This window comes from Arvicola amphibius, chromosome 17 (genome assembly GCF_903992535.2).
Source record: "Arvicola amphibius chromosome 17, mArvAmp1.2, whole genome shotgun sequence".
Classification (NCBI taxonomy): Eukaryota; Metazoa; Chordata; class Mammalia; order Rodentia; family Cricetidae; genus Arvicola; species Arvicola amphibius.
This window is the reverse complement of record NC_052063.2, coordinates 30,141,649-30,199,041: the sequence shown is the minus strand read 5'-3', so window position 1 is coordinate 30,199,041 and position 57,393 is coordinate 30,141,649. Positions and strand designations below refer to the sequence as shown.

The following is a 57,393-nucleotide window of genomic DNA, read 5'->3' as shown; positions in this document are numbered from 1 at the left end:
GAAAGCAGTGTTTCAGAAACAAACTCAAAAAGTGGTCCTGTAAATGACAGTGACGCAAGGCTGAATCAGAGGGCAAATATATGCAAATATATGCAAACCAAAGCGCCGGAGATGTCCTCACCGTCCCATGGGGTTTTGTACTACGGAAGCCAGAAACATTTTCATAAAGGAAAAAAATAAGTGTAATATAATGTGTGGGGCTCCCAGGGACCATCTCACGTCCCCATTTAAATCAGAACAAGCAAACCTAAATCGGCCATGTGTAGGAGTGGGCTTGTTCGTCATAAATGGCATTTTTCGCAGTCTTGTTCGAACTCATCAAACCTGTCTCTGAGCTTCAATTCTTCTTGAGCGTGGAGGCAGTAATGGCCCTTCTGAATTAAAGACAAAGGGATTACCACAACACCACTTTCCCTGTGCAGGAAGTTCCAAGTGTCTCAAGAAACTAGTCAAATAAATAATAAATTAACAAATAAATAAACAAACAAACAGGGGAGCCCTCAAGAGTAGGTCCAGTCTCTGCCTGAGACAGACATTCAGTGGTTACTACTGAAGCTGAGGTCTTCATCCAGAAGCAGTAGGCTCCTCCCCTGAGATAGAGCGATGTGTGCTCTCTTTCCCAAACAACTATATGCCCTCCAGGAGGCTTCTTGCATTGCCCTGGGCCTCATGTAGACTTGGGTTGTAGAACATCTCTTAGCTCTCCTAGTAAATGTTCTTAAGACACTCACATTTTTTATTTTATAATAAAACATATTTTTCTCTCTAGTGATTTATTGTAGCATCAAAGTTGTTCCAAGCATGTGATATTTTCTTCTGTCTATAAAATACACATTACAGGCCGTGTTACACTGTGTTTCCTGAGCTGTTTTTCTGAGCTCTTCTTCCTAAATGTTTACATTGACCTGTCTCTCATAGTAATATATTTGGGAAAGTATGTGGTGGTTTTTGATTGATTTTATATCTCTACAAGTCCTCGACCGGCTCTCTCCAGAGACAGCAGCAGTCGGGCGCGTGCGCAGTGTACACCTGAGGACGTTGCTCTTACGCATGCGTCGCCCTCTTTCCTTTCCCCCTCTCCCCGCCCCCCACAAACGCACACACCCCTTCCGCTCCGCTCCGCTCTCCCACCGCGGGGCTGAATGGCCGACCGCGCCGCCGCGGGTGTGGAGGAGGCAGTTCGGCGCCGCGAGCCCAGGTGACTCGCCCATCTCCAGTCTGAACCCCTCGGCCCGGGAGACCCCGCCGGCCTGAGCTCTTTCCTGGCGGCCGCGGCTCCTTCCTTGGGACAATATGTTTAAGAGAATGGCGGAATTTGGGCCTGACTCCGGCGGGAGAGTGAAGGTCAGTGCGCAGGCGCGGCGCGGAGGCCCCCGAGTCCCCTCGGGCGCTCGGCTCTCCGGCTGGCCCCGCCCCGCTCGGCGTTTATTGGGCCCCGAGTCACCCGTCACCGCCTCCGTCCCGCCGAAAAACAAAGATTTGGGGTTTGGTTGGGACTGTCTGTGGCGCTTACAGAGCTGGAAACCGCGGTGCCTGGCTAGATTCTCCCAGGCTTATCATTCCCGAAGTCGTCAAAAAAGCACTTAGCTTCTTTCGTGTTTAGTGAACGTGTGTCCCCATCATAATGTTGGAGATTGTGACATTTAATTCCCACACGTTTATTTTAGCATCTAGCATGTATTAATGATAAGGGGTGGAGGTCAGAGTACAACTTGCGGGAGTCGGTTCTCTGTGGTCACCATGTGCTTGGGTTCTTGATGCCAGTCTCTGGTCCTCCAAGTGTCGTTGCCCAATGTGCCATGTCTCCAGCTCCCAGCTCGCATTCTCCCACCTTCTGATGTCACTGGCTAATTTTTAAGGCCGGATCAACTGGTTCCTGACGCCCCTTCCCCTATTAACTCCTACTTATAAATCCATCACAGAATTTTTTTTCTCAGAAGTCACTTTTATACCATCTACTTAGGTTTTGTTTTGTGTTTTTTTTTTTTTTAATCTTTTTGGTTTTGCAAGACAAGGTTTCTCTGTAACTTTGGAGCCTGTCCTGGAAACTAGCTCTTGTAGACCAGGCTTGGATCTTGTAGATCCGCCTGCCTCTGCCTCCCGAGTGCTGGGATTAAAGGTGTGCACCACCACTGCCCAGCTTTTTTAAATCTTTATTAGCGCCATATTAATTTTTATATTACCTCATTCATAGTGTCTATACATCCATAGCTGTTTTAATATTAAATGTAAAAAAGCCACTGAAATATAATAGGAGAAAGAAATGCCAGATTATGTTTGTGTTAGTATCAGAGGCTTCATAGATTCATACATTTGCCTAAGGTAAGAATTTGAGCCGATTTTGAAGTGATTACAGAACAAGAAGTCAAAGAGAAAACTTTACTCTGCACATGACTTGCCATGTTAAAGCTGCTTGCCTTCTCTTGAATTGACTTGAAAGCATTTTTACTATGTTTACCAATTGTTTGTTTATGTGGGTAAGGGCATGCTCCTGCATGAGTATGGAGGTCGGAGGACAGCTTTCAGGAGTCTTTTTTCTCCTGTTCTGTGAGTCCAGGGGACCAGGCCCTGGGCATCAGGCACAGTGGCAGGTACCTTTGCCTGGTAAGTCATTCATTACACTGACTCAGAATTGTCTGTAGGTGGACAGGTTCTGATATAGTTAACTGGCTATGGTTTAACGTTTTCCGCCGGCTTCCTTTTTTATTCCTTGCTGTTTACTACACTGATATGCTCTCTGTCCTTTGGGTATTTCTATTATTGGACAGAATGTCTCAGATCTATGTGCAAAACTTGGTATTTGTAATAACAGCTTTCCATCATAACCTGTCGGTACAGCCTTTCCCCCAATCAGAAATGACGAGAGCACCCTAGGACTGAGCACACCTGTAGCAGACACGCTCATAGCCATCACCTAGCGTGCTTCATGCATTCGGGGGCCACATTTACTATTTTTGCTGTACTTGCATTCACTAATATTTACTGTAACATTTACACTTAATTCCATTTTTTAAGTCCCTTCCTAAGCATTTTGAAATGGAGAGTTCGACTTTCGGGTTGTAGCTCTGTCTTGTGTAGTGAATATACTGTTGTGTTAGCTTCTCATTGTTGTAACAAAGTACCTGAAAGGAACCATTCTAAAGGAGAACGGTTTATTTAGGCTCTAGGCTTCAGAGGTATCATAATTCAAACACCTGCTTTTGTGCAGCTCTCACCACAGAAGCTGTGGACAGAAAGGAGAACTGGATCCTTTAGTTTAGTTTTATGCAGAGATCAACAGTTGGAGAAGGCAGCAGATCGGCCCCCTACACACTGCCTTCCATTTCCTCTGTAGCCATTTTGGGGGTAGGGGAGCAGGAGAAAGGAAGCCCATCATTTTGAGCTTAGTTTTGCCCCTCTGGTCAGGTGGTCAGCCATGTTTCTTCTTACCATTCCTTGCATTCTTCTTTGTCCTCTTGAAGTGCCAAGTCTAGTTAAGTGTCTGCTGGTGTCAACCTTATCCTTTTCCAGAAGAATCTAGGCCAAGGGACTTAACTCAGAACAAACCCACCATCAGCAGCAGACATACCACGCATTTAGTAATATGTGCAGATCCCTTTTTTTCTATACGGAATACAAATGTGTTTATAATACAGAATATAAAATGTCAGTGTCTGCCTGTGGTCATCTAGCCCACTATAGACTGGAGGCATGGCTGAACATCATGGCAGGGAGCACACAGCAGAGCAAAACTGCTGATCTCTGTAGCTGGGAAGGATGGGGGAGCCGCCAACAAGATGGACCCTTTAGAGACCCAACCCAGGGGGCCTGCGTGCTCCCACAGGGCACCACCTCCTAACAAGCCATTCAGCCGTGAGCTCATCGGTGCACTAATTCATTGATAAGGTTAGTGCCCCTGTGAGCCAGTCACCTCTCAGTGGTCCTGGCTAGGGACCAAGTTTTCAACAATAAGCCTTTGGGGACGTACTTTATATCCAAATTGTAATGTACATACTGATGACAATGGAAAATGTTTGCCCAAAATCATCTCATGAACTGTCTGGGTTTTTGTGCTGTGCTTTGGTAAATACTGCCATAAATTAATTTAAAAGACGTTTACCTGCAAGCGATACCAGTCAACTGTATTCAATATCTTAGCGTTTAGGTTTGTTAAGACATTTTATTTTTCTTCAATCAAATATTCATGTGCCTTACTTACATGGTAATTTAGATGACAACGTTCAAGCCATCATTTAAGCCGTGGGACAGCTCGGCGGGTAAAGGCACTTGCTGCGAAGCCCGATGACCTGAGTTCAGGCCTCAGGACCCACATGGTGGAAGGAAGAGAATCTACTCCTGCAGGCCATCCCTCCTCCACATGCACTGCGCACTGCAGAGTGTGCACACAGATGCACAGAACAGTAAACATTTCTATTTTGTGGGTGCTGGAACCAAACCTAGTTCTCTGCAAGAGCAGCAAGTGCTTCAGCTGCTGGACCGTCTCTCCAGCGCTCAGATGGGAAGGCTGAAATTAATTTGATACTTGGCTATTGTGTTAACTTGCAATGAGTGTGAAAATGGATTGAAGAGATCTCTGTTCTAACTAAACCCTTAAGATGTTAGACGCTGTTCCCTAAAACAAGCTGCCAATGCTCATAGTATTTATTCAGGTGATAATGAAAATCCTTACTGATTTTAAACTTGTTTTCTTTTAGGGGGTTACCATCGTTAAGCCAATAGTCTATGGTAACGTTGCCCGATACTTTGGGAAGAAGAGAGAAGAAGACGGACACACGCACCAGTGGACAGTATATGTGAAACCATACAGAAATGAGGTGTGCGTTTGTTTTTTCTATGGTTATTTTGAAGTACAGTTTGCTTGCTTGACAGTAAATTATAAAATCTTATGTAGTAACTTTCCAAGAACGAAGTGGGCCCGTTTTAGAATTCTCACCCCACCCCATAATTCTTACCTTTATTTAATTAATTAATGTAACTCAAGATGTTTTCTGATCGAGGTAAGAGGCTAGAGAGATGACTCAGCAGTTAAGAGCAAGTAATACTCATGGCGTTGGTCTCCAGCACCCACACAGGGCAGCTCACGAGTGTCCATAATTGCAGCCCTGGCGGTCCAGAGCCTCTGGGCTCCTTGGACACCTAAGTGCACATTGCCATGCACGAGCACTCACACATATACACACATACACACATATACATATACACATACACACACATATACACACATTCACACAAACATGTACACATACCAACATGCACGTGTACATACACATATGAACACTGGCCGTTGTTTCATTTACTGTGCTGGGAGAGGAAGTCAAGCATACTTCCTGAACCACATCGCTGCCCTTTTAAAACATTTCGTTCTGAAATGGGGTCTAGCCATGTTGCCCAGGCTGCCCTCAAACTTAGTCACCCTTCCTCAGCTTCTGGGTCAGCTAGGACTACAGGCGTCTCACTATGCCAGCTAACCCTTGCTTTGTTTTAATTATGTTCTGTAAACTTCGAGAAAAGTATATTTTACAAAATTGTATGATGCTAAGTGAGTTTCCATTGGAGCACTAATTTCTCTGTTTTAGGATATGTCAGCTTATGTGAAGAAAATCCAGTTTAAATTACATGAAAGCTATGGCAACCCTTTAAGAGGTAGGTTGCAGTTTGGTTCATTGTGTACGCAATTCTACAAGGGGAGGGGCCACACCAGTAGTTTACAGTCGCTTCTTCTTCTTCCCTCTCCAGTCGTTACCAAGCCGCCCTATGAAATTACTGAAACAGGATGGGGTGAATTTGAAATAATCATCAAAATATTTTTCATCGACCCTAATGAAAGACCTGTGAGTAACATTATTAACCTTTGCACATGGAGAGCAGAACATTTAGTGGATGAGTGTAGAGGGACAGCAGGCTGTGTCCCGCCACCCGGCTAGCTTTACCCAAAATAATTACACAGAATTCATTTAAACACTGCCTGGCCCGTTAGTTTTAGCCTCTTATTGGCTAATTTCTCACATCTTGCTTTAACCCATATTTAGTAATCCGTGTAGCACTACGAGGTGGTCGCTTACCAGGAGAGATCTTAACCTGCGTCTGTCTTGGAGAGGAGAGGCATGACGACTGCCGGAAGCGTCTGCCTTCTCTCTTCCAGAATTCTGTTCTGTCTACTTCGCCTACCCAATTTTCTGTCCTATTAAAGGGCCAAGGCAGTTTCTTCATTAACCAATGAAAGTAACACATAGACAGATGACTCTCCTCCATCAGATAAGCATGTGTCATACTTACTAAAGAGTTGCTGTGTCCATGATCCCTGTGTACACTTAAATTCTCGTGATCTCACCCTAAGTTAAAATTTCCCTTGTTATTTAGGATCTTTGAGTTTAGAAAGAAACTAAAATTTCTGAAGGTGGTGGGGGTGGCGCTAAAGTCCTGGCAAAGCTGAATGTAAACAAACCTTACAGCCCCAGTGGCTCAGTCTGCTTAGTCTCAGCGCCTTCAGACCCTTGCCAGCCTGAGTGAGCCACAGAATAAGACCCTGTAACAGGAAATAAAAAGATAGGAGAATTGAAAATGGGCATGGTGAGGAAACGGCAGCGATCCCAGCACCCAGGAGGTGCAGAGTTCAGGGTTATCCGCCACTGCTCGTCTCAAGGAAACAAAGATGGAAAATGCACAGGGAGGTGGTGGTACCGGCCTTTAATTCCAGCGCTCAGAAGGCAGAGGCCCGTGGATCTCTGTGAGTTCAAGGTCAGCCTGGTCTACAGAGTGAGTTCCAGGACAGCCAAGGCTGCTACACAGAGAAACCCTGTCTCAAAAAAAAAAAAAAAAAAAAACAAAAAGCAGAGTATCCTACCTGCCTGAAACCAAGTGATTCAGGAGTCAGAGTCAGCCAGGCCCAATGGGATGTGGGCCCTTCTGAATGTATAGGTCACTTTCTCTACCGATGTAGACCCCATGAGGCCATGTTCATTGTCATGACGTCACCTTCAGTGCCACCTCTGTCTTGGTATCCAGTGAAAAAGGAAGGTCAGCAGGCCTGGCCACCCCGTGACCACCTCTATTTTTCTTTTCAAAAAAATGTTTACATTTATTTATTTGTATGTGTGTTGTGCACACACAGTTCCATCGTGTGCTCTCGGGTTGCAGATGTATGTGTTGTGCACATACTGTTCCATCCTTCCATCCTTGTGCTCTTGGGTTGTAGACACTCGGACAATTGTCTATCCCAGGAATTATCAAATACACCTTGAATGTGGCCACATAATTCACCTTCCCACCTAAGATAGTCTGCTGCTGTTTTCGCCAGACCCTGGGGTTTGCCTTCTCCCTTCACACACCCACACCCCAAGGAGTAAACCAGAGGCTCTTACTCCTGAGCTGAGTCTGAACCTGGGAAATGCCTTTTGACAGGAGGGTATTTCCACTGGATAAGTCCTATCCAGAGAAGGTGGGCATCTATAAGTTGATTTCATCTGTTTAAATTTAGTGCCAGATGTGTTTATTTTCCTCTACAGAGTATACTTTCTGTTTTGTGATTGTTTGGAAGAATCCCGTTTCCTTACTGTGATTTTAGCTAACCTTGCAGGAAGTTCTGTGGCCTCTGGATGGGTTTGGACTGTGAGCTGTGCAGCTTTGCCAGCTCCTGATTGGTCAAGTAATGGGTCATGTGTTGCAATGCACAGCTTCTCCTGAGGCCTCGGGACACCTGTCAGTTACCTGCCGGATATTTGTGTGCCCCTGGGAGAGTATCCGGCTCCCACTGGAGATTTTAGTATTATTCTTTTAGAAAACTATCTCCTTCCCCTCCCTCCGTCTCATTATGCAGCCCAGGCTGCTGACATAGAATTCAGAAACACTCCTGCCTCAGCCTCCAGTATGCTGGGATTACGGGTATTGTCCACCACACCCAGCTGCAGATCCTTGTTCCCAAGGAAATTTGTAAACCTTAATATTCACAGAAAACTATTTAAATTCCCATAGCTATATTATGCTGTTTGGGTATAGTTACTCTCTAGAGACGCTTGCATAGACTCTCACCTCTCTGAAATGTGGACAGACCGTTACCTGGTACAAAAAAACAAGGACAGAAAGTTTGGGGGATTCGCCACCTAAGTCACAACTGCATCTAGATCGGGAATTTGATATATTTACTAATTCCATCCCATAATTAGCTGAAGACATGACAGGGTCAGCCAGGCCTAGTGGCACATGCTTATAATTCCAGCACTTGAGTAGTGGAGGCAGGAGGACCAGCAGTTCAAGGCCTATCTTCTTCTGGTGAGTTTGAGAGGAGGAAGGGCTGACGGGCAGGAGGAATGTTTCAGATGTTGGTGGGCGCCCTGAGAAGATACCCCTGCTCTGCTCCACAGGTGACCCTGTATCACTTACTGAAGCTCTTCCAGTCTGACACCAATGCGATGCTGGGCAAGAAGACGGTGGTGTCTGAATTCTACGATGAAATGGTAGACTTCATAATGAGGGGCTTTCTAGAACCCTTCGGGTGTGGTGTGGGGGTCAGAGTGCAGCTTTGGGAGTTGGTTCTCTCCTTCCACTGTGTGGGACTGAACTCAGCTCTGAGGCTTGGCAGCAAACACCTTCACCTGCTGAGCGTTCTGGCCCGCTCCAGCAGTGAGTTTTAAAAGCACTTCAGTTGGAGATTTTTGGAATTACTGGTCTTTTTTTCTCATTTTCCCTTAAGATATTTCAAGACCCAACAGCAATGATGCAACAGCTGCTGACCACGTCTCGTCAGCTGACGTTAGGAGCCTATAAACACGAGACTGAGTGTAAGTGCTTCACTGTTTTCTGTGATGGCGAAATAATTGTTTCTTAGTGGCTTTTTTAAGGTAAGTTCCTTCGCAGTTAATAAAACAAGCTGGGTATTACCATAGATGGCAAAATGAGCTAAGTAAAGGAGCGCAGTCACTAAGACTTCCTGTGCCTCTTTAGGTGATAGATGCTTTAACTCTAGTTCCTCTTCATCCTCAAACCTGTGTGGAATGCCCGAGTTTTAACTGTCGTATGGTAGAAGAAATGAAGAGAGATTCAGAAATAGCTGAGGTTAGGCAGCAGAGTGAGGATGTATTTGAACTCAAGTTTTTCCGATTTCAAAGTTAGCTTTTCTCACTCTACCTTGCTGCCCTTTAGTGATTCATGTGTGAGAACCCCTGCACTTGGCCAGCAGCAGTTACCTAAGGCTTCCACAAGATGGCGATGTTGGCTGCAGGCAGGAGTTTTTCTTTGTAAAGCTCATACCATACTAGCCAACTGGCATATTTAAGCAGATGTATATCAGTTTGTAGTTAAGACATTTATTTGGTAATTTTTGATGTATCCAGCTGAAGTTTTTGCTTTTGCATTGCTGGGGTTGGATCCAGCACGCCACCCAAGCACACTCCACCACAGACAACATCGCCAGCCTCTAGACATCTTTAAAAAATAACATTCTTTTGTCAGCATAAATAGTTGTAGTAATAGATATTAAAAGCATTTTATATATCACACAGTATTCTAGGTATTTTCTACACATTGATTCATGTAAGATCTTCTGGACGGGGTTTGGGAGGTGGCTTGGTTGGTGAGGTACTTGTGCACAGGACCTGAGTTTGGATCGCCAACACCTCTGTAAGGTGCAGGATGTGGTGGCTCAGAAACAGGAGTTCACTGGGGCTTGCCGGCCAGCTGTTCTTGACCAGTCAGTGAGCTCCAGGCTCAGTGAGAGACCCTGTCTCAGAACAGTAATTTAGAGAGCCATGGAGGAGAACCCCTGAAGTTGTTCTCTGGCCTGCACACACACATGCACACACTGCACACAGTCTTCTCTACAAATAACGTGAGGGCTGTACCATAAATGAGGGTGTGAGTATAGAACTGTGTCGTGGTTAGTAGAGACAGATTTCAAACTTAGACAGTTTTGCTCATTTGGAAAAACTAGAGGCTCATTTTGGTGGTGTGATTTTGCTATGTAAATTGCATCTATGCATTAGTTAAGAATATTTTGGGTTGGTACACTGGCATTTCTTGGGTTTGTATGCCCCTTAGTCCGAAGTACTGTGTATCTAGAGATAAACAAAGCCTTAACTGTGAGTGGCTGTAGTTTAGTTTTTCTAGAAAACAGCTTGGAACCTCTGTTGGAAGTTTAGACTCCCTACCCTCCCAACCCACTGTGCTCCATGTTCTGTGTCTTCAAGTGTCCCCTCTCATCCTGGAAACAGCAGCCCTAGGAAATGCTGTTTGTGCTTCTGTGGTGCATCTTAGCATTAGAGGGACGAATTCTCAGCTCACATATTTTTCTTCAGTCGCAGAACTTGAAGTGAAAACCAGAGAAAAATTAGAAGCTGCTAAGAAGAAAACAAGCTTTGAAATTGCAGAGCTTAAGGAAAGATTAAAAGCAAGTCGTGAAACTATAAATTGTCTGAAAAATGAAATCAGAAAACTTGAAGAAGATGATCAGACAAAAGACATATGAGCAACTGGCAGTAAGTTCAGCCAGAAGCAGGCAGGCGCCACAGGAGGACGGTCATGGTGCAGGCGCTGTGATGTTTGTGGGGAGCCGCCCACGTGGGCATTAGCCAGCCGTGATTTCAGCAGTGAAGTCCAAGTGCTCTGACTGCTCGAGCGTCTTCCCTGGACGGTCCATCTCTTCTAACAGTCGATGCTGTGTGCCATTCCACGATTCAGCACAACTTTTAACGTTTTTGTTTTGCTCTTGTTTTTTTAATTAGGACTATAGTTTATTTTCCTTTATGCAGGCATCCAAATTTTGTTACAAAGTCTGACGTGTACATATTTTATACTTGTGTGTATTAGTACTAAGGAGAACTAGTGTATGTATTTGATTCCTCTGGTTCAACACCTGCCCCATTCTACCTCTTTTGTGGACGATGTGTCTGGTAAGTATTCAATAAGTGTACTTCCCTGCAGCTGTGTCTGCCTCCTGTGGCTTCTCCAGGACTTTTCCACCGTGTGATTTTAAATAAACATTGGGTTTTTTCTTTCTTGAGAATCTCATCCAGTGTGTTTGATCGTATTCACCCTCACCTCCTCCCCTTAGCTCCCCAGATCCACCCGACTGCCCTACTTCCCCAACTTCATGTCCCCTTTTTCTTTTTTAATTTAACTTATCAACTCCAGTTTGCTCTCTGTATGCTTCTGGGAGTGGAATCTTAACACACCCTTAAAGAAAACTGACTCCCTCTCCCCCTGAAGCCCTCAGCTGTCTAGAGCTCCTCAGTTAGGGGTGGGACTTCCTGAGGACGTTTCCTCCTAACACCTAGATCAGGATATAGCAGTTCACAGAAATGACCCGGAAGTGACACATATGAGAGACTGAAGAGCCAGGCCCTTTCCAGAAGATGAGGTAAGGTCTGTGTCTCTCGGTATGTCGTGGTGAGCAAGAGTGAACCACCGCGATCCTAACCTAAAAATGATGGCTGAAGTCTGAGCTGTTTTGTTTTGAGACAGGGTCTCTGTGTAGTCCGGGATGACTTTGAACTCACAGAGATAGATGTGCCTGCCTGGGATGAAAGGCTTGTGCTGGCTTGGGTATTTTTGATATTAGGGACGGTTGGGAGTGCAAGTGTGTGACAGCACAGGAGAACTTTCTGGAGTCCTTGCCTCCCACCCTACCGCAGGGGCCCTGAGATGGAGATGTGCACCACCTCATCCAGCTTTGCCTGTGGCTCAGAGGGCTCAGCCCGGCCATCAGGATCGCACAGCTGGTGGCTCTACCTGCCTAGCCGGCTCCTGGGACTAAGTCCAGATGTAGGCCTTTCGCTGGACTTTCTGATCTGGGTTTGTTTTTTTGTTTTGGTTTTTTTTTTTTTTTTTTTTTTTTGGTTGTTTGTCTTGTTTTAAGTTTTAGTTACTTTTAAGTAATCTTTTTTAAATCCTTAAAAACGTAAGAGATATTCAATGACATCCTAGATGGTAGTAATCTCATATAACACACTGCTTGCAAATTTCCGCCTGACAGGCCCTCCTCCACCCACGGAATCTTACTCTCTCCCTGTCTGGCTTCCCTAGGCTATCTGTTCTCTGTCTTCAACAAAGCTTCATTGTTCCTTAGTAATTCCTTAGTGAATCATTATGTTTTGAAATTTTATTTTTTTTAATTTTTTTTAAGATTTATTGATTGACTGATTGATTATGTATAGTGTTCTGCCTGCACATCAGAAGAGGGTACCAGATCTCATTACAGATGGCTGTGAGCCACCATGTGGTTGCTGGGTATTGAACTCAGGACCTCTGGAAGAGCAGTCAATGCTCTTAACCTCTGAGCCATCTCTCCAGCCCCTGTTTTGAAATTTTCTAGTCAACTAGATCTATACCTGCTTTGTTCACTGACCAAGCACAGTTGTAACTGAAAGGGAGCTTAGGATATATTTCAGTTCATATCTGAGAATGAAATTAAGTCTTGAAAAACGTAAACTATTGAATCATATAATCTGTCCAGGCCAGGGGTAGAATTTGAATTCAGCATTCCCCGCCTGAGCAGGCATGAACGTTAAAGTATGATACAGCTTCTCAGAGAAGAATGAACTGAAAATCAACCTGGATGTTCACTTTCCAAGAAGTTGGCTTTTCTAGCCAGGCAGTAGACTCAGGAAGCAGAGTCGGGCAGATCTCTGTGAGTTCAAGGCCAGCTTGGTTTACAGAGTGGGTTCCGGGACAGCCAGGGTTACACAGAGAAATCCTATCTCCAAAAAAAAAGAAAAATTGTTACAGTATTAGATGACTCAACTGAAAACTGGATGGGACGGTTCAGAGTGCCCTGCGGGACAAGAAGGAAGTCGTGACCCAGAGGCATCACAAAATTTTCTCTGGTGGGGGCTGGGGAGATGGCTCAGTGGTTAAAAGCACTTGTTACTCTTGTAAAGGACTTGGGTTTAGTTCCCAGCACCCACATAGTGGTTTAAAACCAATTGTAACTCCAGTTCCAGGGGATCCAACACCCCCTTCTGGCCTCCACAGGCACCAGGCATGCACGTGATACACATCCATGAATCCAAAACTCTCATACACATAAGTCTTTATTTGAAGAATGAAGAGACTCCTTGCAGAGGAGGCGTGTGTGCAGAGTCCAAGCAGGCTGTGGCAGCTAGAGGCTTGGCAGGACAAGCTTTTGGAGAGTTCCACTTCTTGACAAAATACTGGCTGAAAGGAATGCAGCTGAGACTAACCAAAGGTGGCATAAGATTCCAGAAAAATCTCAAGGAAAAGTATTGCAAACGACGGCAGTCACCATGGGATCTGGCCCTCAGGAAAGGCGGGCGAGAGCCAACCAGCTGGTGAGAACGCTGGAGCACCAGCGGAGTTCCAGACAACACGATTATTTCTGACTTGGAGACAGTGACATTCTTGGAAAGTATGTGGGCTAAAGTCACTGTTGAAGCGGTGGCTTTTAAAGCTGCCCGAACCACCAACATTCTGAACTATTTCATCACGTAAATAACTTCCATGTCTCCCTTTCCTAAGAAGCCGATGACACCTAAGCTAATGACATCCATTGTCTCGGAAGCTCAGTTTTGCTGCACTGTAATAAACATTCCCAAGGGAAAAAAAATGTCAAACAAACCAACCAAACCCATTCTCTGTGGCTATCCCTCTTTAAGCCCGGCATGCCTGAAATTGGCGCTAATGGTTTTCCAAATGCCAGCGCTGCCTCACGTGCACACCGCTATTACCAGATGCTGAAGAAGCCCATGCTTCAAGCCAAGCCTCCTAGCTGGCCCCACGCTTCCTCCTGCTTTGGACCTCGGAATCCTGGGATTGTTCCAAAATCTAAGACTTTAGGATGTGGCACAAATGGATTTTTAAGTAGCCAACCTACTTTAAAATGATTATTTTTATTCGTAGGAGTGTGTCCCCATTTGTGCGTGTACACACCGCTTGTATGTTAGGTGCCTTTGGAGGCCAGTTTAGGGTGTAACTGTATCTGTATCTGCAACTCCCCTGGGACTGGAGTTACAGATGGTTGTGAGTTTCCATGTGGATGCTAGAAATGGAACCTGGGTCCTCTGAAATAGTAATCTCCGCTTCTAACCACTAAGCCACCTCTCCGAAGTCTCAGAATTTCTTTCCTGCCTTTTGCTTTGTTTTGTTTTCCAAGACAGGAAAGACAGGGTTTCTCTGACTGTCCTGGAACTCACCCTGTAGACCAGGCTGGCCTTGAACTCAGAGATCTGCCTGCCTCTGCCTCCTGAATGTGCCACCACTGCCCACCTATGCCCCATCTTTTGAGTTGAGGATTTTTTCTGAAGAGACCCAGGCAATAAATATCTGTTTTTGTCAGTTGGGGACCTCTGCTATTGTGTGAAAGTAGTCCCACACAGAAAATGAGTGCAAGCTATCCAATAAAAACAGCTTTATTGACACTGAATTTGAATAACATAATTTTTCATGTCAGTATTTTCCTTCGTTTTAACATTGAAAACTATATGTAATAAGTGATATATATTACACAGAAGTGTGTATGTGTGTGTGTGTCTGTGTGTCTGTGTTTGTACATCATCCACTATTCACAGGCCAAATATTAAGATTAGGCTAGGCTTAGCCCCAGGGCTTGTTTTTCACCGTTCACTCGGAAACGCACTGAAACATGTTGACCACAAGAGGGCGATATAAGCTTTCCCATGGAATTCAGAGTTTGTCGCTGGGCTCTTGCAAATGTCCTGAGCAGATGCGATTAGTCCAAGCTACCCTACCTAAAAAAGGGATTGCTAGAGCCTGTGGGACGGCTTAGAGGATGAATCAGACTGACCGAGTTCAGTCCCTAGGACCCACATTGTAGGAGAGAACCAACTCCCATATGTTGTCCTCAGACAGACAGACAGATAGGCATGCACACGCCACACCCCCTTCACCCCACCCACCACACACACACACACACACACACACACACACAATAAATAGATGTAAAAGGAAATGTCATGGAACTCTGAAGAATCATGAAGCGCAAGTACACTGGCTGATTTTTTTCCAATGGAATGTACCGGAGACTTACCCTCACCCCTTTCACGAGTGCGGAGAAAAGTGTGTCCTGCCGAATCTGCTTCCTAACCCGCTAAGACATTGCAGAGGATATCAGCTTCTCCCTTACCTCTGGGGCCCATGCCATCTTCAGCGTTCAGAGTTTATCTGACCCTCAGCATCATTTGGAGGGGCTGTTTGTTAATTGTTTGTTTGAGATAGGTACACATTCCAGGTTGGCCTTGAACTTAAATCATCTTTACTGACATCAGCTGCCTTACCTAGCTGACTGAATTCCTTCCTTCCTCCCTCCCTCCCTCCCTCCCTTCCTGCCTCCTCTCTCCCTCTCCCCTCCTTACTCCCTCCCTCCCTCCTCCCCTACCTCTTTCCCTCCCTCCCTCCTCTCCCTCCTCCCCTCTCTCCCTCCCTCTCCTCCCTCTTTCCCTCCTCTCTCCTTCCCTCTCTCCCTCCCTCTCCTTCCTTCCCCCTCCCTCCCCCCTTCCTCCTCCCCTCCCCACCCTCCCTCCTTCCCTCCCTCCTTCCCTCTCCTCCCCTCCCTCCTTCCCTCTCTCCCTCCCTCTCCTCCTTCTTTCCCTCCTCCCTCCCCCCCTCTCTCCCTCCCTCTTTCCTTCCCTCCCCCCCCCCCCCCCCTCCCTCCTGTCCTCCCTCCCTCTCTCTTCCTCTCCCCCTCCCCCTCCCTCCCTCCCTCCCTTCTCCCCTCCCTCCTCCCTCCCTCCCTCCATTCCTTCCTTCTTTCTTCAGCCCTGCTCACTAGCTCCGTCTCTTTCAGCATATCTTTTTCTCCATTGAATCTACTAATGTTTACTTTTATTAGTTATTTGGGGTTTTGTTAGAGACAGGGTCTCATGTAATCCAGGCCTAGAACTTGATAAGTAGCAGAGAACAGCTTTGAACACTCCTGACCCTCTTGTCTCGGCCTCCCCAGTACTGGGATCACAGGTTGTATTACCACAAACGATTGGGTAACTTTAAATTTTTCCAAGTGTCTTCCCTGAACCGGCTTTTAGGGAATTCTCGCTGCTCCGTGGTTGTAAGCAGTATTTTATGCTAATCATTCAAAGCCTACATGCCTATGCTAAGCTCCAGACTAAATTAAATCACTTCTAGATAATATATCTGGATATATTCTGCAGTCACTTTCATTAGAACATTCCTGAAGCGTACGTCAGCGCCTATTTTAGTCTTCCTCCCTCATGAGCACCTCATCCTGGCACCCACCAGCTGCCTTGTTATCTGTGGTAGACAGCACCCCTCCAGCATAGGCTCCTTGGGGGAGAGTTATAAACCTCGCTCCCAGAAATGGGTCCTGTGGCCATGCTCACATCGTGTGACCCTTCTCCTGAGTTTGGATTTAGGGCATTTGTAATCAATCCCAGCCGTTATCATCTCTTGGGATCATCGTCAGTCACTATTGTTGCCCATGTTAGGGCTGGTGTGGCTCTGGGCACAAAGAGGAGGCTTTGGTGGAGGGATTCGGAGTGTGGGCTCTCGACCGAGACTTCAAAGTCTGAACGATGCCTCTGTGGCTGGCTTTGTGACCCCAGGCGAGTTATTTACTTAGCTTCTCTGTGCCTCACTTTGTTCATGCTTAAAGTGGGCATAATTACAGTGACCTCATAAAAGATCAAATAAGACGATGTATGCCGAGAACTGGACATAGAGCTTAGAATGCAAAAAAGTAAGTGTGCTGTTTTCCAAACGGCTTTATTAGAGTTGAATTTATATATTGTTTCGTGCTCGCTTGTGTCTTCTCCAAAATTTGTATGTTGAATCCCAAGCCCCCAGTACCTCAGAATGTAATTATATATGAAGATTAAGCATTTAAATATGTAATTAAGCTAAAATGAGGTCATTAGATTAAAGTGGGCTCTAATTCAATATAACTGGTATCCTTTATTTATTTAGTTAGTTAGTTTGCTTTTGAGACAGAGTCTCACAATGTAGCCCTGACTGGCCTGGAGCTGACTATGTAGACCAGGCTAGCCTCAAACTCACAGAGACCCACCTATGTCTGCCTCCCGAGTGCTGGGATTGAAAGTGTGCGCCACAACCAGTAGTGGTATACTTTTAATTCCAACAATTCCAGGAAGGCTGAGGCAGGAGGTTCACCATCAGCCTAGGCTACACAGTGAGATCCTATCTCAAAAACAAAAAACAACAAACCCAAAACAAAAACAGTCAGAAAAAGAAGGAGGAATCCGAGGGGGAGGAGGAAGAAGTAAGAGGAGGAAGAAGAGAAGAGGAAGAGGATTTGGAATCAGACACGTACAGAGGACGGGGGGGGGGGGGGCACAGACATGGGGTGCATGGCTGCGCACACCCAGCTAGACCTGGGACAGGCTTCCCTCACAGCTTTCCGAGCGAGTGGGCCTTGCTGGCACTTTGATCTCCTACTTTCTGCCTCCAGGGGTTGCATAAGAATAAATCGGTGTTGTTCAAGCCACCCAGCGCGTGATGTTCCATCAGCTCCAGCAAACTGGCACCTGCACCATAAATATCGCCCACTTGATGTACAATTCAGGGATTCTGTAGTAAACTTAGAATTATATACAACCATTACCACAGTCTAATTTTAGAATATTTGCATTGCCTCTAAAAGAAACTTTGTGCCTATTTGCAGCCCTGGTTCATCCACCTTCAGCTCCTGGCAAGCATTGCGTTCCTTCCGGTCTATACATCTGCCTTCTCTGAACATTTCTTATAACTGTCTGGCGATGGTTAGCAAATTTTGTACCTCAGAACAAACCCACTCCATGCCTTCCATCTCCTTAAAACTTAATAATAATGAGCCCGAGTCGTAAGCCTTGTGGCTTCTAAACAATTACACTTCCTATTATAGTTTATTTGCATTGCAAATAAATATATGTAAGAAGAAATGTATATGGGCCTCGGAAGAGCTGGGATGAGGATTGAGATACTCAAGTCCAACGGTCTGCAAGAAGGCTCAGTGAGTAAAGGCACTGGTCATCGAGCCCCATAACCTGGGTTCCATCCCTGGGACCCATGTGATCCATGTGATGAAAGGGGAGAACACTGACTTCTGCAGGCTACACACACACACACACACGCACACACACACACGCGCACACACACACACACACACACACGCACACACACACACGCACACACACACACGCACACACACACGCACATACACATGTAATACATTTGTAAAGAACAACAGAGGGTGGTAGTGGCACACGCCTTTAATCCCAGCTCTCGGGTGGTGGAGGCAGGCAAATCTTTGTGAGTTCGAAGCCAACCTGACCTACATAGTTTAAAAATAATTTTGTGGTTGGGGTCACCACAACATGAGGAACTGTAGTAAAGGGTCACAGCAGTAGGAAGGCTGGGAATCACTGACATAGTAGGTTCTGGGTTAGCCAAGGTGACACAGTGAGACCATGTCCAAAAAAATAAGAGAGAAATAACCACTGTAGCTAGGCGCGATGACACTGCGTGACTGTTCTTGCAGAGCACAGAGGTGAAGTAAGGGGGTCAGCAGCTCAAGGACACCTTCAGCCACAGGTGGAATTTGAGGCCTGCCCTGGGTACATGGACTCTGTTTCTAAAGCAAAACATCATCAGTATCCATGGTGAAGGCCTGAAATATCCGCTATTCCCTGAGCTGTGTGTGCACAGCAACAGCTAAACAAGACATTCTGTTAGGACCACATCTAGGGGTCACAGCCTGGACAGCACAGGGTCCAAATGGCCAAGGACAATGCTGATGATGCACAGAGAGGCACAGCACAAAGTGTCTGTGCTAGCTAGCTCTTGGCAATTTCACACAAGCTCGAGTCGCCTTGGAAGGAAAAAAAAAAAAAGCCCTCTTTTGAAGAATGGCTTTTTTTAGGGAGAAGCCAAGTCATTCTCTTGACTTCTGATGGATGGAAAAGGACCCAGCCCACCATGGGCAGTGCCATCTTTGGATAGGTGGGTCTGGGCTGTAGAAGGAAGGTAGCCAAGCATCAGCTTGGGAGTGATGCCATCAGTGTCCCTCTGCAGCCTCTGCTTCACTTGCCACCTCTAGGCTCCTGCCTGAGTCCTTGCCTTTGCTTTCCTCAATGATATAGACTGTGACCAACATGCCCATGAAACCCTTTCCTCCACAAGTTGTAGGGGTGACAGAAAAGAATTTTTCTAAAAGGTGACCTCATGTAGCCCAGCCGGTTTCAAACTTAGGATGTAGTTGAGGACAACTTTGGATTTCTGACTTTCTTGCCTCTACCTCCCATATGCTGGCTGGGGTATAGCTATGTGCCCAGCTTATGCAATACTCAGATTTAACCCAAAGCTTCATGGAAGCTGGTCAAGCGTGTTACTCACTGATCTACATTCCCTACTTATAAGAGAAGGCCGTTGAATTGAAATCTTTCCACAGTACTATATCAAACCACGGCTGCGAAAACCTTTGCTTTTCTCATCTAGCAAGCTTGGCATCCACGTAGGAAGCTTCAAGCCACATAAACTAGGAAAATGTGTAGTGATATATGTGCAGACGCAGATGTTCGAGCCAGACTGATTGACGGTCAACTGATGGTTGGTCCCTGACCAGAGGTGCCAGGAATGGGTTTGCATGGCTTTGTATTTACATGGCTTTCTTTTTCAAAGAAATGCTTGACCTGAAGTTTTGTCAATAAATTGATAAATAAATTGATTGTCAATTTGTCAAACAATCAATAAAGTGGCAAGGAAGAATGTCTTTGAAGGAATCACAGTGAGCGGGGGAGCCAAAACTCTACGAAATCACACCTGCGTCCATTCCTTTCTCAATTGCTGTGATAGACCTGACAAGAACCACCTTCGGAGAGGAAGGATTTACATTGGCTCATGGGAGAAGGCCCAGGCCATCACAGTGAAGAAAACCTGGCAGCACAAACAGCTGCCGGCTCGGGTGACAGGAGACAGCGAGAGACCGCGAGAGACCGCTCGTCCACTTCTCCGCTGAGAAGCGGGGTTTGGCTATAAACCTCAAGACGTGGCAAGCAGGACTCACTTCCTCCAGGTAGGTCCCACCTGTCTCCCAAAGGTTCCAGACCCTCCCCAAAACGTCCCACTAGCCTAGGGATGAGTGTTCGAAAACATGAGCCTATGTGGGATGTTTTACAGGCAAATTACAGCGTCACCCAGAGTCTTGTAGGGTGTATGCAGGCATTCACAAAGAGGAGCAAAGGAGTGATTCTAAAGCCACAGCACCTGGACACTGCAGTCAGGAACACAGAAGGCAAGGGCCATGGGAACTTGTTTGCTGAGCTGGTTTTGAAACTACCATTTGGCATTGATAGTCCCTTTAATTTGTGTGTGGCAGAGTGCTTGCCTTCACATATGTTACGTGCACCGAGGTACTTGGGGACCCAAAAATTTGAGTCGCAGATGGGCGCTGGAACCGAACCTGGGTCCTCTGCAAGAGCAAGTGCTATAAACTGCCAAGTCCTCTCTCCTCCCATCTCCTTCTTTCCAGCCAGGATCTCACTAGCTAGCCCTGGCCAACTGGAAACTTGTTATATAAACCAGGCTAGCTCTGAATCCACAAAGATCTCAGCCAGATAATGGTGGTTCAGGCCTTTAATTCCAGCACTTGGGAGGCAGAGGCTGATGGATTTCTGTGAGTTCAAGGCCAGTGTAGTCTATAAGAGCTAGTTCCAGGACAGCTAGGACTGTTACACAGAGAAATCCTGTCAAATAAATAAATAAATAAATAAATAAATAAATAAATAAATAAATAAATTGCAAAGATATGCCTGCTTGTCTCCCAAGTGTGTTGGGATTAAAGTTGTGTGCCAGCATGCCTGGCTAATCTTTCCAATTTAAGTGCCCACAAATCCTATGTACTCAATAGTTGTAAACCATAACTTACTATCAAACACTGAATACAGTTATGTGTTAGATAGTAGCATTTTAGTTAACACTAGACTGCATATAGCATGGTATCCCATAAGATTAACATGTACCTAAAACATTCCTAATGATGTCATAGCCATCCTAATGATAGGATGCAATGAGTTACTTGCACATTGGTGACAAGACTGGCTTAAACAAACCCACTGTTCTGCTAATAGTACCAAAGCATAATGCATATAATAATGTAAGAGCAGAATATTCCAAAATGATAGAAACCACGTTAGGTACTTACTAGACACAACTTTTTATAGTAATTTTACAGTGTATTTCTTCCCATTCTTTTTCCTCCTAAGATCGGATCTCCTGTGACCCAGGCTGGCTCTCCAATTGATTGTGTAGCCAAGGATGCCCCTGAGCTTCTGTTTTATTCTGCCTCTACCTCCTTTGTGCTAGGATCACAGGCCTGTGGTATCACACCCAATTTGATGTTGTGCTGGAACTGAACCCAAGGACTTTGTGCATGCTAGGCAAACACTCTACCAAATAAACTACATCCCAGCCCTCCTTTTCCACACAGACACACACACACACACAAACACACACACACACATACACACACACACAATGCTAAAACTGGGAATGCCTATAATTCTGATATCAGGAGAGTGAAGCAGACAATCTCTTGTTAAAAGCCAGACTGAGCTACACAGTAAGTTATAGGCTGGCTTGGGCTAGGCAGTGAGACTGTTATCTACAAATAAATACATCTCATATCAAATGATTGATGCCTACACCATGAGAAAAGTGCCTAATGACACACACATCTTTCAGAACACATCCCTGTCATCGGGTGATGGGAGTGTCTCTATACTTGGGGTTGGCAGGGAGAAGGACCATTTCAAAGCAAGTGTGACTCCAATGGCCTAAATGGGAGAGCCACCTCTGTCTTTGCTAAGGAAGACTACAGCTATGAACGCTAAGGCTGCGCTGTGAGCACAGGAAAGGAAGCCTGGGTGCAGAGACAAGAGCAGATGTGACGTGGATGCTGACGGGAGACGGCTGGGAAAGCTCTGTGGGCAGGGGCTGGCCAGGGATGCCAGCAGGAACGCCAGCCTTCGATGTTGTGAGCAGAGCTGCCCCAAGATGGCATCTCCCACTCTGAGGAATCCTTGTGGAGCGCACGAAGGCTTGAAGTACATTTTTAGAAGGTCAGTTCACATCTGTTTTCTATTTGTCATGTTTTGTCAGCACTTCTGTGAGAACAGAGCCATTACACCAGTCCAGGAAGCCAAAGGCAGCCAGATCCTGCAAGCCTGGCACCTCCCAGGTCCTTGATCTGTGTCCCCCGCCCGCCGCCCCAGCCCCCAAAGGAAAAGAGCTGGAAATGCCGATATACCCTCCAGTTCAACTCTCAGTTTCTGCCATGGTCACTCACTCCCTTGCAGACTGCTTCCAAGAACAAGCACGAAGCAGAACTCAAGACTGCCAATCACTTGTTCTCCCTCCCCACCGATCAAATCCATGACAAACAACTTAGAGGCCTCAATCCTCTGATGTGTTTATCATCTGGCAAGCAAGGAAAAGAAAATTCCCCTAATTTTTTTTTTCTTTCTATTTACAGTCTTCTCTAGCCAGGAACCTGGAGTCTGTCCAAGAGACTCAAGGCAAAGCAACCAGCTTCAGGAAAATCCCCGAGCTAAGCAACAGCGTTGCCTAGTCATGCTTATCAGAGTAGATTTCCCAATAGTGCTTATCTTGAAGCATTTATCAGGAGCAAGGAGAGCTTGCCGTAGATCTGGTTCGAAGGGCAGCTGCGCAAGCAAGCTGGGTCACATTCCCCACTTGTCTCCTTGAGTCCCCCCACGACCGGGCTGTCTTCAACGGGGTTGATTTGAAATTACAAGACTTCCATGACAGTTTAGTCCTTCATGGGTCAGTAACAACAAACTTCCAGAGCTTAATTTTAATTTGATGGATGTATTTCATGAAGCCCGTAGGAGTACAAGGTCATCCTTGGCTACCTGACACGTGAGAGTCTTCTCAAAACAAACAAAAAAACAAAACATAAAACAACATTTGGTGAGAGACAGACAGTACCCAGTCTGCTTAAAGCCGAAGGAACTAACATCATGGGTAAATATTTTTGAGGTATCTGAGCAGATGAAAAGCGATGACCTTGGTTAGGAGTCTAGCCCATTTGCTGTGTTTGCCTACCACGCACCAAGCTCTAGTCTGCTCTCCAGCACCAGATAAAATGGGGTCTAGTGCTACATGCCTCTAATCTTAGCACTGGCAATGTGGAGGCAGGAGGATCGGAAGTTTAAGGTCCTTAGCTCTGGAGAGAGTTTGAGGCCCTGACTGAAAAAGAGAAGGAATGGTCAGTTATCATTCCTAACCTTCCTTGTCAGGAGGCAAGCATTCTGTGACCACGAACCCTTTGCTCTTCAAGTCTGATGACCAGTGCTTTGTGTGATGGTGAGAAGTAGGCTGGAGATGAAGAGAACATGCTATTGGTCACTGTCATGTGCAGCACGTCTAGGATTGCTCATTGGTCCTTCAGGAAAACACAGCAACCACTAATTATGTGAAAACAGTCCTCAGGGAAGACACCAGGGCTTGGTTTAATATTGGCTTTTTTTTTTGCATACCCCCTCAGGAAGAAATATTCTTAATATTTCTTAACATCTCCTCCTACACACACACACACACAAAAAAAAAAAAAAAAAAAAAAAAAAAAAAAAAAAAAAAAACCAGAACGCCAAAAGCGTCTACAAGCAGATGTGCCTGAAAAAAAAAAAATCGTTGTTGGTAAGACCTCGTTTCAGGGTCTAGAGAGCGTTCAGCTAAGATAGATAGCCACGTGAACCAGTGAAATGAATTATATTTAACATTTCTGGCTCTCTTGTTTATCTTCATCAAACAAAGCTAGCTATATTCTAGAGAGGAAATCGAAGATCATTCTGGTTGGAGGCAGATGCTGGAGATTGTCTTGGAGCAGAGAAGCCCTTCTCCTAGGGACTGCAGTTTTGGCAGATGATGGCAGGCTTCTGTTCAGTGAACAGAAGTTTCCAAAGCCAAGTCACATTGGAACTTCAGATCCTGCATTTGTGAGATGCACAGGACGGTTTGCTAGTTTTCAGATCTAGATCACGATCTCAATTGCCGACTTTCTATATTTTGTTTTGCTTTCCTTATGGGGTGCTTGAGATTGACCCATGAACCTCACACATGCTAGGCAAGCATCATATAACTGAGCTAAACCCCCAGCCCTGTATCCTTTTTTTAAAAAAAAAAAAATGTCAATAGTACATAAATGTTCCTCTAAAACATTCACCTGTCAACAAAAGGATGTACGTAAACTAGGATTGACTCTTACTTAACTGTTCTGGTTTGGCTTGGTTTTTTGAGACAGGAAGGTTCCTCTGTAGCTTTGGAGCCTGTCCTGGAACTTGCTCTGTAGACCAGACAGGCCTCGAACTCACAGAGATTCGCCTGCCACTGCCTCCCAAGTGCTGGGATGAAAGGTGTGCGCCACCACCATCTGGCTTTACTTATCTGTTTTATACCAAAATTAAAACCTACATTATCTAAATACATTTGGGGTGACCCTTTAACATATTATCTTGCCATCGTTATAACTGCCTGGGAGTTATCTTAAAGCTGGATGTGATGGTTCGGATCTATAATCCTAGTATTTGGGAGGCTGGTATAGAGGACTGAAGGGAGTTCAAGCCCAGCCTGAGATGTATATAGTGAGTTCCAGCCTAGCCTGGGCTACAGAGTGGAGCCCTGACTCAACAAAACAAAACAAAATAAGATAACAAACAAACAAACAAATAAATAAATAACGCTTTCCTCCCATCATTTCCTGCCCATCTCTTGAATGTCCAGTTCAAATGCCACAGCCCCTGGGGCTTCACTCTCACACTGTAGGTCAATGAATGAAGCCCATGAATGAAGCCTCTCTATACTTCACATGTATTTCCAGAGTTGGCAAGGTGGCCCAGTGGGTAAAGGTGCCTGCCGCCAAGCTCGACAACTTAAGTTTGATCCCTAGTCTCTGGAATCCATGTGGCGTAAGGAAAGAACTGACTCTGGAAAGTTGTCCCCTGTCCTCCACACATGTGTGTACTTACACACCACACACACTCACACACACAACATAATTATCTATTGTGCTCATTATACTTCACTGTGATGTTTGCCGTGCTTGTTAGTTTGAATGAGAGAGGGGTGGATGGCGTTATCAGTTCAGCTTTGAGATGGACTTTGTATGATTCTAAAAGGACCTCCCCATCACAGAAAGGCAGACTTGCAGGAATCAAAGACGGCACAAAGCAAGCAAGCATACAGAGAGCTGCCCTGGTCCATCTTTTCTATGGGCGACAGCGGTGTAGACCGGGTGGTCTCCCGGCTGTCAGAGCACTTTCTGAACTTCTTTGCTCACCGTTGCGACCTGTTGCATCCTTGCAAACACTTGAACTGTGATCTCACGTGTGATTAAATCCCTGCTTTTCAGTGGAAGCTGCCGTCATGAACTCCACAGGTGATTTATGAGTTATGAGGTGTACATGCTGGGGAGGTTGATTTGATTGACTTGATTGGCTAGGAGAGCCTATGGGATTAGTGGAGCACACCTCTGGGTGTGTCTGGGATGGCGTTTTCAGAGACAACTAAATCAAGAGGACTCTGACTTGCTGCGTGGGTTAATCCCATGCAGTTTTTTTTTTTTTTTTTTTTTTTTTTTTAAAAAGGACTGAAATCTTTATTTCAAAGTAAATTGCCTGATTTTGTTGTTGTTGAGCAAAGGTGGCATTGCATATGCTAGGCTGGTTTCAGTCCAGTTTGAGCTAGACTGAGAAAACATGGTCCTCTATTATCTTCGTCCCAACTGTTTGGATTACTGCTGGTGTGCCGCCGAGCCCACTGAGAATTACCGATTCTAAAGAAACTGACCCAGGAAACATCCAATGGATTGTGTCTGCTATGCAAGCTGCCAGTTTTAGAAATCCTCGCTCTTAGGGTTTGGTCTGTAGCGCTGATGACAGGCCAGGAATGTTCCCAGATGTAAGACAGTAAAAGGGCAGATGGCCAGATGTGCGTTTTAGGGCTGGGAAGAGAACAAAGTGCTCCAAAAGGAAAATGGAAGACTCTGCAGAAAGTGGTCCAAGGACAGGTGAAAGGCACAAGACTCGGGAAAGAGAGACATCTTGGCCCTTTAGGTGGGAAGGATGTTATGGATTTCGGAGGAGGAGGGTTTTGTTGGATAAGAGAAGATGAAGGGCTTGACATGAGCGTACGAGTGAACTCTAAGAAGTGGTGGTTGAGCTCTCTCAAGCCCCACTCTCAAGGAAGGGGGAGTAGGTTGTATGGGAAAGACTGAGGCCACACACGCATATTCTTTTCATCAACTGTACCCTATGTGTGTCCAAGGGCAATGGCATTAAGTTCGTCATGGGAGACACGGTAGAGGCTGCAGTTGCCAGAGACAGCTGTGACATAGTGTCTTGCACATCTGTATGCATCGGCTGCATGTGCTGCATGACAGCATGAGTTAGTATCAACACAGCAGTTAGGAACTTTTCTCACAGCATCTAACAGGACCAGAGACGCTGCAGACCCCAGGACCTTCACCAAGTCCAAGTAAGGAGCCGAGACGTGAGACTAAAGACAAACTATTCTTGCCGGGTGGTGGTGGCGCGTGCCTTTAATCCCAGCACACAGAGGCAGAGGCAGGTGGATCTTTGTGAGTTCAAGGCCAGCCTTGTCTATAAGAGTTAGTTCCAGGACAGGCTCCAAAGCCACAGAGAAACCCTGTCTCAAAAAAAAACAAAAACAAAAACAAAAACAGAAACAAACCCAAAAAAACAAACAAACAAACAAAAAACCCTATTCTCTAGAAATATGAGATGATGGAAATAATACTTTAAGATATTTTAAATTTTTGTTTATGTGTACGGATGTGTGCCTGCTGGCATTGTCTGTGCAGCACTTGCGGGGAGGGACCTTTGGAGGTCAAAAGAGGGTGTCACGTTCCCTGGAGCTGTAACTACAGATAGCTGGGAACTAGGAGCTGAACCTGGGTCCTTTGCAAATGCTCTTAACTACTGAGACATCTCTCCAGAAACTACACTAGAAAGAGAGAGAAAGAAGGAGGGAGGAAGTGGTCGGGTAGAGATGTAGTTCAGTAGTAGTGTGTACTTATCACATGCAAGACCCTGGGTTTAAGTTTCAGCACCAAATTAAAAAAAACTTTAGAAGTTGATGTCTTCTTTCAAAACAAAGGAGGAGCCAGAGCCTAGGCCATGGGAGGTAGTAGGGTAAGGAGGGTTTGAAGAGTCCAGAGCTTGGAGGCAGTAAGTAACATATCAAAGACCTACCTGGAGTTGAGAGCACACATCTGGAGGGATTTTTCATTTAATCAACATTTTAAATTTTCCGCTGTTTGGGGGGTATTTTCTTATTGTCGTTGTTTTGAGATGGGGTCTCCCCTGGTATCCCAGGCTGGCCTTGAACTATCTGTCCTCTTGCTTCAGGCTCCAAAGGGCAGGGATTATAGGTGCTCACCACCACACCCAGCTTGCTCAGCATTTCCAAAGTGTCTCCTGCATTCCGGACACCAAGCTAAGCCCTCGGGATTTTCTGTTAAATGGAAAAAGATGAAGAAATAAGCAATTGCCACAGGGCTGTAAATGCCATACAAGGGTTATTAGCAGGACACTATTGGGAAATCAAAGGAGAGGCATTCTGCAAGGCTTGCCAGGAGGAGGCATTAAAGTTTATGTTTAAAAGAAGAGATGTACATGTTAGGAAGCTACTGGGAAAAACCCAGGGAGTCTCGGAGTCTCTCTCTGTCTCTCTGTCTCTGTCTCTCTGTCTCTCTCTCTCTCTCTCACACACACACACACATATGCTTTGTTGTGTGTATATATATATGATATATATTATGTATTATAATTATGTACATACTGTATATATGTATATAATATAAATATATCATATTTATCACTGGAGGTTAGGACCGGCAGGACACACCCTGGGAATTTTAGCTAGTTCCATGGGTCTGAAACAGAGTTGCTCCTGGCAGAGCAAGAGAAGTTGACATGAGGGAGGGAGTATGAAGGGTCTCCAGAAACCTGGACTCGACCTATGGACAAGGAAGAGCATGACCGTAACATCATCAGTTTGTCCGAAGAGGTGCACTGGCTGGAAGCAGGAACATTGAGAGGGAAGCCGGTCCTGATGAGCAGTTATATGCTCAGCAGCAGCTAGCTCTTAACGGATTGAAGTGAATCACGTCGCTCTTAAATCTCTTTATCCTATGAGTAATCCAGGGTTGTACAGCCATCTTAGCCCAGGATGTGTAATGGGTACCTACAGGACACTTCGGGTAAGTGCTTCTGTTTTGAAAGAAAAATACTGAAAAAGAAAGCTTCTGTTGCTCCCTTCCTGTTTTTGTTTTCTGCCTATTGCTCTGTAAAGATGTGACAGTTAGAGCTACAGCAACCCTTGTGGGATTACGAGGCAATAAACCTAAGAACAGCAAAGATGGCGGAACACAAGATGGACCACGGCTCTTGGGGACACTTTCAGTTTCCAAAATATCTTTGGAATGGCCTGCCTTGAACTTCCCAAGTTATTATGGATACTCTTAATGTCTTAAACCATGAGGAGTTAGATTGTCGTTGCTGTTGATTACCGCAGTACCTTATCTGTGGCCATCGGAGAAGTCTTACGGGCCACCTTGGAGCAGGATCCCTAGTGTGTAGCCCTGTTTCCACGCACACAAGGGATGTACCGTCTTGATCCATCTTCATCTCCCACCAGCTTTCACTTCCAGGTCTCATCTAGATTGCAATAACGTATTTTACCCGTTCCTGCTCCTTTCTTTGCAGCGCTGCACTCTCCGAGACCGAACTCACTGCTCTCATCCAGTGTCCCAGGCTCGACACTTAGTGTACTAAATTAGTATTGATCACGAGCCATTGATTATTATCGATCAAAAACCTTGCTTTTTTTTTTCCACTGACAGAAAAGCTGGAAACCAATGAGACAGTAGAATCAAAACAACAAAGAGAACATTAGACGTTTTCTTCGAGTTCTGGGTACCAAAGCCAGGGCTTCACGCATGCCAAGTGGGTCTACTGCTGAGCTAGACCCACTGCCCCCATGTATTGGACTGTGTTCTATTCTTCCCCAGGCTGCTTTGCTGGCTCCTGAGTAGGCTACTAAAAGAGTTGCTCTGGTGCCTATGGCTCCCCACTTCATGATAAGCTCTGGCAAGGCCGCCATCCCACCCACGCAGCTGGAGTTCCAGCAGAACCAGTTCTCCCGACTGCAGGACCTGGCCTGTGATATCTCAGCCTCTACCTCCCTTCAGGACTCAGAAGCAACAGTGTGCCTTAGGCCAAGACTTCCCTGGTGTCTGCCTGGAGGGGGTCTTAGCTTATAATGTTCGGGCAGTGTCTAAGGGTTTTCATCCTGTAGGGTCTTCTTTGACCGGATCAACTGCAGGAGAACCAGCACATTGTCCTGCCTCTTGCTGGTGGGTAGACCTGCTCTTGCGTAGACTCCTAAGAACTGGCGAGTGTTTCTGCTGAGCCATCTCAGGAACCTGTCTCAGGAACTCCTACCACGCCGCTGGGTCTTGGCTCTGCTTCATGACTTCTATAACTGATTTTTTTATTATTCACTTTTGCTGACCTTGAATTGTAACTTTTCACTTCTAGTAAAACATTAGCATAAGACTCTTGCCTCAACCTTTGTTTTCAAGAACAAAAGAAAAAATAGCTGGGGCTGGAGAGATGGCTTAGCAGTTAAGAGCATTGCCTGCTCTTCCAAAGGTCCTGAGTTCAATTCCCAGCAACCACATGGTGGCTCACAACCATCTGTAATGGGGTCTGGTGCCCTCTTCTCGCCTGCAGGCAGACACACAGACAGAATGTTGTATACATAATAAATAAATCAATATTTAAAATAAGAAAGAATAGCTATTGTTCAGAATGTGTGTGTGTGTGTGTGTGTGTGTGTGTGTGTGTGTGTGTGTGTGTGTGTACATGCCGCAGCAAGGGTGAAGAGGTCAGAGCATAGCTTTATGGAGTTGGGTGTATCCTTCCCCTTAGTGTAGGTTCTAGGGATTGAACTCAAATCTTCAGGCCTGTGGAGCTAGCGCCTTTATTGGTTGAGTATTCTCACTCACCCTCAGATCAACCATTTAAATTATGTATTTGCAGATGCTTCCTCAGTTTAAAACCTTTTTGAAGGTGAAAGTTGTGTGTGCCTAGAATCCTGCACTTGGGAGACTGAGGCAGACAAGTATAAATTTGAGCCCAGGTTGAACTCTCTAGTGAGTCACTGTCTCCAAATTAGTGAATATATAATAAATAATTATTTTTAAAATTTCCTTTTCAAAATATAGGCAGCAAGGGATGCCAAAACGGCACAGAATCTTTGTCATGTTGCTTGTCAAAGTAAGCCATTATTAACAAAAAGGCATTTCTTAGAAATTAGCAGTGGTATGTGCCTGTGGTCTCAGCTGCTTGGGAGGCAGGATCACCCAAGCCCAGGACTTTGGGACCAGCCGGGACAACATGGTGAGACTCCAAAAGAAAAGGTGTCTGTTTAAAAACCCTCTTTACTATCTGAAAGAAGGCGGAATAAAGTCTCAAGGGCATTTGGTAAACAAGTAGGCTCAGCAAACGTTTAATTGTCTTTGACTTTCAACATTGAGGTGCCAGTTCGAGTCTGATAGTAGTGTCTTTAAACAGCATATTTCTCAATGCACCAAGCCTGTGTTGACAAGTTTTTGGAAGGCGTGTGGAAAGAATAATTGACACGTAATTATTTTTTTGCTTGATGTTTGGTTTATCTTAATGCCATCTAATATCAATAAAAATCACAGCAAATGATGAGTGTCTGGGTTCTTTTCTCCTGACAGACATGAAATACTATTTAATACTTTTAAGCGTTATTCTGTTTATCATAGAGATGTCTTTTTCCTGCACTTGAATTTGTTTCATATTGGATACAATATGAAATTTTGAGGAATTATACAGCATTAACAAAGAAATCCTGAGGAGGGGGGAAATAAGCCTTGAATCCTAGGGGCAGCATACCTACCTTGAATTTGTGAATGTCTCTGTCTATAAGAGGCTGGGATTATTAACAACAATAAATTAAAGGCACTATCCAATCAAGATACTAACTATAAAATCTTATTTGATGTAAGGAACGGACTCCAGATTTCAGCTGATTGTTTGCTGGTCTAGAACACTGTCTTGGAAGCACCCTGAGAAATAAACTGCTTAAAGACAGTGGTTCTCAACCCGTGTGTCGCCACGCTCTGGGGGTCAAACAACCCTTTCACAGGGTTTGCCTAAGATCATCAGAAAAACAGATAACTTACACTACGATTCATAAAAGTAGCAAAATTGCCAGACGGTGGTAGCACACACCTTTAATCCCAGTACTTGGGAGCAGAGGTAGTTGGATCTCTGCGAGTTCAAGGCCAGCCTGGAACAGCCAGGGCTACACAGAGAAACCCTGTCTCAAAACAAAAAAGTAGCAAAATTGCAGTTATGAAGTAGCAATGAAAATAATTTATGGTTGGGGGATCACCACAGCATTAGGAAATGTATGAAGGGGTATCAGCATTAGGAAGGTTGAGAACCACTGATTTAAGAGGTGTGAAATCTTCCCTGCGAGAGACACGTAGGAGAACTGTTGTTATGGTAAAAGTAAAATGTTGCCTGAGGGCCATGAGGGCCAGTGGGTCCAAGGCAGGGAGCCGCTTGGCGGATGCGAGCCACAGAGTGGGTGAGAGACAGAGACCTATTAGGCACACCATGCAGAGAAAGTAGGTATTTATTTAGTGGGTTATGGAGGGAAAGGGAAAGGGGGAAGGAGAAAAGGGAGAAGAGCAGAGAGAGAGAGAAAGAGAAACAGAGAGGGGGAGAAGGGAGAGAGACAAAAGCTGCCTCTTTGGGAGAGAGACAGAAAGGAAAGAACTCAGGCTGGAAGCAGAAGGAAGATTTGCCTGCCTCAGCAGGTGGGGGAAGGAGTGGGCAGAGCTTGTCTCTTAAAGGGACAGGACAGACCATTACATTCCCATCTCTTTTCTATAATAAAAAGGCAGGAGGTTGGGCACAACAGGTTAAAGGAATTGGGAGGGCAGATTCTCAAGACTGCTTCCTGCTTATTTGTGGGCATCATCTTGAGGGGGGGGGGTGCGGGAACCTGAGAAAGCTAGGTGCTGGTCACATCTTGGCATAGCTGGTCTCTTTGCTCCTGTCTGGTGTTTGTGGTATGGAAATGTCTGGTGTCTCTTACACCTGTTTGAGGTATTGGCAAAACAGGGGACAAAGTTAAGTTTAGGGAAAAAAATTTAGGACCAGGGAATTGAGAAGTGTGTATCTGACCTGTTTAAGGTGGATCCTTCAATTCGGCTCCCTGGAACTCACAAGAATTTTTGGGGTTTGTGAAAATATAAGTTTTAAACAGTAGCATATTTATATCAGAATGACTGTGACAGATATTTTTGCATAATGAAAGTATGTTTAAGACTATGAAAGGCAGCGTGACAGAGAAATTTGATAGCATGCACTTGTCCTCAAATTATAACTTGCAGATACATGCCTTGATAACTTGTATTTGTATTTTGCTGAAATTCGTTTGGTGAAATTGTCCTTTTAAACTGACAAAAACCTCTTAGTTGTCAAACTGCATCAGAGATCTTTGAGAAGGATGACATTTTACTTGAATTATTAAGAAACGACAGAGAACTTACCTGGTTGGCACCTAAAGCTACTCCTCAGGTTTCTCCATGGTTGCTGAGGATTTTGTTTTTCTTTTGCTGTTTAGCACAGGGCCTGCCAGGCTCCAAAAGATCCTGCGAGCTAAGAAATTTGTAGGAAGACAAGCTTACCTTGACCTGAGCAACTAGGCTGTGGATTCCAGTGATTCTGTCCACTGTCTGGAGATCTTCAGTTTAGATGAAAGGCAGTTTTTCCCAGTGATCATCATTTAGCAGTTGAAACAAATTGTGGGTGGACATTGTTTTGTATCCTTTTGTCTTCTGTCTTCTTTGGAGGAAATAGAGTGCTGCTGCTAGGAGCCAACCTGTTTCTTTTTGCTATGAAGTTTTTTAATTATTACATATTTAAATGCCATATTCCCCAGATCTCTGAGTAGTTGAGGGCTGTTTACTGGGTATAGATGAGTTATAACTACAGTATAGAATCTGCCTGGAGAGCTGAGTCTGAGCTTGACTATACTGGCTGTCAATTTAACAGGTAAAGCAGGGTTGGATTAAGAGACTTAAAAGTACATACCAATTTAAAACATGAGACTTATTGCTTTGTAGTTTGGAATGAGATGCAATGAGCAGACAATTATAACATTTAACAGCAAACATAGGTGCACTTAAGTTACATGCATGCACACACACATACACACACACACACAAAAGAGTGAACAGGAATGGGTGAAGTGGATGCTTTGGTGGGCCCTACCAAAGGCACGCTACTGCACAAAACACACATGCAACAGAGTCAGTACCAGGGGACCAGGCAGGGAATACCTCAGCAAAGATGGCGGGACTTGGTCACCTGGCCTGGCTCTCAGTTAAGATGGCATGAAGTCACCTGACCTCAGTTAAGATAGCAGTAAGGTCACCTGACCTCAGTTAAAATGGCGGCAGTCACATGTTACATGAAGAAGCCATGCTTTTGAGCCACGGGAGTTTTAAACATAATAACAAGTGAGACCTGGAGGTGTGATCCTCCCTGTCGCTGAGCCGCCACACCACAAGCCTACAAGCCATGGTGGGGAGCAAAGGCTGGAATTGAAAAGAGCTGCCTCACGGATCTGAGTAATCTTGTCACTTCTAGAGGACCAGCGGTAGTGGTAGCAGGGACAGTTGGAGGGAAAGTGGAGCCTGCAGGACACCAGCAGAGCATTCACAGGCAGGTAGCTGATAGTGTGAGGGTTTATACAATTGCTGAAAATGTGAAAATCTGCAAAAACAACGAACAAACACCGCAAGGCCTATAGTAGAGCAACCTCTCTCTACAGGCGGGGTGTTAAAGCCTGACTGGCTCTGGTCCGGGTGACTCAGAAGCCAGAAGCTAGAGGCCGCTCCAAGCGGTCTCTCATTGCAGGGATCACTTACGAGTGGTCCAAGAGAAAAGAAAAAGAAAGAAAAAGGAAAAATCCAAGGGACCCTGGGCCCCAAATCAAACGCACCAGATTGTGGAAAGCAACCAGAGATGAATGTTAGCAAAGGGCTCAACTGTAGCCGTGAAGGCTGTGGCTGGGGGCTGGAAGGGGAAAACTCAACCACCGAAGTTGCTGGTGTGTGTAGAGGTTGGGGTTCAGGCAGAAAGAATGCAGAGCTGTGGAAAAGAACCTGGTTCCTGAGTCCAGGGTTCCAGTGTCCTCAGCTGGCCTGCCCGCAGGCAGGAGGGAACATGGAGAGCCTGGGCACCAGTGTTATGTAAAAGTAAAATGGCGCCTTGTGGCTGGTGAGAGCTGCGTGGCAGGTGAGAGACAGAGACTGATTAGACACACCATGAAGAGAAAGTGGGTATTTATTTAGTGGGTTATGGAGGGAAAGGGGAAGGGGAGAAGGGAGAAGAGCAGAGAGAAAGAGAAACAGAGAGTGGGGGTAAGTGGAGAAGTGGGGAGAAGGGAGAGAGGCAGAAACTGCCTCTCCCAGACAGAGATGGGAGAGAAAGAACTCAGGCTGGAAGCAGAAGGGAGATCTGCTTGCCTCAGCAGATGGGGAAGAGGGTGGGTAGGGTTTGTCTCTTAAAGGGACCATTACAACTACGTACATTGAGAGAGCCCTACTCCAGCCAGTAAAAATAATAGCCTCGGTCATTGAATGCTTAATGTTTCAGCCATACTCTTTCTTAGAATGAAAACAAAAACAAACCAAAAGAAAAAAAAAACAACCCAGCCCTTTAAAACACCTCCACCTGAGGAAATCCTAGCATTCATTCTGAAATACACATATGTTAAACACAGCCAGATCTACCCTCCTACTAACAGATGAGAGGAAGGGTCAGTCAGCAAAGCTATTTTAAATGTTAAAGGGGGAAGGGGCTGGAAAGATGGCTTAGAGTTTAAGAGCACATACTGCTCTTTAGAGCTCGTGAACTGGGTTCTAAGCACTGGTGCCAGGCATCTCACTACCACCTGTAACTCCAGTTCCAGGGGATCTAACACCCTCTTCTAGCTGTGGAGGATACCTGCACCTCATGTTCACAGACCCACACACAGACATACACACTGCCTTAGTTAGAGTTTCTGTTGTTGTGAAGAGACACCATGACCACAGCAACTCTTACAAAAGAAAGATATTTAATCGGGATGGCTTACAGTTTCAGAGGTTTGGTCCATTATGATTATGGTGTGACAGGGTGCCATGCGGACATGGTGCTGGAGAAGGAGCTGACCTACATCTTGATCCCACGGGCAATATGAAGTGGTCTAAGACACTGGGCATGCCTTGAGCATATACGAGACCTCAAAGCCCGTCTTCAATGTGACACGCTTCCTCCAACAAAGCCACACTTCCTAATAGTACCACTCCCCCATGAGCTTACAGGGGCCAATTACATTCAAACTACCACACGTGAATACAATAATTTTTCAAAATGCTGGTGGGTATTAAAAGGGAACACTTAGTTAAGCTGTTGGCACAGGTCTGTAATACCCATGATATGCTAGGCTGAGGCAGGAGGACCATAATTTCAAGCATTGAGTGAATTCAAGGACGTCCTAGGCAATTTAAAAGACCCTGTCTCTAAATAAAAAGGAAGAGACCTGAGGTTACAGTTCGGTAGTTTAACCCACAATACCATAACCAATCCCTAGACTTTTGCCTAAAGACCACCTCAATTCCTAAAACCATGCCTGGGAATCAAATGAGAAATTGACTGTGACTTAACATTATCATTGAACCTGTTTTCTCTCTCAGGTGGCGCCCAAGTATCTGCAACTCTAATTCCCAGGAATCTGATGCATCTTTGGGCTCCCACAGATACTTACACACACACACACACACACACATACACACACACGTGCATACATTCACACAAACACACATGCATGCACACATACACATGAAATAAATATAAAAAAATAAATCTTTAAAACAAAATGAGAAACTTAAGAAAGTAGTGGCCAGTGACCTAGTCGTCAACAAGAAGGATAAAGAAAGCCTTTGGATTTATCTAGAAATCCTTTGGATTTATCTAGAAATGGGTTCTTCCAAAACACAGGTTCTCCCATTCCAATTCCTAGCAATCATAGACTAACGAGGTCTGGAGACTAGTAGGGAAGTGGATAAAGGAGTGGAAAGAAGGAATAACTGGGCTAGAGAGATGGCTGAGAGGGTAAGAACACTGGCTGCTCTTCCAGAGGTCCTGAGTTCAATTCCCAGCAATCATATGGTGATTCACAACCATCTGTTATAAGATCTGGTACCCTCTTCTGGTGTGCAGGTTTATATGCAGGCAGAATACCATATACATAATAAACAAATAACCTTTTTAAAGGAGGAGGAGGAGGAGGAGGAGGAGGAGGAGGAGGAGGAGGAGAGGAGGAAGGAATAACTCTGTTCAGACTTTGGACATCAGGTAGTGGGCTGCTGTGATTACACTGCTTTTCTGCCTCTCCCCGTGGAGTTCAGCAGGAAAGTAAGGTGCTGACACCCTTATTTCAGTCTCCACAAACAATGAGAGAATAAGCTTGTGCTGTTCTAAATCACGCAGGGTACGGTGTGTTAGTACAGACCTAGGAAATGGATGCCGGCATTAAAATAGAGATTCTGCTCTATCCCTGGAGAAATCCCCAAGGTGCTGACATGCCTGCTAGGGGCAGAGACCCCTTCCAGGAACAAGTTATCTTTTGTCACATAAAACCAACCAAACCAGAATGCCAATGGTTGGGTGGAATTCTAGTGCCCCAGCAGCTTGAGTAGAGAAGAGTTTAATGTCAAACTGACTAAGGAGCACTAAGGTACTGTGGGCCATCAGCTTAGCCGGTAGATGAGAATACTAAATACGGAAGCAGTGCTCTTGTCCAGGTTCAGCCTTGCTACTGTTCCCCCATGAGCCTGTAGAAATCTCTGGCTGGAAAGCCCTGAGACCGAGAACGGATGGTTGTACTGGCTGATTTTGTGTCAACTTGACACAAGCTAGTCATCAGAGCAGGAGCCTCAGCTGAGGAAATGCCTCCTTGAGATCCGGCTGTAAGGCATTTTCTCATTTAGTGATCAAATGGGGGAGGGCCCAGCCCATGGTAGTGATGCCATTTCTAGGCTGATGGTCCTGGGTTCTATTTAAAAAAAAAAAAAAAACAGGGGCTGGAGAGATGGCTCAGAGGTTAAGAGCATTGCCTGCTCTTCTAAAGGTCCTGAGTTCAATTCCCAGCAACCACATGGTGGCTCACAACCATAGGTATAGGGGTTTGGTGCCCTCTTCTGGCCTTCAGGCATACACACAGACAGAATATTGTATACATAATAAATAAATAAATATTAAAAAAAACAGGCTGAGCAAACCAAGTGGAGTAAGCCTATAAGCACCATCCCTCTGTGGCCTCTGCATCAGTTTCTGTCTCCAGGTTCCAGCCCTGCTTGAGTTTCTGTCCTGATTTCCTCCAATGATGGACTATGATATAGATGTGTAAGCCACATAAACCCTTTCCTCCCCAACTTGCTATTTGGTCTTGGTACTGGGTTGCAGCAATAGGAACCCTAACTAAGATAAGTTAGTACCGGTGTAGTGCGACATTGCTGTGACAGACCTGACTGTGTTTGGGAGAGGATTGGGGAAGAACTTGGAACTTTGGGCTAAAAGAGCCATTGAGGGTTGAGAGTCCAGTGTGATCTTCTGTAGGGAGCTTGGAAGATAAGAAGGTTGAGAGCAGTGCAGAAGAAGATGGGGACCTGGCTTAGTGAAGTTTCAGAGGGCAGATTAAAGACTCTGTCAGGGCCATTTGCTCTTTTGATTTAAGCTTCTGTGGTTCCGGGGCTGAAGAGTCAGTTGTGATTAACAAGATACCAGAACTACTGACGTGAAGCCTTTGCGTTCCAGGGACAATTGATGCTGCTCAGCTGGAGCTGAGAAATTAGCAGTGATTAAGAAGAGACCAGCGTCACTGAGGAAAGTGTTTCCTGAGAGCACAGAGAAGCCATGTTTCCAGAGGCAGCCAAGGTCGTAGCTCATGCTGGCAGCAAGACTTGGTGATATGTCAGAGTCGCACATACGATACTGGTTTAGAAGGGGTGAAGGGGTGCAGCTGAGGCTTGGCACCATGAGAGGCCAGGAGAAGCCATTGGTGAACGTAGAATTTCAATGGCAGTTGAAGGCCCAGGCAGGACTGAAGGGGTCATGCAAGGAAGTTGAGGCTCGGCACCATGAAGAGAACCCACGAGAGGCTATGGGTAAAAGTGTAGCCCCGTTGCAGCAAGCGAGCCCAGCATTTTGAAGATGGGTACAGTTCCTGTTGAAGCCTGCTTCAGCCAGTTACCATCACAAAACAGTCTGAGCCATGAGGCTTACATCACAGAAATTTGTTTCCCACAGTCAGTCCTCAGATTGGGAAGCCAAGCCTAAGAAACCAGCTAATTCATTCTTGTCGAGAGCTTTCTTCCTGCCATGCAAGGAACCACCTTCCCATTAGGGTCTCAGTATGACAGGGGCCTGAACACTGCTCTCTTAGATTAAGAGTCCACCCTTATTACCTTACGTAGCTTCAGCCAGTCCCTCCCAAAGGTCCCCTTTCTACCTATAATTATCTCGAGGGGGCTATTTTCAACATTTAAATTTGTTAGTGGGAGGTAAGGACACGATTCAGCCTATAGAAAATTGTAAAGTATCTAGCTAATACAGACTAGATCAAAGGTACTCATGCATGAATATAATAGGCACAGTGGTTTAATGTCTGTTTTAAGTGGTGGGGAGGAAGCAAAGGAAGCTTATCTTTTTCCACCACTTTCTCCTCCTGTACACCCCAGTAATATCACATTCCAGTCCTCTGTAGTTACCCAGGGATGTCTCGGAGGAAAGGGGACCTTAGTTTATGAGATAAATCCAACTATGCCAGAAGATTAACATATTCTGGGAGAGTGTGCACAGGGCCTAATTTGTGTTTTTTTTCCTTAGTATCTTGCTAGATCCTTTATCAGTTAGCAAGCTCAATCTTGATGCAGGGGGCATAAAAAAAAAAAAAAAAACCTCAGAACTTGTATCACCTTAGAAAGATACAAAGTGCTTCCAATCACATAACTAAGTATGTATATATTCATATATCTTATGTACCTGATACTGTGCTAAATGATTTGCCATATCAGTTGACTCCATCCTTCCTGCAACCCCATGAACCAGAGTCCTCGATCTTGCTTAATGAGTCAGAAAGCTGAGGCAGTGTTAAGTCACTTGCCCAACGTCGTACATCTAGTAGGTGCTCAAATGGTACCTGACCCTCACCATAGGACTTCAGAGCCCCCACCCTTCACCACTCTGCTCTGCTGCCCGGGAAGGAGTATCACCAGCTTTAGGACGTTGCTGGGACAGTGGCTGGACAAAGAGATGATCAAAGTCAGTGGAAGATGACGACACAGACAAGCAACTACAGAGTAATCACAGTGCACTACAGTGCTTAAGGTACCACAATGTCAAGTGCAACTACAACAAGCAACTACAGTACCAGATGCTTAAAATACCCCAACAGAGATACAGGATCAGAAAATTATCGTGGGAGATCAATTCTGTTGGGTTAACTATCTTTTAAGCTGTTAGTCTCCAAAGACATTAATGGCCACATAGCAACAGACTGTGTCCAACGTAAACATGATTTGCAACGGGGTGAGGTTGTAACAGTACAGGGTGCCACATTAACCTAATCTCTCTGGCACACGTGGAAGGAGGTGCAGACTCTCTCTGGTCACACTCTGCCCTCCTGAACGCAGAACTGGTTGCCCCGAAGTTTTGTCCCCAGGGCAGAAAAGGAAGATTGTATTCCTTCCCATTGCTCCCGCTCACCGAGCCCCTGTGAGCCCCTGTGAGCCCCTGTAACAAGGGGCTCTTCTTAGTCGGATGAATAGATGTGTAGAGAGGCAAGAGGCCAGGACTTATGGGCTCAAGGATCTGTAAGATTTATTGGAGCTGCTGATGCGAGCGTTGCTGTTTTCATGAACTGGACCAAAATGCTCTCCCACCGGGCTTTCACCAACTAAATAAATAGCCTCAGGTGTCCACTGACCTAAGGGGACCTGCTTGTAGTTTGTATAATTGCCAGACCACTCACTGGAGCCTTGACAGATGAGTCCTTTAGGTTTCAATCCGAAGTGAGAATATACACCCAAAAGGGAGACTAAAGTCTTTCTTTCCTTTTTTTTTTTTTATTAATGTGTTTGTAATTTATTTGTTTTGAGACAGGGTCTCACTCTGTAACCAAGACTGACTTTAAACTCCCAGCAAACCTCTGGCCTCAGCGCCCCAGGTGCTGGCATTAGAGTCCTGCACCACCATGCCCAGCAGAAACAAATGCTTTTCAAAAGAGAAATACAAATTCCTCTTTTCCTGACCTTTCGCCGGTTCTCTTCTATAGAGTGCCCACTATGCACTCGGCATCTTTCTGGGAGATGAGAACGCATCAGCAGGCCAAGCAAAGATTCATGCCCTGCTGGACATTAGACTTGCGTGAGTGGAGGTAGATGATTAGCCAAGGGCTAGCGCTGTATCCTAGGAGGTGATTACATGTGATGGAGGAAAAAAAAAAAAAAAACGTAGAACAGAATAAGGAGGATTCCAGGGGCCAATTCCAACCTTAACGTAATCACCAACATAGGATCGTTGAGAAGATGATGTTTGCAAAAGAATTTAAAGGATATTTAGAGGATTAGCCAAGTGAGTATCTGGGGAGAGATAAACTAGACAAAGGAAACAGCAAGAGAAGGGAATGCCTGGCATGTTTGAAGGAGGCTAGAGCAGAGATAGGTCGGGGACAGAAGGATCCAATGGCGCGAGCATTTAAAGAGACTTCTCTTTGTACAATATAGGACTTGACTCTTCAACCAGGAAGTTTCCAGTAGAAGGGCAACTGCTGCGTTGCAAGCTGACTCTACACTGAGAGCGGGTGACTAGGAAAACAGAACGCAAGGACTGCAATTGCTGCAGACGGAGCAAGCTGTGGGAATCGCAAGTCTCCAGGCCAGGGAGAAAGCGCACTGTAGACCCAACTGCGGGCGTTATTGACATTCAGATGGTGTTAAAGTCAAGGGATCGAGTAAAGGCGAGAGCTTCCCTTGAGTGCTGGTAACACTGAGAAAGGAAGAAAGGAAAGATGTAACGAGCAAGGGGGCAGGCGGAAAGGGTGCAAATGCTAAATTCTTGAAAACCAAGTGAAGAAAATGTCCCAAGAGAAAGGCAAATGGCCGCCGTATCCAGTATCACTGAGAAGCCAAATTGGATGAAAACCGAGAACTGACCGTTGGGTTTAAGCACATGGAGACGTAGCAAATGTTTCAGGACAAAGGTGACAAAGCCAGAGTAGAACAGATTGACAGGTGAATGGATGCCGGACGTGATATGTAAATTATATCACCATGAAGTTGATCTTAAAGCTCAACGAAAAGGGAGGCCATGATCAAACAACCAAACTCTGGAAATAACATAGAGATTCAGCAATAAAAAATGAGTTTAACATCATGATGTGGTTATTCTGTTGGGTTTCTGTACACTAAGCAAGAATCAGCGATTATAGTTCCAGGTCACACCGGGCACCAGGCCAGTGGGTCATTTGCTTACCTATTATCTTTAGTTGGTTTTGTAAGCAGAGCTGTGATAGACTTTTATGCCTCACAAAGCTTAAAGTATTTACTTACTATCTGACTTTTTTAAAAAATATTTATTTATTGTGTATACAATATTCTGACTGCAATGTGTGCCTGCAGGCCAGAAGAGGGTGCCAGACCTCATTACAGATGGTTTGTGAGCCACCATGTGGTTGCTGGGAATTGAACTCAGGACTTTTGGAAGAGCAGGTAAGCTCTTAACCACTGAGCCATCTCTCCAGCCCCTACTATCTGACTTTTATATATAGTTTGTCAATCCCTGGTCTAGGGCAATCAGAATGAATCAACCATTGCTGTTTGTAACAAAACAATCAATGTCTTCCAAGTATAACGCTGAGAGCACAAAGCAGTACAGAGCAGAGTCATCCCTGGATGCCCAGTTGGCAAAGTCCTCAAAACCAAAGATGCTCTGACAGTGGTGGAAATGGTTTCCCTGAAACTGACAGCAGAGCAGCCTTGGGAGGTGTCCCTCTCAGTTACCGATAATTAGGGCTAGGTTACCAGAAAGTTCACTCTGTGAAAATTAACTGAACACTCAGGACTTTGTACATGTCTCTAAATATCTAAATACAATTTACTAAAAATTAAACATGCCGAGGGAGAAAACAGTAAATTTCTTTCACGAAGTTTTGCTGCAGGGGAAAGAAAACTAAGAAAGACAGCACACCATAGGGGGAAAAATAAGGGTTGGGTTTCTGTTGCTTTTTTTTTTAAGCTGAGAAAATACTTCTCCCCTCTGATAGCATGCATTGGAAGCTAACCAATAGAGATGAAACTTTGGGGGTCAGCGGTCAGCATGGTTTCTTCATGTTCCAGGACATACATATGTACTGTCCAGCAACAGTGGTCTTCCTGACAGCTATGGAAGTAGCCAAGACCACTGACACTATCCTGTGACCTTGGGGGTCAATGGGACATCACTGGTCAACACAGCTAAAAGACACAAACAATTCTTTTTTTTTTTTTTTTTTTTTTGTCGAGACCAGGGTTTCCCTGTAGTTTCTAGAGCCTGTCCTGGAGCTAGCTCTTGTAGACCAGGCTGGCCTCGAACTCACAGAGATCCGCCTGCCTCTGCCTCCCGAGTGCTGGGATTAAGGGCGTGCGCCACCGCCGCCCGGCGACACAGACCATTCTTAGCACTGGGATTTTTATCAGTTAGCCAGTGCTGCCTAGCAGACGATATACATATTTTAGGAAGCTTCTACAGTGACAGGTCTCCACGGTGTTCTTTCTGAAGGGTTTCAGTGTTGGTTCTCGCTCCCTGCTTCCCTTCCTTCCCCTAAGAGCCTCCCCTCCCATCCTCCGCCATATTTTAACCTTTCTGTCTCCTTACTCCCCTCAGTCTTACTAAGCTGTAAACCCTGAGAGCTGGCAGTTGTGAACAGCCTGGCAAGACACGCCCACTGGAACCATCGTGACAGGACTCTCATGGCAGTGACCAATAAGACCTGCTGCTCAAAAAGAAACCTACACCTGGCAACGTTATCAGGGCCAAGAACCTGTGGCTAGAGGGGTCCTAGAGGAGGCCTACTGCTATTACTCCGTTAAGTGGGTATAATTAATATACAGCAACTCTTAATCACTTAGACTGCATAGATTGCATTTCTCAAACGCTCATCAGAGAAATGTCCCTTCTGGAGTAGATGGCAGTTACACAGAGCTTACACACAACTGGTCAAAGGTGCAAAAAATGAAAGAGCGGGGACATTTAGGCCCTAAATAAGTGGGGTTCAACCTGTGGCTCTTGACCCCTTTGTATGTGGGGGGGAGGGAGGTGGCCAACCCTTTCATATGGGTCGCCTAAGACCATTGGAAAAACACAGATGCTTACATGACAATTCATAGCAGTAGCAAAATTACAGTTTATGAATAGCAACGGAAAATAATTTTATGATCAGGAGTCAGCATAGCATGAGGAACTGTATAAAAAGGTCTCAGCACAAGGCAGGTTGAGAACCATTGCCCTAAATGGGCATCTATATCACACCTCATCCTCCCAAGGCTCAGGAGTCACTACAGAGGGGGGATGGGAAAGACTGTTGGAGCCAGCGTGGAGGCTAACTACAAGGAAATAGTGCTGTCCACACACAACGGGGCACTGGCACATATGAACTCACAGCAGTCGTGACAGCATACAGAAGACGTGTGCATGCGCAAGTCAGGGAAAATCCCAGCATGCACTGGGAGGGGAAAGAAGGCTCACCTCTGTCTGAGGAGCTATTGGCAACTGAGAGTTGCTGGGACAGAGAGAGAAAGGGAGAGAGAGAGAGAGAGAGAGAGAGAGAGAGAGAGAGAGATCGAGATAGATAGGATAGAGAGAGTGGAGTAGAGAAGAGACGAGTTAGGAGCGTATATAGAGTAGATGCGAGCTAGGAGATGTCTCTAGATGTCTCTGCGCATCGTCTTCGCTCTCTCTATCTCTCTCTTAAGAGATCTAGATAGAGAGAGGAGAGAATCTATACTCTTCTCTAGGAATGTTGACCACCCTGAAATGTTTGACCAGCTCCAATGGATGTTTACACCCCAACAGTAAATGAATAAAGCAAGTTATACTCCATGAGTTTAAAAAAATTGACACAAAGCCCGGTGTGTCAATTAAAGAGCATGTCTTTAATCCCAGTACTTAGGAGGCAGAGGCAGGTGGATCTCTGTGAGTTTGAGGCTAGCGTGGTCTACAAAGTGAGTTCCAGAACAGCCAGGACTACACAGAGAAATCCTGGTGCGAGAGAGAGAGAGAGAGAGAGAGAGAGAGAGAGAGAGAGAGAGAGAGAGAATTGGGTGGGTAGGGAAGTGAGGGTATATCTGTAAGGAGTTGGGAGATGGACTGGACATAATCAGAATACACTGCATGAAATTTTCAAATAGTTAATTTAAAAAAGGGAATCCGGTAAATACTGATAAAATGCTGGGGAAATTAGTAGGATGTGTTAATGTATTGATGGAGGTTTGGAAAGGATGCAGTTGCTAAAATGCTTGCCTTGCAAATATGAGGACTTAGTTTGATTTCCCCAGAAATCATGCGCAAATATCTTGATGTGACAACTTCCACCTGTTATCCCAGCACTGGGGAGACAGAGACAAGAAGAAACCCTGGGGATTTGCTGCCCTGCCGGCCAAGGCTGAAAATGGGGGAGTCAGGTCAAAACTCTGTCCTCAAAGGAAGTTGCTAATGTTCCTGATGATGACATCTGTCTGAAGCTGTCCCTCACAGCCAACACACACAGACACACACACACACACAACACACACACACACGTGTTTTAATTGAAAAAATGATGAATAAAGAACTGAAGATTTAGGGAGGAAAGACAAAGCAGCTAAAGTGATGCCCCTGAAGTAGGGCGGGACGGATTCCTTCGTAGCACAGCAGTGGTTCAGCTTTGACAGGGGCATAGAAAAGGTCCGTGAAGCCAGGGGTTCCCAACTTTCCTAATGCTGCGACCCTTTATACGATTCCTCATGCTGTGGTGGACCCCTGACCATAAAATTATTTCATCGCTACTTCATAACTATAGTTTTGCTACCGTGATGAACCATAATGTATCGTCAGATCTGATATGGGAAACCCTCAAAGGGGTTGAGACCCACAGGTTGAGAACCACTGCTTTATGTAGAATGCGGCCCAGCACATTCGAGATGACAGCAGTCTGGTGCTTCCCTTCACGTGTAAAGAGTTAATTCTTGGTGACCAAGACTCCCTGGTGATCCCAGAGCAGTATCCTATTTTCCTCTTGTGGGTGCTCAGCTTCCTTCATATTTTACAAGGGTTCTCAAGGGCTCAAGGCAATACCTTCTGTTTGTCTACCAAGACAATTCTGAGCAGTTAAAAGTGATCACTTACATTTCCCAGGACCAGGGATTGTGCCCAAGGTTTTTAAGATTTGTTAGCTTGGATCAAGCTAATAAAACGGTTTACGTCCTGGAAACTTATTGTCACGTGGTTCTGGGAACAAGGGCTGAGATCAAGGTGCAGGTGCAGTACATGGATCTCCATTCGCTTTGGAAATGAGTAAACGCCATGTCAAAGGAGGGACGACAATTATGGCTGGGTGTGGTAGTGGTAGGCCTTTCATCCCAGCCTCTTGGGAGGCAGAGGCATGGGGAAACTCTAAGTTCGAGGCCAGCCCTGGGCTACATAGTGAATTTTAGGACAGTCAGGGCACGTAGAGAGGTCTTTCCTCAAAAAAAAAAAAAAAAAAAAAAGAAAAGAAAAAAAAAAAGAAAATTAAAAATACAGTATTTGAAGAGTTTTCTTTGCCCATAGATTTTTGTATCTTTGGTGTAGGAACTGCATAAGAAACTCTTCGCTTCTTGTATGATGTCTGTATGTATGGGGAACTTTAAGTCTACACTAGCGTGTGGTTAACTGGCTTCACCTGATTTTCAGTCATTGTGGAAGATGAGAGCTCGAAGCTGGCCCCCCACTAGCTGAGTTACATGGGGTATATGAAGGTGACTCAGGGATATTCTTGATGAGAATATACTACAACTTCCAAAAGTTGCCCGGATGATTTAGAGCATCTAGGGGATACAAGGAATGCGGAATGACCGCCACTGGAGAGTTCACGAGCACACATTCGGAGAGGCTATGAGTAATATTGTAATGTGGAGGGGAAAGACATCGAGTCAGAGCAAGATTGGGTCCTGCCATCCACAGAGAGTGGACAGAGTCATAGCACCATGAGGTCAGAGCTGCAAAGACCCCCCAGAAACAACTAAGGTCACCTCCTTGTTTTCTAGGCCAAAATGGAGTCCATAAACAGAGGAGCCAGGGCATTTTGAGCACTTAAAAAAGACAGAGAGGCAAAGCCAGGACTTAAATATAATAAGAGGATTACAATGGATCAAATGAAAACAGAAGAGAAATGTGAGAGGGGCTGTCCCCCTAAGCCAGTGTCTAGAACTAGATAATGTCTCTGCTCTCCCTCGCAGTTCATACACACTGCCATGCTTCAGTAGTAACCTTCCCTCCACACTTCTGAGGCAAGCCTGCGGTCCTGAAGCAGGGATTGCTCATAGGGCCAAGGAAAGGTCTCTTCGGGGGTGGCCATTTGCGGAGGGGCACTTTTTCTTACGGCACAGCAATGAGGCAGGCAAAGGTGAAATAAGAAACCCAAAGAACCATTGGCTGGGTGTGATGAAATTCACCAGGTGCAACTCAGTTAAGCAGGATTCTTCAGAGTTTAGACTGCCAGCACCACGGGTTATTACAGCGTCAACTGCATAGTTCTTCACGTGCCTCCCTTGTCCTCCGGTTTACAAGCAATCTCACATCGCAGGGATGACCATCCCCAGCAGACATTTTGAAGACAAAAATCTGATCGTGACCTTTCTTGCTTATGACCCTCTTTCAACCATCCTCCCATGAATTAATTAATCCTTCCTTACAGAGCAAGGCTCCAAGTTAGCAGATGAAGAGGGAAAACAGCCACAGGAAATGTATGTGGCAGTTTAATTCACAATAGTAAAAACTTCAGAACAGGGAAGGAAGATGGCTTCAGCAGTTAAGAACCCCTGGCTGCCCTTCCAGAGGACCCGATTCAATCCTCAGCACACACCACAGCGAGGGCTCACAACTCTCTGTAATGCTAGTCCCATAGGATCCGACATATTCTTCTGGCCTCTAGGGGTTCTGCACACATGCGTTGCAGAGACTGCTTGCAAGCCAAACACCCGCAATATCCAACCAATAAAAAAAAAAAATTTTTTTTTAATTTGGAAACAAATCAAATCCTTGGTGTAAAGGTAGCTGAGCAAATCCTGCTTTATCTGCGTGCTGGCATACTCTATACTCCACGGTGAACTGATAAGAATCTAGTCTATTCTGTGCCCAGTGGGTGTTTTGAATATGTGTGTTTGAAGACTTAGTAAACAGAACTCAGCAAACAACTTAAATTTGCAGTTGGGACAAATTGTGGATGTACACAATGACAAAGTACACAACACGGCAAGTGTGTGATACTGTGTGAAAGAATTTAAATAGGGAAAATTATGTTATTTCTTCTGGGGGCATTCACTAGTATTTGAGAGTGAATTTTTTTAAGTAGTAAGTACGGATAGAGGCACAAGATTTCAGTGCAGCAGGATGGTCAGAGGACAGGGTACCACTTAAGGTGGGGATGTTGGTGATTAGGTCATTTTGAAAGAGAGCAGGGAAGGGGCACGAGAGCCCACTGTGGCTTTGTGTGTTCACCTGCTCACAGCCACCCTTGATCACAACAGCTCAAACTAGTGAGAAAGCAGGCAGGAAGGAGAACAGAGCTCTCAAGTGAGAGGGAAAACTGGCCTGACTTGCTTAAAGTAAAATGCCAAGGTGTGATTGAAGGGGCCCCAGTGACCCGTACGCAATTCTCTTCTCTTTATGGGTGCTGCTTGCGGTCAAAGCCTTCAGATCTTGCTTTGTTCCTGTGTTGTGCGAGGGAGTGAATTTAGGGTTCATGCACGCTAAGCAAGCATCTTACCACTGAGTTGTATCCCCAGCCTTCCTTTTACATTCTGCTTTTTGAGAAGGATCTCATTGATTGTCTGTTGGCACAATTCACTGTGCTCCAAGTGGGTCTTGAATTTGAGTTCCTCCTGCCTCTGCCTCATGAGTGGCTAGGATGGCAGCTATTAAATGCACACAAGTCACTGAAGTATCCGCACTTTGCTGATTATTTAATCTTTTATGGTTGGTTGGTTGATTGATTGATTGATTGATTGATTGATTGATTGATCTTGGTTTGGTTTTCTGAGACTGGGTTTCTCTGTATAGCCCTGGCTGCCCTGGAACTTGCTTTGTGGACCAGGCTAGCCTCACTCACAGAGATTCGTCTACCTCTGCCTCCAGAGTGGTAGGCTTAAAGGCGTGCACCACCACCACATGGCTCTTATGGTCTTTTTTTTTTTAAGGTCCCTTCTACCCCCCCCCCCCCAACATACCTAAGTCTAAGACTATTTGCCTTTTGTTTCTGTCTGGGCACAGTCATATCGTGAACTGACTCCTGAGGGCTTCTGTAGGTTTCTTCTGCCTTTTAAGTCTAAGTCTGCAACCTCAATCCTGGATAATTCTGGGTTGACCAGGCTCTTAAGAAAAACTGGTTCATGTATCCCCACTCATGCATAATCAGAAAGTCTCTTTACTCACTTGCAGCGAGAACCAACAGCCAGAGAGATGTTTTTTATGTTGGCCCATGTGTGCGTTCTCTGCCCACCAAGGAGACCAAGCATAAATTAGAAATTCCTGGTATAGGAAAGAGGTCTTAATTTTCATTTATAAATTCATCTCTCCAGAACTCACTGGATTCTCCCTCAAAGTCCTGCTCCCTATAAAGATCTAACTCACATCTCACCTATTCTGTGAATTTTTTCCTAACTGTGAGCCTTCGGGGGAAAAAATAGTCTTGGTGTCTGCCAGGGCTACCAGAGTCTTGTATTCTGAGAGTTGCTCAGGAGACAGTGGCTCTTATCTGTTTTTGTTTCCTCAGGCCTAGCATACAAAGCTCTCAGTAGAGGGCCTTCTCTATTCCTTTTAAAATTGGGGTTTGCCAAGTGTGGTTAACATGTCTTTAATCCTAATGCTCAGGAGGCAAAGGGTAGAAGATCTTTGTGAATTCAAAGGTCAGCATACGTAGTGAGACCCTGCCTCAAAACAAAGGCAACATAATAAAATAAAATTGGGTTTTCTTAAATAGATGTAGGGAAATAATGAGAATAATTGATCCTGTAACGAGAGACTCCCTTCCCACTTGAAGTTTTCTTTTATCTTTTTCATCTTTATATTTTCAATTGTGTTTGTGCATGCGTTGTGTGTGTGTGTGGTGTGTGTGTGTGTGTGTGTGGTGTGTTATGTGCTCATAAGTGTGAAAGCCAGAAATGGACATTGGATCCCTTGGAGCTGAAGCATGGTTTTGGTCCCTGTCCCTTTAAGAGACAAGCCACGCCCACTCCCTCTTCCACCCGCTGAGGCAGGCTGATCTTCAGCTTCCGGCCTGAGCTTGCTGTCTTTTCCATCTTCCTCTCGGAGAGGCAGCTTCGCCTCTGCCTCTCTCCCCCACTTCTCTGCTTTCCCCCCCCTCCCTCTCCCTCCCTCTCCCTTCCTCTCCCTCTCCCCCTTTATAACCCCCTTGAATAAATCTTCAACCTCACTCTGTAAGTCCTGTCTACCCATGTCTCTGTCTCTGTCTCTCTCTCTCTCTCTCTCTCTCTCCTCTCTCTCTCTCTCTCTCTCTCTCTCTCGCTCTCTCTCTCTCTTCCCCCCCCCTTCCCCCTCATAACTCCCCTGAATAAATATTCAACCTCACCCATGTCTCTGTCTTTTCTGCCCGCCTGCCATGTGTCTCCCTGCCTGTGACCAGCCACTGCTCAGGGACCGGCAGCCATCTATGCCTGGGACTGGCTGCTCCAGAGCCCACTGCCTGCCACCACATGGGCCGCCACCACTACTCAGGCCACTGCTCTAAGGCCGGCAGCCTTCTCTGCCTGGGACTGGCTGCTACAGGGCCCATTGCCTGCCACCCACATGGCCTGCTACCACCATTTGGGACTTCATAGCATTTGCTGCTTGCTACAGCTGCCGCCTGGGACTCCATAGCATTGTGTTTAAAGAAAAACACAACAGTCTCGAGCCTCCCACGTAGCTGTTGTAAACAACTCTGGTCCTCTGCCAGAGCAGCAAAATGCTCTTAACCACGGAGCCAGCTCTCCAGCTAGTACTGTAAAATTTCACCCAGATTTACCTGATTATCTGTGTTGCCAACATCACCTTGGACAGAGTCTCCTCGTGTATCTCTTACACTGCCTCTTTGTTTTAGCAAATAGTTTGCCGTTCTTTTCAAGCATATTGATTTGGATGTTTTCTACAACACTGTCCAGTGGTCTTCTTGGCTCTCCCCTGACACACCTGAATGCTTTAAATCCCTATTGCTCACGCATATGAATTTGGGAACGTGACCCTACCTGGAATTTGTTTATAAAACAGAATCTCCAGACTCCCCAGGACTATCAACCCAAATCTTGCCCTCTAATGAGAAGCTGGAGTGATCTGTATCACATTCCAGTTGGAGAAGCTCTGCCCTAAGTCTCTAGCAATGGCTGTTGTCCTAGCTCATGGCTGCCCCATTCCCTAGTCTCCGATCATTCTTAAGACATCGGCCTCCACTGTATTAGTCATCTATGACTGTGTCTAAAGTCACCATAACTTACAGGGCTGGAGAGATGGCTGAGCAGTTAAAAGCGCAGGTTCTTTCTGCGGACCCATTTCAGTTCCAGCACCCACGTGGTGGCTAAACAATTGTCTGTTCTTCGAGTCAAGGGAATTAGTGCCCTCAGGCCTACCTGTGGTATGCCTGGTACGTACAGACAAAGCACCTATATGGCTAAGATAAAAATAAACAAATCTTAAAATAATTAACTGCAACATCATTGCTCAAAGCAAAACTTTCCACTGGTCTTACAGCTTTTGCAGGTCAGGAATCTGGGTGAGGCTTATCTGAGCCCTCAGGGTCTCTCCCAAGTCACAGGAGGCTCCTGCAGGGACTGCTCACTCCTGTGGGTGTTGGTGAAATCAGGTCCTTGTGGCTCATGGAGGGCCTCCATTCTGATATTGTTGGCCCCAGGCCTTCCTTAGTCTTTGCCTGGTGGTCTCTCAGGTCACAGTGTAGCAGCTGGCTTCAATAAACCAAGCAAAAAAGAAGAGAAAGCAGAGTAACCTAGGAAAGAGAGTCTTTTACAGCCTAGTGGTTGGAGGTGGCAGCCATCCTTTCTCTGGGGTTGTTTTTTTTGTTAGAAGTCATGGGCTCGGCAGGAGTAGTGCCAACACACTTTAATCCCAGCACTCTGGAGACAGAGGCAGACGGATCTCTGTGAGTTGGGGGTCAGCCTGGTCTACAAGGCAAGCTCCAGGACAGCTAGGACTACACACCACACGAAAAAAGAAATAAAATAAATAAACCTATCTTGAACTCCCACTCCCCTCTCTTTTACAGGGAATTGTTTCTATATGGTGTCATCCACCACATCCATCTGTCACCTGTTTGGAGAGCTGTTGTGAAACTTATAATGGCTGATTTCCCTCCAGGGTTGATGGTTTGGTTAGATTATGGCATAGCTGTGTACTTCGTGCGACAGCACATTCCAGGCGCGTTCCTTCTCTCTGTCCCGCCTTCAGTAATCCCAAGATAGGTGACTGAGTAAAGAGCCAACAGCTAGATCTCTCCTTTAAGCTACAATTCCTTTTGTTCCTGTTGCTCAGGCAGGAGGATTGATCGGCTCAAGCGTGAGGCTACCCTGACGATATTTTAATAACAGGCCAGGCAGGCTATATAACAAGACCTTGCCTCCCCTTGTAACCTGCACACAATAAATACATGGGGTGATATATACTCTGATATCAATTAGAATACTGGAAAATCTTTTGTTGTTTGGTGGTTTGTTTGTTTTGTTTTCGAGGCAGGTTTCTCTGTGTGTCCCTGGCTGTCCTTGAACTTTCTTTGTGGACCAGGCTGGTCTTGAACTCACAGAGATCCCACCTGCCTCTGCCTCCCAAGTGCTGGGGTTTAAAGACGTGCGCCACCACTCCCAGCTGGCCTGGAAATTCTTTTTTGTTGTTGTTGTTTTGTTTTGTTTTGTTTTTTAAGACAGGGTTTCACTATAGCTTTGGAGCCTGTCCTGGAACTAGCTCTTGTAGACAGGTTGCCCTTGAGCTCACAGAGATCCACCTGCCTCCACCTGACTGCTGGGACTAAAGGTGTGTGCCACCACTGCCCAGCTGGAAATTCTTCAAAGACAGTCATATTGCTGCTATATACCCAATTCATGGTTTCCTCTGCCACTAGACCAAAACTCACCTAAGGAAGGTCACCACTGACTTCTTTGTCATCAAAATCAAGTTTCTGTCCATCCTTCTGAACTTCCGGAAGTGATTTATAACCACTTTTAAGGTTTTCTTTATCCCCATCTTCCATATACATATATGTATGTGGTTTAATCTCAAGATCTCCTATTTCACTTAGCTATTCATTTACATCCTTCTTGAAGTTTTTCTTTAACAGACTCCAGAAAAGTACAAAGTTCTCACCTTGGTTTCAATGTGGACTCTACACTGCCCACACTAGTAATATAGTACAACTCAGGGAGACCAGACAAGCGTGCAGCAATCTAGTGTGACCCCCTGTTGTGACACTCCTACCAGGAGAGTCGCTAGCCATAGCTTACATAGAACTAGCTATGTAAGTAAAAACACTGTCATTTTTCCTCAAAACTACTTTTCTATCATTTCTTTTTAAACTCATTTTTAATTAATTAGTTTGTGTGTGTGCGTGCGTGCGTGCGTGTGTGTGTGTGTGTGTGTAAAACTTGCAGAAGTCTGTTCTCTCTTTCCACCATGTGGTTTTTGAAGATCAAATTTAGGTCATCAGGCTTGGCAGTGGTTTAACCCTAATAGGGCCATTTGGCAGAACCCAAAACTGCTTTTCTTGATTCCCCCCTTATGTCATAGTGGTAATAATATTTTCCTAGTTGTTTAAATTCAAAATCGTGGCATCCTCTTTGCCTACATTTCTTTCTAATTCCCTCTATGAGATCATTTCCAAATATATACTTTCCATTTCATTTTAGTGAACTGAATTTTATTTTTTAGGGATAAATAACAATTATTTCCCCAGGTCTATCTTAAAACAAATGATGAAAAATTAACAATCATATTTTTATCTCCTTCAGTGGTTTCTTCTATTTACTTAAACGTTTTTCTTCTTAAAAGCCTACAGTATTTTCTAGGCTTTACTTTGGATTTTTTAAAATTTATTTTTGTGTATGATTACCATGCCTGCATGTGTATGTGTATATTGGTACCTGGAGCCCACAGAGGTCAGAAGGCGGTCTCGGATCCCCTGGAACTAGAGTTAGAAATGGCTAAATCACCATGTGGTTGCTGGGAACTGAACCAGGGTCTTCTTGAAGATCAGCCAGTACTCTTAACCACTGAGCCACTTCTCTAGCCCTGCCTCTGTGTTTAAATTTTTATTTTTACTTGTTTATTTTTACTTTGTTGCTCACTGACTGACCATTAGATTTTTGCTCTTTCCAGCTACACACACACACACACACACACACACACACACACACACACATATAAAATCTTCTACTTTGGTTAGCTATATGTCAAAGACTTATGGCTACTCTTCAAGCCTGCCCAGTAGCGCTAGCAAGTAGTTCTCCATTCAAGAACCAATCAAATATTGTCAACTGTTGAGACACTTAACATGTTAGAATGACATTTTATTTTTTATAAAACTACTTCAATAAATTGTCTTTTCTTTTTTGGTTTTTTTGAGACTGTGTTTTCTCTGTGTATCTTTGGAGCCTGTCCTGGAACTCACTCTGTAGACCAGGTTTGACCTTGAACTCACAGAGATATGCCTGTCTCTGCCTCCTGAGGGCTGGGTTTAAAGGCGTGCACAATCACTTCCAGGTTGGAGAAATTCTATTTTCTATTTGCTCTGATTTCTGTGTACTTGTCACAACTTATTTTTTCCCTCCCCAGAACTGTAAATCCCCTCTGTAGTTACACACAATCACAAACTCTGTCTCATGTCCCCTGTCCCTCCTTTTAGCAGCATGGGGGAAAGGGGGAGTAGGTGGTCCCCACTTGTGCTGTACCAGCCTGGCTGTTCTGTACAGGGGGCCAGTCACGATTCTTAACGTCTTCTTATTTACTTTGTAAGAGTCTCATTTTCTTTGATTCTATGTAGATTCTTTGTTTGTTTGTTTGTTTGTTTTTCAAGACAGGGTTTCTCTGTGGCTTTGGAGCCTGTCCTGGAACTAGCTCTTGTAGACCAGGCTAGCCTCAAACTCACAGAGATCCGCCTGCCTCTGCCTCCCAAGTGCTGGGATTAAAGGCGTGCGCCACCACCGCCCCAACTTCTGTGTAGATTCTTTCTTGGTTTCTCCGTTGTCTTGTAAAATTCCATCTCTAATAGCTTCCTAACAAGTGTTCCTTGCAGTGGGCTTTGGAAAGCTTGATTGTGTATCTGAAATATTTTTTATTCCACCCTTACTCATAATTGCTTGCTTCTGTAGAATTCAAGATCAGAAATACATCTTGAAAAGAAATCTTTGTTTTTTCAATTTTTTATTTATTTTGTGTGTCCATTGCCATATGAGACAATATGAGACAATATGAGACATATTGCCATAGTCCTGGAGCTCAACAATTAGGCTACACTGGTTGGTAACTGAATCCCAGTGATTTTCTGACCTCTGTCTCCCGCCACTGGTGTTGGACACATGCACCACCACCACACCTGACATTACAAGGTAGCTTCTAGAGACCCAAACTTCGGTCTTCAGGCTTCAGGGCAGGTAGTAATATTTTCATTTGTATCTTAGTAAATAAAACTTTCCAGAAGTTTAGAGAATAAACAGTCCCACTGGTCAGCCTTACAGACCAGGCAGTAATGACACACACCTTTAATCCCAGTAGCCAGCCTGGCTTAAATACCAAGGTAGCACAATGCTACCCAGGGCTACACAGTATCTCATTTTTAAAATAAAAAAGAAAGGAAGGAAGGAAGGAAGGAAAGAAAGGAAAGAAAAAGAGAAAGAAGAAGAAGAAGGAAGGAAGGAAAGGAAGGAATAAAGAAGAAAGAAAGAAAGAAAGAAAGAAAGAAAGAAAGAAAGAAAGAAAGAAAGGGGGCTGGAGAGATGCCTCAGTGGTTAGGACCATTGCCTCCTCTTCCGGAGGACCCGAGTTCAATTTCCGGCACCCACATGGCAACTCACAACTGTCTATAATTCAAGTTCCAGGGGATCTGACACCCATGGCACAAAACACCAGTGAACGGGGAGAGAGAGAGAGAGAGAGAGAGAGAGAGAGGAGAGAGAGAGAGAGAGGGAGGGAGGGAGGGAGGGAGGGAGGGAGGGAGGGAGGGAAGGGCGGGGAGGGAGGGAGGGAGGGAGGGAGGGAGAAAGTGGTACATACTCTTTACCACTGAGCCCAGCTCTGCAGAAGCACACCACCCCATCTCCATTTTTCATTAGAATCTCTCTTCTAATAGCTGTTATTGTTGGTGTGTCTTATCTAAAACAACAAGGCAATTTGGTGATAGAGTAGCACAGTTATCCAGCAGATGTGAAGCCAGGGTGTGGTCTCCAGCCCCACAGTCCGTCACCAATCAACGGAGACAGAAGTGTTCACTAGTGCTCGAGAGTGCTGCTCTGTTAGGCAGGGTGTTAATCCACTCTCCTCAAAGGTTCTCTGAGGAAACCAGTGGATCCAGCGACAGAGACTAATCTCCTCCGTGAAGTCTTTCTGTCTGCCGCTAATATTAAGAGACTAGAGATCTCGTCGACTCAGTATGCAGACTTTCATTAATTCTTCAACTGTCCCAGGGCCCAGGGCTTTTCTGGTTCACCCTCTGCAGAGAGCTAGAGTGGCCCCACCCCACCGCCTGGATAGGTATATCAGCCAGGTTCACTAAAGAAAATAGAAAACGATGCAGGTACTTTTGGCAACAGAAAGAAATCAGATCCAAGTAATTATGAGTTACCAAATGCACCGGGAGGGCTTAAACAGAAGACGCGGCTGTCTGGAGGAGACTGAGTCAAGGTTCACACTGGACTATCTGTGTCTCGACACGCAGGAAGCCACCTACTCCACACTGCCGCTCTGCTCCTGTATCCTCAAATCTAGGACCCGGAACCGTTAGCAGAAGTTCCCACTGATGTATCTGTGCTGTGAAAGGAGAGAATGATGGCCCCGCCTAACTTCTCCCGCCCAAAACTAATACAAGCCGCATTAAACTGCGGACTCCAAATTTATGTTTCCAGCGCCTTAGAAGCGAAGTTGCCAGATACGCGTGCTGATTCTGTTTGTTTGTTTGTTTAATTTTGTAGCGTGCTGACCACTGGGATGTTAGGATAAGCGTCTCTCAAGGCAATCTCCTAATTCTCTACCATTGGGCAGGACCGGTAAAATGATCTGGGGTTCTAACCATTCCCCCATGTAATGGAGACTTCTAGAATTTCACAGCAGGAATCAGAATGCCTCTTTAGGTTACAATGTATCTCTGTTCATTAGAAATGGGTCTCAATCTAGTCTGGTGAATTGTGGGGGGATCATCTAGAAAGTGCCTACCACATCCAGAAATGTCAGAGCTTTCCTCCAGATGAGATCACAGCTTTCAGCATCTTTGGGTGTGTGTGTGTGTGTGTTAGTCTTCTGACATGATACTCCTTCCCTCTCATACCTTGGATCAGATGCACACTGTCTCTTCCTTGGAGCAGAACAGATCCTGATGTAGTATTGCAGTAGAGTTAATACACCAGAGAATAAAAGAACTGACTCCGGAATGAGGGGAAGGGATCGGAAACTGTGTGTGAGCCAGACCCTTCTTGATGTGTGAATTTATTAAAATATGTGCCCCCTTCTGGACTTGAATTTCATTTCTAAGAAGTAAGGAGAGTGAAGCCTACCACACGGAGCTCCTGTAAGGATGAACTGGACTGATGCATAGAGCAGCTAACACTGGGACTGGAGAGATGGCTCCGTAGTTCAGATTACTAGAGAACCTACACTTGCTTCGCAGCACCCACATAGCGATTTAGCTCGCAACCGTCTGTAACTCTAGATCCAGGAAATCTGACAGGCTCTTCTGGCCTCCGACAGGATCACACATGCACATGACATACAGGCAATCCAAACACAAAATAATATAGGTTTTAAT

The 57,393-nt window shown here is 45.3% G+C and overlaps 1 protein-coding gene across 1 annotated transcript; it reads left to right on the top strand.

Annotated features, from left to right (window-relative positions):
- Positions 1-1,097: 1,097 nt before the first annotated feature.
- On the top strand, positions 1,098-10,996 carry Yeats4 (YEATS domain containing 4). Its single transcript, XM_038314624.1, has 7 exons — positions 1,098-1,344; positions 4,695-4,814; positions 5,577-5,643; positions 5,737-5,831; positions 8,361-8,453; positions 8,690-8,777; positions 10,290-10,996. Exons 1-7 carry the CDS (start codon positions 1,294-1,296, stop codon positions 10,457-10,459), a joined length of 684 nt encoding a protein of 227 aa, XP_038170552.1. The 5' UTR covers positions 1,098-1,293; the 3' UTR covers positions 10,460-10,996.
- The last annotated feature ends 46,397 nt before the right edge of the window (positions 10,997-57,393 follow it).

Coding starts and splice junctions, on each gene's coding strand:
- Yeats4 (XM_038314624.1), top strand. CDS start 1,294: ATGTTTAAGAGAATGGCGGAATTTGGGCCTGACTCCGGCGGGAGAGTG. Junction 4,815..5,576: donor TGAAACCATACAGAAATGAG/GTGTGCGTTTGT, acceptor TCTCTGTTTTAG/GATATGTCAGCTTATGTGAA. Junction 5,644..5,736: donor CTATGGCAACCCTTTAAGAG/GTAGGTTGCAGT, acceptor TTCCCTCTCCAG/TCGTTACCAAGCCGCCCTAT.